This window comes from Carassius gibelio, chromosome B5, assembly GCF_023724105.1.
Source record: "Carassius gibelio isolate Cgi1373 ecotype wild population from Czech Republic chromosome B5, carGib1.2-hapl.c, whole genome shotgun sequence".
NCBI classification, from domain to species: domain Eukaryota; kingdom Metazoa; phylum Chordata; class Actinopteri; order Cypriniformes; family Cyprinidae; genus Carassius; species Carassius gibelio.
Window position 1 is genome coordinate 1,457,114 of NC_068400.1, and position 72,089 is coordinate 1,529,202.

At 37.9% G+C, this 72,089-nt stretch overlaps 1 protein-coding gene and 4 long non-coding RNA genes across 8 annotated transcripts; 3 read left to right on the forward strand and 2 right to left on the reverse strand.

Moving 5' to 3' along the window:
- Positions 1-23,624: 23,624 nt before the first annotated feature.
- Positions 23,625-49,391, reverse strand: LOC127957451 (uncharacterized). The gene is made up of 10 exons (XM_052555987.1): positions 49,386-49,391; positions 48,650-48,751; positions 40,110-40,211; positions 37,009-37,275; positions 35,742-35,858; positions 32,902-35,500; positions 32,662-32,703; positions 32,465-32,572; positions 29,498-29,611; positions 23,625-25,696 (listed from the first exon to the last, which is right to left on the reverse strand). Exons 1-10 carry the CDS (start codon positions 49,389-49,391, stop codon positions 25,482-25,484), a joined length of 3,672 nt encoding a protein of 1,223 aa, XP_052411947.1. The 3' UTR covers positions 23,625-25,481.
- Positions 25,732-27,004, forward strand: LOC127958522 (uncharacterized). Its single transcript, XR_008154045.1, has 3 exons — positions 25,732-26,025; positions 26,499-26,666; positions 26,808-27,004. It is a non-coding gene; the product is annotated as an uncharacterized LOC127958522 (long non-coding RNA).
- On the forward strand, positions 27,687-28,684 carry LOC127958523 (uncharacterized). The gene is made up of 3 exons (XR_008154046.1): positions 27,687-28,126; positions 28,261-28,373; positions 28,502-28,684. It is a non-coding gene; the product is annotated as an uncharacterized LOC127958523 (long non-coding RNA).
- A 509-nt stretch (positions 49,392-49,900) lies between the features above and the next one.
- Positions 49,901-54,107, reverse strand: LOC127958282 (uncharacterized). 2 transcript variants are annotated; one of them, XR_008154007.1, is made up of 5 exons: positions 53,723-54,107; positions 53,206-53,426; positions 52,433-52,501; positions 51,999-52,082; positions 49,901-50,982 (listed from the first exon to the last, which is right to left on the reverse strand). It is a non-coding gene; the product is annotated as an uncharacterized LOC127958282 (long non-coding RNA). The 2 variants fall into 2 exon arrangements; XR_008154008.1 differs by having other exon boundaries at positions 49,905-50,982; positions 53,206-54,107.
- Positions 54,108-62,772: 8,665 nt separating this feature from the next.
- On the forward strand, positions 62,773-65,811 carry LOC127957155 (uncharacterized). 3 transcript variants are annotated; one of them, XR_008153719.1, is made up of 5 exons: positions 62,773-63,027; positions 63,111-63,205; positions 63,759-63,827; positions 64,108-64,195; positions 65,215-65,811. It is a non-coding gene; the product is annotated as an uncharacterized LOC127957155 (long non-coding RNA). The 3 variants fall into 3 exon arrangements; XR_008153718.1 differs by lacking the exon at positions 63,111-63,205 and adding an exon at positions 63,974-64,004 and having other exon boundaries at positions 62,786-63,027; XR_008153717.1 differs by lacking the exon at positions 63,111-63,205 and having other exon boundaries at positions 62,798-63,027.
- Positions 65,812-72,089: the final 6,278 nt, after the last annotated feature.

Consider the following 72,089-nt stretch of genomic DNA (forward strand, 5'->3'; position numbering starts at 1 on the left):
GGGAAATAATCCCTTCAACATTTATAGCCAAAGATAAACGAGGAAAGGAGTCTTTGGGATTTGCAACACAAGAACCTACACAATATTCCGTTAACAATTCCATTTCAGTTGTTTCAAGAGCAGCTTTCCATTTCATGAGCAACTGGTTAACAAGACGAATAGAACTGATTCCCAAGTGTTGAGCTAGAGCTACTTCATCCTTGAAATCTGGCCCTACAATGCTCAGTAACTGACTCAGAGTGAGAACGTCATGTCCCACCAACACTCTACTGAGTCCAGGAAAACAAGAACTGTCCATTAAATCCAACCGGGCGCCATGGATTAAAGGCTCTTCCAGTAACCAGAAAAGAGAAGGTGAGCTATCTGAAGGTGAGCTGGACAAAAAAGAGACTCCAAACTTTAAAAGTATTCTTATAAAAATTGGCAACTTAGAGGTGTCCAGTTTTAGGGGATCCATTAGGAAAAGTGCTTTGTCAAGTCCCAAACCTGCAAAGCTCCATAGAATCAGGCATGAAACAGCGCGGCAGTTACAGTCTGAAGGTCCATCCAGCAGTCTTTGCACAAACTGCAACCGAAAGGCTGCAATCCTGCTTTGAAGATGCATTAGTCCTTGTCCACCCTCCTCCTTAGGCAAAAACAATACATTTTGTGAAACCCAGTGTAACCTATCCCAAAAAAAGTTCACCATGAGAGTCTGAATTTTTAAAAGCAATTGCAAAGGAGGATCTACACAGGCAAACCTATGCCATAAGGAAGACGCCACCAAGTTGTTAACAATTAAAACGCGTCCTCTATATGATAATTTTGGAGACAAATGCTTCCACTTGTCTAGGCGTCCTTTGACTTTTTCAATTAAACCTTCCCAGTTTTTCTTTACTACTGTCTCCTCACCCAGAAAACCCCCCAAATATCTAAATCCTTCTTTTCCCCACTGTAAACCAGAAGGGAGTTGTGGTTTTCCACCTTCCCAGCTTCCTATCAGAAGGGCTTCACTCTTATCCCAGTTTACATTAGCGGAAGACAATGTTTTAAAATCTCCAAGCAATTCGAATAAACCTGCACATCACTTTGCTTACTAATCATTACTACTAAATCATCAGCATACGTTGATAATGAAAAGTTGCAATTACACGATGGCAAAGAAATACCCTCTAGTTTCAACCTAATTTGTTGTAATAAAGGCTCTATGGCCAAAGAATAGAGCATACCAGAAAGGGAGCACCCCTGTCTAATACCTCTGCAGGCTTTAAAAGGAGCACACAAACCACCGTTAACCTTGAGAATGCTCTGAACGTCTCTATAGAGAACTTTCACCTGATCTATAAAGGTTTTGCAAAAACCAAAGGCTTCCAGAACTCTCCATAAATAAGTGTGCTCAACGCGATCAAAAGCTTTCTCTTGATCTAATGATATAAGGCCATAATCTAGATTTAGCCTCTTAGAGACATCAAGAAGGTCACGAATCAGAAAAACATTATCAAAAATTGACCTCCCGGGGACGCAGTATGTCTGATCAGGATGAATTACCTGGTCCATAACCTCTGCCAATCGATTTGCTAAGACCTTAGAGAGCAGCTTGTAGTCGCCACACAGGAGGGAGACCGGTCGCCAGCACCTGATGTCCGTCAGATCACCCTTCTTGGGTAGGAGAGTCAGGACCGCTCTGCGGCAACTCAATGGCAGAAACCCTCCGGCTAATCTGTCATTCAGTACCTCTAGCAAGTCCTCTCCAATCTCTGACCAAAGGGACTTATAAACGTCAACAGGCAGACCATCAATCCCTGGTGCTTTTCCCAACGCCATACCTTGGAGGGCTTTAACCAGTTCCTCCATGGTCACAGCACCTGAGATCTTTGCGTTGACTTCCTCCGCCACTTGAGGAAGATTTAAAAAAAAAAGCACTGTCACACCTATAATCTGGACTCAGTTCATTTTTATATAAAGACTCAAAATTAGCTGCTCTCTTACGGATATCCTTAGGGTCAGTCAACAATGCTCCAGATTCAGAACGTAAGGCATGAATAACTCTATTCTGCCCATTTTTCTTTTCCAAGCTAAAGAAAAACCTTGATGGTACATCCATTTCATTTATGCTTAGAAAACGTGACCTGACCAGAGCACCCTGCGTTTTAAGCCCTAAAAGGTCAGATAGCTGAGTCGTCTTATTTATTTATAAGAGACTCCACCTCAGGCAAGTAATCCAATTCTTGCAATTTTAAAATATCAGTCTCTAAGGAGCTCAAACTCAGGGTTACCTCTCTAGTGACGTTCTGAGAGTATTGTTGACATAGTTGCTTTATCTGGACTTTCCCAAAGTCCCACCATTGCTGCAGTGTTCTAAAAGAATTCTTGTTAGTTTTAAACATGCTCCTAAAATATTTAAAACTTTCCCTAAAACACTTGTCATCCAATAAAGTGGTATTTAAGTGCCAATAGGCACTCTTTGGCTTGATAGAATTTAAACAGATACCACACTGCACCATACTATGATCTGAAAGACCCGATGGAATAATAAAACAGCTCTCAACAATACTCCCATGATGTTTAAAAACATAAAACTTATCCAGTCTTGCTAAAGAAATTGTGTTACCACGAACATGAGACCAAGTGTATTGCCTTTGTTCTCCATTAAGCTGCCTCCAAATATCAATTAATTCATGTGTTTTTTTTAACTGAACAAGACGCTGATGTGAGGGTACATGAGGTTCCACAAAATTTCTGTCCAGATTAGACTCTGTGCAATTAAAATCACCACCCAAAATTAAATACTCGTCATCAGCAACATTTTGTAAGATAGAAGACAAAGAACTTAAAAAAAAAGCATTCTCTCAACAGCTGAAGTTGGTATATACACACAAATAAAAACAAAGACAACATTTTCAAAAGAGGCTCTTACTTTTAAAAGTCTACCTTTAATAACCTCTTCAACCTGATAAGAGTGTGGGCTGAAACCCTTAGCGAAGAGAACAGCGACTCCACCACTAATTGTGGTATTGTGACTTAGAACAGCAACCCCATTCCATTCCACTGCCCAATCAGCAGCATTAATAACATCAGTATGTGTCTCTTGTAACAGCATAACATCAATTTTTTTTCTGATTAATTATTTCAAATAATGCTGCTCTTTTATACATATCTCTGGCACAATTCACATTCAGAGTAGCAACATTAACGTGACACATGCTTAAAGAAAAGAAAAAAAAGAAAAACAATGTCCACAAAAAAACCCCACTAAAAGCCATGGAATTAGGTTTCCCCCCTATCCTCATTACTACGCTCAGAGTTAAGTTTCCTCACAATTTTTTTTTACCTGTAGACCTCTTTATTTGTAAAGGATCCCTCCATCATGAAAGCCTTAGTATTCTCAACAAACTGCTCTGTATTAGGAAAAAAAATCATCAATGCACACACCCCTCTTATTCTTAGTAGCTCTAAGAAACAGTTTAATATCATCAACCTCGTAATGACCAGAAAAATCACTCTGAGAAAGACAAACACTTGAATCAGATGATGTACTATCACTTTCCGTATCTTCATACAACTCACTTTTATCTGATTTTTTTGCGTGTCTATCAATCCCAGTTCTACCAGGCTTCCTCCTCTTTAACGGGACTTTAAAATCTGCCTGCACTGTTTCCATTGGAATGATGTCACCTACGCTCTCCACAGCAGGCTGCAGCTCAACATCGAGAGCATCGTTTAAATGCTTCTCCGTCTCAATAACGGCACCCCCCTCCTGAACATTAGACACAACTAATGTAACATCAGTAACTGTGCTTTCAGGCGCAGGTTCTTCAGTTACAGCGATCGCAGGAACACCATCACTTCTATCCTCTGAGACGTGTAAACCTGTCGCTGACCCACCCGGAGTCTCGTCAACTGGCTCCGTTTCAGCACTAACGACATCGCTTCTGACGTCACCACCACCTGACATATTGGTTGAATTTTTCCCGGGACAATCACGAATTAAATGATTAGTTTGTCCACAACTAAAACATCTCATGTTTCCCGATGTCACGTAAATGATGTAATCATAGTCATCCGCCCGAAAGTGCAAAGACAGATCCATATCAGCATCATCATTCACTACCATGTAGACGAACCGCCTAAATGAAACGACATGCTTCAATAAAGGCGATCCACCACCGATAGGGATCTTTTTAAATTCCATAGCGAGACAAAGCCTTACCTAGTATCTCATCACTTAAAAACGGCGGTACATTAGATAGCTTGACTTTCTTTGAAGGTGTTGACAGCGGAAGTACAGCATTAACCCAGCTAACAATTTTTGGTTCCCAGAACGTTAGTTTTTGGTTCCCAGAACGTTAGTTTTTGGTTCCCAGAAAGTTTTCTGAATGTTAGTGTTTGGTTCACAGAACGTTCTCAGAACGTTAGTATTTGGTTCCCAGAATGTTCTCAGAATGTTAGTGTTTGCTTCACAGAACGTTCTCAGAACGTTAGTTTTTGGTTCCCAGAACGTTATTTTTTATGGTTTGTTTTTGGTTTGCCATGAAAGTTTTATTAATCCCAGAACGTTATTTCTAGCATTCAACTAACAATTTAATTTACTTTAATAACATATGACTGTATAGAAATAATCAACATATGACTGTATAGAAATAATCAATTGTTTTGTCATTTTTTAATTGTTGATTAAAAAATAATAATAAAAACAATCATGGGGTTGTAGGCTGAGCATCACATTCAAAACATGGCAGAAAGCGAAACAAAATCAAACTAACTACTTCAAACATTTTATTATTAGTGTAATTGTAGATCCTGCACTCTTCCATCTTCACCACAGTCATCTGTAAATATAACAAAGAATAGTAATATTATAACAAATAAAAGTGATATTCTTGTTTCAATCAGTCATTGCCATTGCCTAGTACCTCAATTATAACGTAATAACAGTTTACCGCTAGATGTCACTGTTGAAGAGGGTATTCAAAGGGGAGTTTGTTGTAAAATATAGATGTCAGCGAGCAGCAAGATAAAAATTAGCGATAGATGCCATTTACACAAAGTAGGCTACATTAACTGCAAATAGCAATTGATTATTTACGCTAAAAGGGTTTTTGCAACAAAAAACCTGCCATTTTATTGGAACTTCTGGGAAACAGACCTAATATCAAGATCAATCGTACCGTTTTTACGCACTCTTACGATGCTTTTGTGAAACGCTGCATGTAGCCTTCGCTATATGTGTTAGTCACAGTAGTATCACTGGCATAGTTAATAGCAATTTCTAAATGCATTTAAATACTTGTCAGGGTTGTGACACAGGGTTGGGTCTAGTTTATTTCTTGGTTTTGTGACAGATCTTAATGTCTGGTGTTTGTGTGAGCGGACAGTCTCTTGGCTGCATGTCGTTTCATTTTGTGTGTTCTATCTTTAATTAACAAATACAGTGTTTTTAACATTTTAAATACCTATGTGGAGCGAATTTCAGGGCCTGTGATATAAGATCTTCCACTTCTGTTGACTTCATTGATTTGAAGTTCTTCTGTGTTGCTCCTAAAAATTAGATGAAATAATCTAATCAAACTACTTCAACAAATTGTCTCCGAATTGTAACTACTTTAATTGACAATCAATTTTTTTAAGGATTATGGAATTAAACTTTCCTATGATAAGAAAGCAAATCCTAAGCTCCTGGAATGCCATTTTAGTTTTCTTTCCTCTCATGCTGTAGGCACCCAGGTGTCACAAACGAGACAGGAGGCAGACAGGATGGACCGTTTGAGAGTTTTATTAGCAGAATGCTCCGAACCAGACGGGAATATCAGAGTGAGAGCGAGTATGGACCAATATCAATACAACTGAACGATCTCTGATCACAGTAAGTGGAAGTGGAATCACCGAAGGAGGACTGAAGGCAGAAGAAGACTGGCCGATCTTTGAGGGTTCTTAGAAGATTCGCGGATTCTCAGGCGAGTGTTGAGATAGAGTCTGTAAGCCATGTAATGACGAGATCAGACGGAGACTGAAGGTTGAGAGTGGGTATATAAGGGTGAGCAGTGATGAAGGATAGCAGGTGACGGTGATGAGGATGAAGAGATACAGGTGATGACAATTAATATTCAGGGGATGACGAGCGAGTGGGTGGAGGGAGTGATGATGATGGTGGTGGAATCCTGACACCAGGACTTCATTGGTGGCCACTTTACGTAGCATCTTGCGCACAGCCGCCCCTGGATTGATACCCCCGATGGAGCGTAGGTAGTTAGTCTAAAACAAACAAACAAAAAACATCGCAGTTATGTACTATAAAAACATAGAAATTAACCTAAAGGGATATTTACCCCACAAATGAGTATTGGTGTTATTTACACACCCTCACGTTTCTTTAAACCTGCATGAAGTTTTTTTAACATGAAGGAAGATATTTTAAAGAGTGGTGGTAGCCGAACAGTTTATTTTCCCCATTGACTTCCATTTTCTACACTGTGGAAGTTAACGGGGAACAGCAACTGTTTGATTACCAGCACTCTTTAAAATATTTTCATGTAAAAAAAAAAAGAAAAAACTTCATGCAGGTTTAAAGAAACATCTGTGTGAGTAAGTAACAGTTCACCCACAAATGAACAATGATTTTAAGTAAAATCATTGTAACAGCTGAAAATTATGTAATGAGTGAGCATTTTATTGTCAATGAACATTGACAGCTTATGCAAATTGCTGTATTTATTACCATCTTTAGCCTAGTCTCTTTATTTTCTAGTGAGGTGTCAAACTCTTTAAGCTCCTCTACAGTTTGACAGGGCCCATTTTCTAGAGTTTCCTCCTCTGTCTCTACCACTGGCACAGTCGCAGCTAACAGTCTTCTCTGCAGTGTGAGGATGTCTTGCTGGTTCTCACAGAGCTCTTGTAACTTCTGCAAGACTTTTGTGCGGTAGTCTAAAAAAACAAACAAACAAACAAAAAAAAAAAACATTATGGAATCCTTTCCTGAAATGTGCATGCATGTTTGTGACCGAGCTGTAAAGCTTACTCTTTGTTGCTTCTTCTGACGAGGTCTGTGGTTCTCCTAAGAGGAGGTCAGACATCTGATCTGCTGTGGCATAAAAAATACCTATGCTTCAAAATTGACATTATACACATTCATGAATTTCAATGAATTTGTTACATAACTTGTTTGGGTGGTGACAAATTTTGCAGTGAGCATGGCAATGATGCCTCTGCTGTAAATAAATAAACTTTTATTGTACAATATATAGTTTAAATGTACAATAGGTATACATGGGCAATACATTGTTTATTAACATACAAAACTTCTTACAGAATAAGTTGGGAGATCTTGGCTTTTCCTGATTGCCTGTGGAGAAGAGAGAGAAACATATTACTTTAAGTCCATTTTGGATTAAATATTGAAACACATTTTTTATATTTATATAAAACATATAGATTTCATTCTACTTACCTTTGTCTTGAGGATATGTTTTGGGCAGTTGCTGATCTGAAAATACAACAAAAATATAAAAAGATGTCTAGGTTGCTTTGAATTGTGCAAATAAAATGTAATATTACTATCTGTGTAAATTATGTAACAACTTACATTTAGGTGCAACAGGTTTCGACACCTTTTTCTTCTTTGTAATGTAATCATCTGAAATTAATGAATTTTTGTATGTTTAAATAAAAGGCAAAGTTAAAAAATGCCTTTAATTCCATGGTTCAGTCATAAAAGATAAAATATAGTTGTGAACAACTACCATCTGAAGAAATTTCTGTTTCAGATTGAAATCTCTTTGGCATTTTATGTGGCCTCTTTTTACTTGTTGTGTCCTCTGTTTCAATATGTGACGTTTCGGTAACAAGCTGGCATTTCTGGGAGGCTTTGTCATAAGAGTCTGTAAAATATACGTCAAATAATATTATAGCCCAGCCAACTTGTATATGTGGGCCCCACATGGTTTATGCTTGGGCTATGTGGTTAGGTCCCAAATATATGGTCCCAAAATGGTCATTTTATCTGGGGACAACACAACACAAATGGGGCCCATTTGGGTTTATCAAATGGGTTAGACATGGGCAAACACAATAAATCCCATGGACAGCAGGGGGAGGGAGGGAGAGGGAGGGAGGGAGAGAGAGAGAGAGAGAGAGAGAGAGAGAGAGACTTTGCTCCACCAACACCCCATTTCCATTCAAAATAAACAACATTATTATTATGTTGATAGTAAGTATATTCAATCACCACTCTTGACTCGACTAAAGACTTGAACAGAGTTACTATATTCACATTTTTTCCAGTATTTTTACACCGATGAGACTTTAAAATAACAAGTTTAGCTTGTCCTATTAAAAAATTAGCAAGTGTGCACTGTTGCTGCCAAGACCTTTTATATCTGCAACCCAAAATAAATAAACTGTTGGTAAATGTAAAACCCAATCTTACAATCATTTTTTCCAATATTGAAAACAGTGAGTTAAGTCTAACACACTCACGAAACATATGAAACACATTGTCAAGAGCATTACAAAAAGGACATACTGGCAAAACAGTCTCGTTAATTTTAAACACAAAAGAGTTTGTGGCTATGATACAATGTAGTATCCTCCACTGAATATCTCCACATCTCTTAGAGATAGGAGGCTTATACAGCAACCTCCATGATGGATAGATCTCATCTGAAAGAGAAAGGCACGACCTCCATTTTGTATCTGATCTATGCTTTAACTGGTCAAAATGTACAGTTTTAACACAAACATGATATAACATTTTTTCCCAATACAATGAAAAACCATAGCACTATAGCCTTTCAGCAATTTGGTCTGACTGTTATAATCAGATTTCCAGTCTTTGGGAACTAGCTTAAACTCAGGAAAGGTCTGAGAAATAAAACCATTCATAAAAACATTATTAATAAAGGAAATGAAAGTCTGAGGGAAAGATGACTTAAGATCCCCAATTAATCTCTCCACAATTCTTACTGAATTTATTCCAACTTGATCTGTAATTGCATGTACAGTTCTCCATTGGCCATTGTTTAAATCAATCAAGTCCATGACTTTTGTTACCCCAGCCTTCAAAAACTGATTGATTAAAGATGACGACACATTTGCAGATAACTGAAAAAGGGGATTAAAAAAAAGAGGTTCTGAAACACCATAATGCTCATCTTGGTGTCTCAATATCTTAAAACAATTCCAAGATTTAATCACTCCTAAATAAAAACTGAAAGGTAAAGAATGCACGTTCTCCACCAATGTCTTCTGCATTAAGAACAACTGTTTATCAAGACCAACTCCTCCAATATTCTTGAGTATATATAAACCAAACCCACCCCAAGACAAAGGATCTTGACTGTATAGAAGTTTTTGTATTGTTTGTAACCTCATTGCCAGGACTTTTGATTCCAAATGTATTAATCCCTGTCCTCCCTCTACCATAACATTGACGCAGCTAAATTGTTAATTACCAGGCATCTTCCCCTAAAAGAGAGATGTGGAAGAATCCATCGCCACTTCTGAATTCTGAGAATTACCTTGTCCGCTAATCCTTCCCAGTTCTTATCTGTATAGCTATTAGTCCCGAAATATAAACCAAGGATTCTAAAACCATCTCTGGCCCATCTGCATTGCTGCGGCAGCCTAGGGGGTCCTGTAGTCTGCCAGTCGCCCAGTAGCAAGGATGCAGATTTCTCCCAATTAATGCGTGCAGATGAAGCTAGCTGATATTTATTTAAGGAAGATATCAAACTTGTAACATCTTTTGATCCTTTTATAACTACTGTTATATCATCCGCATATGCTGTAAGTTTAACTGAACCTACACTGGGGTCACTAAGAATATTAAAACCAATTAGCTGCCTCCGAAGTGAGACTAATAAAGGCTCAATAGAAATAGCATACAGAAGTCCAGAGAGAGGACACCCTTGCCTTATTCCCCTGGACACAGAGAAAGGCCTGGATAAAGACCCATTGATCTTCAACATACTAAAAACTTCATTATATAACATTTTTAGAGCTGAAACAACGAACCGATTTAATCGATTAAAATCGATTATTAAAATAGTTGTCAACTAATTTAGTAATCGATTCGTCGCTAAATAAATTTTATTTGCCATAAGCGGCTCATTTCGTGCATATTTCAAATCTGCGGTGACCAAAGTGTGGCAGTAATGAGCCACCGGAGGTTTTACTCAGCCAGTACAGCAGGTGAAGTAGCGAATAGCCAATAGCTGGCCTCGTTTTATGTCACGTGCTTCCCGAACAGCGTCTCTGCAGCATTCAGCGGGAAGTGGGAGTACTTTAATTTGAGCCTTCAAAATGAAGAGTAACCTGTAAACTCTGCACTACTGAACTGTTTAAGGGGCCGTTCACATATCGTGTCTTTTGCGTGCTCAAGTTCGTTATTTCCTATTTAGGCGCGCAGTATGCACTCTCTTAATGGAAGCGACGCGGTCGCGACACGCACGCGGTGCGATGCGCCCGTTTTTCCAGGCGTGTCCACACCGCATCCATTTATCCTTTGCTGAAATTTCCGGGTCTTCATGGAGAGGGCACGTCATGGAGAGAGCACGTCATGGTTGCTTAGCAAAGGCAGACGCCTCAGGGGCGCTTCTGCCCGAGCGCTTTGGAAAGAAGGAGAAAGCGGCGCGACTAGCGTTTTCCACGCGTTTTTAGGTGCGATATGTGAACGGCCCCTAATAATTTTATTTGTGCAGATTCTCCAGTACAAGGTTGTTTGCAAATGTTTAGTCGTAAAAGCTGATAACATTGCTTTTTAAGAGTTAACATTTAAAGCTTTACAAACATGTTATGTGATCAGTTTGTCGTTTACCAGTTCATAATTCAGACTTGCAGCCTAATTATGACTGAATGAGAGAGGTAAATGTTTGAGTATATTTAAAATGCACTTCTTTTCTAAGTATTCACTGCTCTTTTTCACACAGCAGGTTTTTTGTGTGTGTCCCAATTTTTTTTTTCTGGACAACCTTCTGATGGATTTTACTTTAAGCTTTGTTTGGGATGTTAAACTACTTTAGGAGCTCTAAGGACTGCCATGGTGAAAACAATATTTGAAATCTCCTTGTGAATTTTGCTAGAGTATGGGTCAGTGTTTTGATTGCAGAAGAGTTCGACAAAGGATTACTAACATAATAAAACAACTCCAGGTATATTTTAGATGAGGATATGACAATACAAAATGGTTAAAATCTCTTAAAATCTACGCTGAATGATAAAGACCCTTTATTAATAATTTACTTGGGGAAAAAATGGAAAAAACTAAAATATAAGTACATAAACCGATTAATCGATTAATCGTAAAAATAATCGACAGATTAATCGATTATCAAAATAATCGTTAGTTGCAGCCCTAAACATTTTGATAAGAGAAACAAAATAAGGACCAAACCCAAAAGCTTGCAGTGTTTTAAATAAATACTGGTGATCGACCCTGTCAAACGCTTTTTCTTGATCCAATGAAAGCAACCCGATGTCTAAATTGTGCATTTTTGCCACTGTGATCATATCCCTCATCAAAAACAGGTTATCAAAAATTGTCCTTTTGGGGACACAAAAAGTTTGGTCCATATGAATGACTGATGCCATATATTTCTTAAGCCTGTTAGTCAATGCTTTGGATAAAATCTTAAAATCAACACATATCAGTGATACCGGCCGCCAGTTCCTTAGGCACCCAAGATCCCCCTTCTTCGGAATTAATGTAAGAATTGCCCTTCGAAAACTCAAAGGAAGGGTCCCTTGATTGATGCATTCAAGAAAAACTTCATACAAGTCTTGTCCTAGTAAGTTCCAGAAGGATTTAAAAAATTCTGCCGAGAGCCCGTCGAATCCAGGTGACTTCCCAGAACACATTTCCTGAACAGCTTGTGAAATCTCTCCAAAAGTCAAAGGCCTGTCCAACTCATTACTTGCTTTTTCAGTCAATTTGGATAGGTCATGTAAAAGTGCATCAGCTACTGCATCGTCACATAATTCCGAACGGTATAAATCCTCATAAAAAGAAAGAGCATAAGACTGAATTTCCCGTTGATCCGTTATAACTCCACCACCTGGTATTTTTAACTGATGAAAACTCTTCTGTTCCCTTGGCTTTTTTTTTTCAAGCCCAAAGAAGAATGATGCAGGAGCATCCATGTCATTCAGCTGTGCAAATCTGGTTCTTAGAAGGGCTGATTTTCCTCGCTCTTCCAATAAATTCTTCAAAAGGAGTTTATCATTCGCAACAGAGTCAATGAAAGTTGAATTATTATGGGTACAGTCGCTGCTGTGCCCAAGGATAGCTTGTTCAAGGGACTTCATTCTCTCTTTGAGCATCCCAGCATTATGTGCAGTATACTGCTGGCAAAAAGACTTGATTTGTGTCTTACCAACGTCCCACCATTGACTCAGTGACTTAAAATAACATCTCTCCTCTCTCCAAGCTTTCCAGAAAAGATTAAAAGAAAAAAGAAAATTGCTGTCCTGCAACAATCTATTATTAAATTGCCAATGAGAATTGTAAGATTTAGAAAGAGAAACAGATACTAAAATAGATACATAGTGATGATCTGACAGAAAAGATGGTGAAATCGAACTACTAAAAAACCTACCCCTATTGGCCTTTTCGACATAAAAACGGTCAAGCCTAGCTCCTGACATAATATTAGAATTAGCTTTTAACCATGTATACTGTCTGGCCATAGGAAAGGCCTCCCTCCACACATCAACTAAATTATGTTCATTATTTACTTTCTTTAAAATCTCAGCAGAAGCTTGGTGAGGTTCATCGTGATTCCTATCCAAATGTGAATTAACGGTACAATTAAAATCTCCACCAAGTATAACAATATTTCCCTGAGGACACTTAACTAAAGCATCAGAAAGTGTTTTGAAAAATGAGATGCGTTCTTTACCAACATTCGGCGCATACACATTAATAAAAGAAAAAGGAGTATCACCAAAAACAACATCAACTCTCAAAATCCTACCAGGTATTATTTCAAGGACATCTGGCTGTATACTAAGAGATGGAGAAAAAAGGATGACAATACCCGCACTAATGTTTGTGCCATGGCTCAATACAACACTGCCTTTCCAATCACCATACCACTGGGCTTGATTTTGATAATCTGTATGGGTTTCTTGCAACAAAATAACATCTGCCTGTTTTAACCGCAGATAATCAAACAAAGCAACTCTCTTCCTTGTACACCGACAACCATTAACATTAAAACTCCCAATGTTTAAGGTTGTCATAAGGAACATGTTGTTTCAAACCCGTAAGACATCAGAGGGTCATTTAGAATTTTTTGAAGCATCGAAAATACATTTTGGTCCAAAAATAGCAAAAACTACGACTTTATTCAGCATTGTATTCTCTTCCGTGTCTGTTGTAAGACAGTTAAAAACAAAGCAGTTTGTGATATCCGGTTCGCGAACGAATCATTCGATGTAACCGGATCTTTTTGAAACAGTCCACCAAATCGAACTGAATCGTTTTAAACAGTTCGCGTCTCCAATGCGCATTAATCCACAGATGAATTAAGCTGTTAACTTGTTTAATGTGTCTGACACTCCCTCTGAGTTAAAACAAACCAATATCCCGGAGTAATTCATTGACTCAAACAGTACACTGACTGAACTGATGTGAAGAGAGAACTGAAGATGAACACCGAGCCGAGCCAGATAATGACTCGTTCACGAGTCAAGAACCGTTTCTGTCAGACGCGTCCGATTCGTGAACCGAGGAGCTGATGATACTGCGCATGTGTGATTTAGCGTGAAGCAAACCGACACACAGAGCGTCTTGAACCGAACTGATTCTTTTGGTGATTGATTCTGAACTGATTCTGTGTTAATGTTATGAGCCCATGTGCAGTCAACGCCAATGACGCCATTGCATCGAGCGCAAAAGAATCGGTGAACTGTTTTCTTCAACTGGTTTATTGAATCGAACTGTCAGAAAGAACTAACGTTACTGGTCATCCGAAAACCGATGCAACCGGTTCTTGACTCGTGAACGAGTCATTATCTGGCTCGGCTCGGTGTTCATCTCTCTCTTCACAGCAGTTCAGTCAGCACGCGCAGTCTCACTTGATTCGCTCAATGATGTGCCAGCTTCATCAAACCTGCCATCTACAGTTCTGGCAGTGTTTTGTAATGGAATGATTCGTAACATTATTATAATTGTAACGAGTAACGATGCAGGACATAAAAAAATATCGGAGTAAAAGTATTAAACTCAGCGAAAATATTTACCGAAGTAAAAGTGGAAGTAGGAGAAAAAAATAATACTCTAGTAAAGTACAGATACCGCCTTTTAGTACTTAAGTACAGTAGTGAAGTAGTTCTACTTCGTTACTATACATCTCTGCCGCACAGCGAACATCAACGCATTCATTAGCGTTCAGCGAACACTCTCCCGCATTCTCAGCATGACTGATCACTGCCTCTTTCGGATTGTTATCATATTTTGACAGTGAATCCGATTCAGCCCGCTGATCAGTTGTATCTTTGCCATCTGGATTACCACTTTCCATGGCAGGAGCCACTTGCTCCAGAGGTGTTTTAGGCTCAGTCTCATTTTGTTCAGTCACCTTTTTATTAGTACATTTCAATTTTGTATGTCCAAAGGCCCCACAGGAAAAGCATTTAAGTGATTCCGTGCTGATAAAAATCTTATAATCTTTACCTGCCAAAGTCAATTTCGCCGACACGTCCAAGCACTGAAAATCTGCATTCAAAATCATAGCAGTTTGACGTCTAAAAGACATAACGTGTTTTAAATCTGGGTTTTTAACACCAAGAGGGATCATTTTAATCAGCATCATCATTTTAACATAACGGCTAAGTAATCGCTCAAGTGAATCGTTAGAAATGAACGGAGGCACATTGGAAAGAGTTACCCTCTTTGAAGGACTCGACAGCGGTAAAACAGACAAAAGAAAACATCTCCAACAGATAAACCAACTTCCACTAAATGGTGGACCATATTCTTCCTTCACAAACACAACAACAGCTTTGTTCATTCTAGATGCCGACAGAATATTCCGGGCACCTATTTCGCTACTAATAGCAGACAAACAGTCTTCAACAGTGATTGTTTCATCCGGCAAACATTTACAACCGTGCCGGGCTGTTAAGGTAGCAAACCCATCAGAATCTGCCGGCATTTTCACAGCCCTCAACTACAGCAAACTAAACAAAAACTAACTTTTCAAAATAATAAAGAAAAAAGGAATGAAAACTCACTCAAACAAGCCGCCACTCGCTCAAACACCCACGCGCCTCTCAGGAGTTCCGTACTTGCGCACGCACACAACACACAGAGAGAGAGAGAGAGAGAGAGAGAGAGAGAGAGAGAGAGAGAGAGATTTTTTTTTTTTGATTTTTCAATCATCTTTATTTATCAAAAATATTCACATAAAAACAATTGTAAATCTTGTTACAAATTTTTTTTTTTTTTTTTTTAGTGGAGTGCAAAATGAAGTTCATTCTCAATGACAGAACACAATGCTCCTCTGTGACACCATATCCCGTCAAAAACATTTAAAGAATCCATTGCTTTGTAAAAACGGAAATCAATTACAATCCTTGATTTGATCATTGCTGCAAACACCTTTTCAACATTGTATTCACTTTTTTGCTCAATTTTATCTCTTCTACTGATATAAATCGCCATTTTGGCTTTACCCAAAATAAAATTCAACAAATGACACTCATGCTTTCGCCTTTGAACATATTTAAAACCTAAAATAAAAGTTTGTGCAGAAAACTCCTCATTAAAACAACTAAAAAGATTCTGTAAACAATCAAATAAAGGTTTTAGTCTTGAACAGTATAGAAAGGTGTGAAAAACAGTTTCTCTCTGGCAACAAAAAGGACATTCTTTGCCAACATCTGGATTTAAAACAGAAATAAAAGCATTAACGGCAATAATGCCGTGTAAAATTCGCCATTGTAAATCTCCATCTCTTTTAGCTAACGGTGGCTTGTACATTACTTCCACTCTGGTCTGACACCATCACTTATCTTTAGAACATTACGCCATGGTGTGTCAACTCTTTCATGTAGCTCTTTCTTGTTAAAAGATTTTACACAAGCTTTGTAAAACATTTTTCCATTGCTTTCACACAAATCTGTCAACTTTTCAGATTTTAGAAAAATTCCTGCATATTCACCTAAATTTGGCGAAAGAGACAGATTTGGAAACGGATCCCTCTCATTAGGGATAACTTCCCCTTCACAGTAATCTTGAAGCATTGCTTTCTCTTCAGTTGTAAAGGCAGAGTACAGTTTTTTTAACACTTGTGCCACAATTCGAACAGATCTAACCCCCAATAAAACAGCTACCTCTTCAGCTTTTTCAAAGCTTGGACCAGACACTTTAATTAAACACCCAAGGGTTGTGATCTTAGATTTAATAAAGTCTGCTGATATTGTCCCACACGCTCCTAGAATGTCCAACCGCGATCCATAAATCAGAGGTTCCTTCAACAGCCAAAACAATGATGACGGAGAATCAGTTCTTTTGATTTGAAAGTAGTCCCAGATTTTAAAAAGATTCTTGTAAAACTGTGGTAATCTGGATGTGTTGATTTTTCCGGGATTTAACAAGAACAATGACTTGTCCAAACATAGTCCTCCAGCGGTCTTTAGAATCGCCCTGGTCATCGGCCTCCAGCTTAAAGTCTCTGGACCAGTGAGGAAACGCTGTATGAACTGTAGCCGGAAAGCTGCAGTCCTGCTCTGCAGATGTACAAGCCCTTGTCCTCCTTCCTCTTTTGGCAAATACAATACATTATGAGGTATCCAATGCATCTTTTCCCAAAAAAAGTCTACTAAAAGGGACTGAATTTTAACAATTATCGATACAGGTGGATCAATGCATGCCAGTCGGTGCCAAAGAGAAGAGGCTACTAAATTATTAATGATCAGAGTACGTCCTCTATATGATAAACTCTTAACGATCCATTTCCATTTCAATAGGCGACCTTTAATTTTTTCAACTGTTCCCTCCCAATTTTTTTGAACAGTTGTTTCATCTCCTAAAAACACTCCTAAATATCTTAAACCATCTTTTCTCCAACTTAATCCACTTGGGAGTGCTGGTACCCTTCTTTCCCACTTTCCTATTAGCACTGCTTCGCTTTTACCCCAATTAATTCTTGCTGAAGATATGGTTTCAAACTCTCTTAATGTTTTTAATAATAAATCCACGTCACTTTGCTTACTAAGTATAATGACCACATCATCAGCGTATGCTGACAAACACAAAGTGCTGTTACAGGCTGGTAAAGATACCCCTTCTAAAACTCTTCTCAACTTATTTAAAAGTGGTTCTATTGCCAAAGTGTATAGTATTCCTGACAGAGAACACCCCTGTCGTACACCACGACACACTTTAAAAGGAGCACATAAGCCACCGTTAACCTTCAGTAGACTCTCAATGTCATTATAAAGAATTTTAATATAACCTATAAAATCAGAGCTAAAACCAAATGCTTGCAAAGTTTTCCAAAGGTAATCGTGTTCTACACGATCGAACGCTTTCTCTTGATCCAAGGAAATCAAACCCATATCGATTCCCAATATTTTTGTCACATCAAAAAAGTCTCTTATAAAATAGATATTATCAAAGATTGATCTTCCCGGTACGCAGTATGACTGACCAGAATGGATTACCTCTTCCAAAACCTTTCCTAGTCTAGTAGCTAGAACTTTTGAGAGCAATTTATAGTCACAGCACAATAATGACACAGGTCGCCAGTTTTTTATGTCTCTCACATCACCTTTTTTTGGCAGCAGGGTGAGGACCGCCCTTCTACAGCTCAGCGGCAGAAGTCCTCCGACTAGACTGTCACTGAGAACCGCCAGCAGATCCTCCCCTATCACAGGCCAAAAGGCTTTATAGAACTCAACTGGGATTCCGTCGATCCCAGGAGCCTTGCCGTTCTCCATACTCTGGAGGGCTTCATGGAACTCTTCAAGGCTTATAGCTCTCTTGAGTTCTGCATTAGAGTCCTCAGAGACTTTTGGTAGCTCTTCATAAAAACACTGCTCAACCACATGATCTTCTCTGTGCTCACAACTATAAAGTTTTTCATAAAATCAGTTTGCTCTTTTCCGAATTTCAATAGGGTCTGATTCAAGAGAACCGGTCTCAGAAAACAAAGAATGTATAAAGCGTTTCCGACCGTTCTTTTTTTCTAGACTAAAGAAAAATTTTGATGGCACGTCCATCTGGTCTATATCATTAAAACGTGATCGCACTAGCGCCCCCTGTGCCTTTATTCTTTGTATGTCAGACAAAGCAGATTTCTTTAAAAAAAGGGATTCGATATGTGTTTGATTTCCACTTAACTGTGCTGTTTCTTGAAATTTAAGAATTTCCTCTTCTAATTGTTTCATGGATCTTATTATATCTTTTGTGACATTGTGAGTATACTGTTGACATAATTGTTTGGTTTGTATTTTGCCATACTCCCACCACTTTTGTAGCGACTGAAAATCATCTTTTTCTTTCCTAAAATTCTTCCAAAAACAATTGAAAGTTTCTCCAAAATTTGCATCACTTAATAAATTATTGTTAAAGTGCCAGTATGCACTTTTCGGTTTAACAGAGTGTAAAGTAACTGTACATATAACAAGACTATGATCGGAAAAACCAACTGGAATTATGAAACAATTTTTAAAAGTACTAAGATGGTGTTTAAAACAGTAGAATCTATCCAGATGTGCTAAAGACAACCTGTTATCACGAGCATGTGCCCATGTATACTGCTTTAGATTCCCATTTAGACTCCTCCACACGTCACATAAGTCATTTGTTTCAATCATCTCAATAAGTCGCTTGCGAGAAAGTAAATGTGGCTCTACATGATTTCTATCCAAACTACTTTCTGCACAATTAAAATCTCCACCTAAAAATAACTGCTCTTCACCATTACATTTGTTCAGCGTCTCACAAAGGGTGTATAAAAAGCTCATTCTTTCTGTTGGTAAAGTTGGAGCATATGCACATATAAAAATAAAAATGTGATTCTCAACCTTGGCTCGAATCTTTAACAATCTTCCTTTCACAACCTCTTCTATCTCAGTAGAGCAGGGAGTAAAACTATTGGAAAATAAAATAGCAACACAACCGCTAAGTGAGGATTTGTGACTAAAAAAAGAGAGACCTTTAAATTCTTTCGACCATTCATCTACATTTGCTGTGTCACTATGTGTTTCTTGTAAAAGTAAAACATCAAGTTGTTTCTGATTCATAGTGTTATATATTAATGTGCGTTTTATACATTCTCTTGCTCCATTCACATTTAGAGATGCAATGCGAATGTCATCCATTTGAAAAGTTTGAAGAAATAGACTTAAACTATAAAGAAAAAAACAGCCATAGAGGGCCAAAAAAAGAATCCTTTGTACTGCCATTAACTATTAAATTTTTAATTTGGTCACAAACTTTTTCAACCTATAGACTTCCTTATTTGTGAAACATCCCTCAGTCATGAAAGCCCTCGTATTTTCCACAAAACGTTTTATGTCTGGAAAATAGTCAGCAACCTGTACTCCCCTCACGTTTTTTGACACCTTTAAAAACTTCTTGATTTCACCAGCATCATACTCTAGACATGTCCATTCAGTCTGAGAACAACTAGAAGCACCGGAATCTGAGACATCGCTCTCATTAACCTCATCTCCATCAACTTCAAACTCGTTTTCATTTTCTTTTTTTCTAGTTTGCTTTGATTCAGAGACCTCATCAATCTTTTTCCTCTTTAAAGGGGTTTTGAAAACTGCCTGATCTATGTCCCTAAACATCATTAGATCGTCACTTAAGTTGACTTTCTCTGAAGGAGACTTTGAATCAGACACTTTATTATCATGTGAAACATCCATACTGTCAGCAGCCTTAGGCTCACCTTTTTCAAGCACAGGGATAGATGAATCATTCTCCCGATTATTCCCAGCCTTGTCCTGATTCACCTCAGTCTGTGAGTGAGGAAGTGTTTCAGTTTGGTCGCTAGTGGATGGCCCTGGATCAGAAACATTATCTGTGCTGACTTGGTCACAGGCTTCACCTGAAACATCTGGTTTATTTGTACCGTTGTTATCTGGGCAAACTCGTAATATGTGGCCCGTTTTCCCGCAGCCAAAACACCTCATCACATCCGTACTAACGAAAACAGTATAATCAAAGTCATCGACTCTGAGTTTCAAATTCAGATTGAGTTCGTCTCGGTTATCTTTCAGGATCATGTAAGTGAACCTCCTGAAAGATACCACATGTTTGATTAAGTCTGATTTGCTGCCAAAAAACATCTTTTTCACTGGGCTGACTATCTTTCCGAAACGCGACAGTTCTTTTGTCAGCATTTTGTCTTTTATGAACGGCGGAACGTTAGACAAAGTGACTTTCTTAGCGGGGGTAGAGAGGGGAAGCACCGGGGTGAACAAACCGCTGATAACTATACCTCTCTCCACTACTTCGTTTGCTTTCTCAACAGAATTTAAAAACAAAACAATTGCATTATTCATCCTAGATGCCGCTAAAATACAGTCATGACCAACAATATTTCCGACGGCCAATATGCATTCCTCCACATTCACTGCGGACACCACTTTGACTCCGTGGCGCCGCGTGAGAGAATCTAAACTAGTGTTTGTGTTCTGGGCTGCCGTGCTTCCAGTGAATGGGTGATACACTGGTTGCTAACGACCAGCCCCTCCTCCAAGGGAGCCTTACTTCCCCACCCGATGCTCCACAAATATCAAATAATTAAAGAATTGAAAGAAGAAAAAGGAAATTTTCGCCACAGCGGGCATAAACCATTCACACTTACCACGCGCTCTCAACGCTCACCCAACAAACGCTCACGCAACAAACGCACACGCACGTGCACGAGAGAGAGAGAGAGAGAGAGAGAGAGAGAGATCTGAATTGCCCATAGAACTAATAAAAAAAAAGAACAACATCACCTGTGGCTAAAAATACAAAAAGGAATGATATCAGCATCTAAGCCTGTTTTCCTTTGTGCAGTTTACATTCCACCCCTCGAGTCTCCGTATTTCCAAGAGGAAACTTTCCAGAACATAGAGAGAGAAATCAGCCATTTCCAGGCCCAGGGAAATGTGCTGCTTATGGGCGATCTAAACGCCAGAACAGGAGCAGAATTAGATTTCATCGAATCGCACGGTAGCAGATTCATCACAGGCAATAACCACTTATACTCTTCTCACCCCAGCAGACAAAACTGTGATGAAACAGAAACCAGTGCCAGTAATTACAGCACTGCCGTTGAATCTTCAGAAATACAATCCCTCATACATTCATTCCAAATACAGGAATACCCTAAAAACCAATTCGGCATCGATCAGGAAGTACAAGACCTAAACAACATATTCTACAAAACAGCACAAAAAAGTCATTTGGCAATTGTTAAACCAAAGAAAAAATATTTAGATACTGACAAATGGTTTGATTTGTACTGTAAGGCTCTGAGAAAAAAACCTCAGTATAACAGTATAAAGCCACACTCCGGCGGAAAAAAGCACAGTTTTTGCAAAGCCAGTTTGAAGAAATTGAAAAATCTATAAACTCACACAAATTTTGGGATAAATGGAAATTGCTATACAAACCAAATCAAGAAGTTCTGGCAATCCAAGATGGGGAGAAGTGGAAAAACCACTTCCAGGAATTATACACCCCAACTGAAATTCAAAATTCTAATCAAAATGAAATAATTAATAAACTAGACAATTTGGAAAGATCAATTAAAACAAACCAACTTGAGTCCAAGAAAGCCTCTGGTGTAGACAGCATCCTGAACGAGATGCTGAAACACACAGACCAAAGCTTCAGACTGGCCATGCTCAAACTGTTCAATGATGTTCTGTTTGTAGGGTTCTTCCCTGAGATCTGGAACAAGGGCCTCATCAGCCCCATCCACAAGAGCGGAGACAAACTAGACCCCAACAACTACCGGGGCATCTGTGTGAACAGTAAATTGGGGAAGGTTCTCTGCAGCATCTTAAACGCCAGACTTTTACACTTCCTTATGAAGCACAATGCCTTGAGTAAATCCCAAATTGGCTTTCTTCCAAAATGTCGCATTCCGATCACATTTTTACATTACAAACACTAATTGACAAATATTTACATCAAAACAAAGAACAAATTTTTGCTTGTTTCGTTGATTTCAAGAAAGCATTTGATTCAATCTGGCACGAAGGATTATACCTAAAGCCTATTGACAGTGGAGTAGGGGGGAAATTCTATGATTTGATCAAATCGATGTACACAGCCAGCCAATGCGCTGTCAAAATTGGAAACCAAAGAACCAAATCTTTCCCCCAGGGGCGCGGAGTGAGACAGGGATGCAGTTTAAGCCCCACCCTCTTCAACATTTACATCAACCAATTGGCCAATATGTTAGAACATGCTCCCTTTCAAGGACAGCCTGGATCTGCTGGAGGATTACTGTCAGTCCTGGGCCCTGACCGTCAACCTCCAGAAGACTAGAGTCATGACGTTCCAGAAACGCTCCAGATCTCAGGGACCAACACACACATTCACACTCTCACACAGAACCATTGAGAGCACAAAAGCATACACCTACTTCGGCCTGAAAATAACTCCAACTGGTAACTTTACTTTGGCTGTGAATGAACTCAAAGAGAAAGCTCAGAGGGCTTTCTATGCCATAAAACGATCAATCAAAATTGACATCCCAATCCAAATTTGGCTCAAACTTTTCAAATCAATAATTGAACCAATTGTTTTATATGGCAGTGAAGTGTGGGGTCCTTCTATAAAATTAGATTTTTTTAATTGGGAAAAACATCCGATTGAAACTCTACAATTAGATTTCTGTAAAAGAAAGTCCAAAGAAAAACACCAAACAACGGATGCAGGGCAGAATTAGGCCAATACCCTCTCCTCCTAAACATCCAAAAACGAGCCATCAAATTCTGGAAACAACTGAAAACAAGCGATCCCAACACGTACCATTATCAAGCCCTCAAACACCAAGAGCTGATCGTAACGAGGAGTCCCCTGTGCCAGCTTTTGCTGAGACTGACTGAGCTCTCTCCTGCAGAGATCAGCTCGCCTCAGCACACACACACACTCACACACATTCGGCCTGCACAAATTATCAACACAGAACAAGACAAGTACATCACCCATTGGACAAACACCATTCAAAACCAACACAAACTGGAATGTTATTCGGCACTAAATCGAGAGTACACTGTTGTGAGCTACCTGAGCGCAGTGAATGATGTGAAACTCAGGAAAACCCTGACGATGTACAGACTCAGCGAGCACAGCCTGGCCATCGAGACGGGCCGGCGCAGACAGACCTGGCTCTCCCGGGAGGACAGACTCTGCTCGCACTGCATTCTGGGAGTGCCGGAGACCGAGCTGCACTTCCTCACAGAATGCCCCAAATACGAACACATCAGAGACCAATATTACCCCAAAATGAATAAGATATTTCCCCAATTTAACACCTGTAATCCAACCCAAAAACTTAGATTCATCCTTGGCGAAGAAGCCAAATGCTCCAATTTAGCAGCAAGATTTTTAGCATCTCTCCACATCCTGAGGGACGAGCAGAGCAGCAAACACCCAATGAACACACACACACACTCACAGCCTAACACACCCAATCACACACACACACACACACACATTCTTGCGCAGGCCCACTCATGGGGCCCACCAGTTTTTTTATGCGTTGTGGGATCCACCCTTTCCAGTGGTCCTACACTGCTATAAAAACAACATTAGATCTAAAAAAAAATCTCAATCATTAATATCACTTCAATTTGATAAATTTCTAAAGTTTTGTCGAAAAAGGTATTTGGCCCCTTGTGGGGAACGTTTCTAGGATTGCCGACTTGAGAGGTCCGCCCACATACACACATATATACCAAGTTTTTATATGTTAATGGGGCCCAAGGTCACTATCTGCAGCTGCTGACAACAGCCTTTATTATTACTCCCAGTTCCCTTATTTTGGACTAAAATAGTTATTTTTGTAATGAGTAACTATGTATATATGTGAAACTTTCCATCTGCCTTTACAGATTACAAGACATACGGCTTCAAAGACAGTTTTATAACAAAACTGAAATGACCAATTTTATTGTAATGACAAAGTTTATGCCACACAGTTGTCAGTCAATAAACTTTTTATGAAATGATTAAAACAAATTATTAATTTAATGTCTAGGTTTGTACAATCTGCACTCAATGTTTGAACAACATCAGCCTGAACTTTTATGTAAACCCAACAGTTTCTCTTATATAGGCATTGAAATTATATGTTATATTGGACTGCATCCATAATGTCATGTTAACACAAGTTGTTCTTTCCAGTGAAGCCTCAAATTTTGAAATAATGATACAGAGATATTTAAAGAAATGAAAAATCCTTTGAAATATTTAACATATGCCCCACACACTTTCAGTGTTTAGGCCCTAAAATAAATAAATGCATTAAAATAAATAAGAATATATCAATATCCATCCAACATCCACACATCCAACATCCATCCATATATCCAACATCTGTTCAACATCCATCCATCAAGCCATCATCTACCCTACATCCATTCAACATCCATCCATCCAACATCTACCCTACATCCATCCAACATCCATCCAGCCATCATCTACCCTACATCCATCCTACATCCATCCAACATCCATCCATCCAACATCTACCTTACATCCATCCAACATCCATCCAGCCATCATCTACCCTACATCCATCCAACATCCATCCATCCATCCAACATCTACCCTACATCCATCCATCCATCATCTACCCTACATTCATCCGACATTCATCCATCCAACATCCATCATCTATCCTACATCCACCCAGCTCTCGAACATCCATCCAACATCCATCCATCCATCCATCCATATGTCCAACATCTATTCAAGATCCATCCATATATCCAACATCTGTTCAACATCCATCCATCAAGCCATCATCTACCCTACATCCATCCATCCAACATCTACCCTACATCCATCCAGCCATCATCTACCCTACATCCATCCATCCAACATCTACCCTACATCCATCCAACATCCATCCATCAAACATCTACCCTACATCCATCCAACATCCATCCATCCATCATCTACCCTACATCCATCCAACATCCATCCAGCCATCATCTACCCTACATCCATCCAACATTCATCCATCATCTATCCTACATCCACCCAGCTCTCGAACTTCCATCCAACATCCATCCATCCATCAAACATCTATTCAATATCCATCCAACATCCATCCTACATCCATCAAATAAAAAATTTAATTAAATAAGAACTGTATATTGTATAACTGTATATTTGTAGGCCACTGGACAGCCATAAAACCTGAGCAAACCCCTACAACAACAACAACAACAACAAGGTTACAACAGAACACAACCAAATACAAAACATTTTAAGATCCTACCTCTAATGTTTTGGTTTTACCTCAGTTCCATTAGGTACACTAGACTTTTCTTCTCAGGGCTGTAATGCGATTTTTAACATAATATTTAACTGCTTTCCAGTCCCTGTTTCTGAGAGCTTGAGGTTCTGCAGTAATACAGCGCTGACACTCTTCTTTACCAGGAACTTGATTCATTACAATAAATCTCCTCAAATGTGTGTCCACTGCAGCACACTCGTCTGGGGTCCAGCTTCTTTTGACGGCCGTTTGTTTTCCTATTTAGGCAAAAAAAAAAAACAAATAAAAACATTGTAGGTTTTCTTTTATGAATAAATTTTAATCTTACTTAACCCCGTAAGACCCACTGTTTCAGTATTACAACATTTGTGGTTACTCCCCAAAACCCCTTTTATCTTTTTTTTTATTGTTTGTTTGTTTATACAACCACATCAATATGATCTGTGGGTCCTACATTTTATTCCCACCATGTAATTGGATCCAGGATTTGTATACAAAGCCCACCCTTAAGTCAAGAAGTGGCACATCTTACAACTTTCTGATGAAGCAACATCCCTTTGATTTACTGGACTGGATTCATCTTCAAGTAAGTAAAATGCTTGGAATAATTTTTTCTGTTTATTACAGTGTCTATAACAAGGACATATACAGTAAATGTTGAAAATATACCCTACATTTTGTTTGGAGTTTGTTTTATAAATGTTGCAATATTACAATGTTGGATGAGAGTGGCAGTCATAATTGCCCTGTATTTAAGAGGAACATCTTGAGGGGAACTTAAATGAAAATATTCACAACAAATTATACATGATTTAAGCTTTATACCCTTTAGCTTTATATCGGATTACATATTCTATACTGTATTAGAGACTAAAGTTAAAAGATTTATTTCCATATCTAAACATTATAATTTGCTATCATATTCTGCATGACTTTCTAACAAAAACATTCTGTTTGTGCAAATCTGCCCTTTCTTAGTCTACTGATAAACAAAATGTTCTTATCAATTTATATTCAAAGTGCTTATTATCATTAGGCCTATAACCTTTATTTAACCAGGTCTTTTGCAAGAGACACCTGGCCACACCTGGCCAATCCTCCAAGTTGTGCGGGATGCTCCTGGTGCTTTGTTCTGGCACAGGTGTAAATGTTCATCACTGTTAGATTTTGTTGTAAACTGGATGCTGAATGCATTCCTGTAAGGATTACAATCACAGTCTACTATAGGTGAGCCATTAGGTATAGTGTGACCGGTGAGATGTGTGAATAGGCTGCTTCAGTCCAAAGTGTGAACACGTCATAATGAGGCATGTGTGCTATTTGTTTATAGAATGTACATTTGTCTCAAATTTTATCTTTTCATTTCAGAATGCCACCAGCAAGGAGAAATCCTCGGTACAATGTGCACAATGTTAATGGCCATCATCCAAAAAGGAGAAAGTGATGTGGACATCGATTTTGACGACACTGATGCAAGTGATGAAGAATCAGATATTGATGTCTCATGTGGACAAAGAAAACCAAGAACCTACCGATTGTCCAGCTAATGTGAATATTGAGCCCGGGCAATCAAATAAATACATCAAGCCATATGACAGACGTCACTGATTTCTCTGGTCAAGCTCTCACAGATGATGTCACCTCCCTCCACACACCACTGCAATACTTCCAAAAGTTTGTGTCAGAAGATTTGGTTCAAGCTCTGGCAACAAATACGAATGAGTACAGCATTCAAAATGACGAAAGATCAGTCAACACTAATACAAAAGAAATACAGGCAGCATTGGGTATGTACCTGAGGATGGAACATTACATTTTGTAAACAATTTAACCATGCCAGAGACTGAAAAGAGGGACAAACTCTGGAAACTCAGACCACGGCTTGATTCACTCAGAGAAAACTGCCTGCAGGTGGTACCAGAAGAGCACATTCCATGGACAAGATGATGATACCCTTCAACGGGAAGTTCAGCAGCATCAAGAAGTATATGCAAGGTAATCTACGCTCATGAGGCTTTAAAGTATGGGTGAAAGCTGGAATCTCAGGGTGTCAGGTGATGACAGGTGAATTGTCAGGTGATGTTGTAATGAAGCTTGCCTCCACATTTCCAAAGGGTCAACACAACAAGATCTAGGCAGATAATTACTTCACCTCCGTTCCACTGGTAGTGAAGCTCCTTGAGCAAGGAATCCATTATGTGGGAAAGGCCAGGCAAGTGCATCTACCCATCTAACTGTAATATTTACATGTGAAGAGCTTGAAGAAGAAGGGCAGAGGAAGCTTTGACCACAGAGTGGAGGGGAAACAACATCTGTGCAGTAAAAATGGTACAACAACAGGGCGGTGACACTTGTGTCATCCTTCGCTGGACCAGAACCTGTTCAGGAGATTCAACACTGGGACAAAGCCGCCAAAACCTACATTGACGTTAGAAAGGCTTCCATTGTGGGCATCTACAATAAATACATGGGAGGTGTGGATTTGTTGGACTCATTTACAGCAAAACACAAGTATGCACTGAAATCCTGGCGGTGGTACATGTACATCTTCTGGCACACAATCACCCTTGCTGTAGTCAACGCCTGGCTCCTCTACAAGCAGCACAGCCTATGCTCTCAGAATGCCAAAGAAGGAGATACTGAACATGAGAAAGTTCGAAGCACAGCTGGCTTCCTCTCTCATTACGGTAATGATCTATTTGTGCCATTTACCTTGCTTGTGATAAATCAGACTGGTATTTGAGATGTACAGAAATTGATACATTTGTTCTTTATATTCTAATCTGGTGGACACAACACTGAAAATGCCTCTGTTTTTCAGAGGACAGGAACCATTTCTGGGATTACCACTATAAGTAAAGGTGGACTTCACGCTGAGCACACAGATTTCAGTGGAGAGTGAGAGAACACTGCAGACATTGCACTGTTAACAATGTAAATAAATAAAGTTCTTATTTGATGGAATAAACAACTCTTCATAATAACATGACTGAGATTATAATTCATTTTATACACTGGTTTGGTAAAAAAAAAAAAAAGCAAATTAATCCTTAATTATGCAGCTTGATGGGCACCTCTTCGGACCTGACGTGCTACCCAGCTACGCAAACGCAGCTAAGTGGATGTACTCTCTTGTGATTGGCCAGAGTGATCACGAGTCTACGGATGTTTGGGTCTCATTGCTGAAAGAGTGCATGAATCGGTGGAAAAACCCCAGCCCCCCTGTGCTGCCAGCTTCTCCAAGCCCCGTGCTCTCTCTTTTGCCAAAACCACCCTGAGAACGACCAACAACTGGCTGAAGGAAGAGCTGCAACAGGTTAACGAAAGGCAGAAAGCAACGAAGGAGTGCCTGCTCAGATGCATTCTGTTTAGTTTTGCTTTTTAACTTTATAGTTAACTGTTTTGATTGCATTCTTTTTCTTTGCGTGTTGTATTTATTAAACTGAGTGGTTTGCAGTGGCTCATTGTACTTCTGACGGCATTACATTATAATTCTGTAAAAGAAACTGCAACAGGATGCTTTTACCCTAAACTCGAGTATAAACACAGACTCTCTCACTTAAAGCAATTTTATTCTTTCTTGCATTTCACAAAATAATAATAATAATAATAATAATAAAAACAATAATAATGATAATATTTTCTATTTATAAGGCACTTTTAAAAGGTCATTGAATAAAGTCAGCTGCATGTGGAGGTTTGAGTTTTTCAACTGGTCTCTGTACACGTCTGTTGTTGGAGGAAATGCAAGCATTTTTCCCTGAGTAACTCCATAAAGTGTTAAAGATTTTTTTTTTTTTTTTTTTAAATACAACAGACTTCTTATTGATATAAAGGTGATGATGCCAGTCTTTCCCCAACCCTAAAACCTGCGACAATGCAGGCTCACAAGGTCTCTTCCTGCAACAGCTTCTTTCAAGCCACTGTCAGGCTTGTGGCACCAGACAATAAGGAGGGACAGACATATTTCAAGTGTTGAGTCAAGGAAGCAAAGTAAAAGCCCTTAAAAATAAATGAGCAGCTCTGGCCCAAAAGAGAGTGCAAGCCCCAAAGCTTACCTCTCTTTTTTGCAGACACACTTCGGTTTTGGACTTGTGATGTGGAGGAACATTCTTGCAGGGATGACATGCTGACCTCATCTTCTGACCCCTCTTCTCTTGGCATACTGACATCTGGACAAAGAAATAACTTTATTGTAGTATACACTAGGGCTGAAAGATATGGACAAAATTTCATATCTCGATTATCCTGCCAGATATCTCGATACAATACGATATGACTACGTGTTATTTTGCTAAGCACGACCTGCACAACACGTCACTCTGGTTTACATCGTCTTTTCTGAAACCAAAATACTTCCAAATTATGGAAGATGATTTATGTTTTGGAACCAAGTCATATTCTGCACTGCCACCGGCCGCATTATCTCCCGCACTCATTTTCTTTCTTTCTAATTTATCCGCCGTCTCTGTACAGTGTGCATAGACGTTGGAACAGGGGAACTCTTATTTTTTGAAAATTACTCATTTTCACAGATTCTGCAAAGGGTGCCCAAACTTTTGAGCCCCAGTGTGTGTGTGTGTGTGTATGTGTGTGTGTATGTATGTGTATATATATATATATATATATATATATATATATAATCTGAATTAAAATGTGTTTGATTTAAGCCTACATTTCAAAAATTGTTGTTTTTAAGCCTTTCGCACATATGATCACACAGGTGTAATCAGTCTAGGCTGGTTCCTGGAGCGTACGATCAAGTGCATCACATAATCAACTGAGACAGGCGCGCTCAGAGCTGTCATATATCACAACTTTTCAGTGTTTTCAACCACATACTGTTTATTTTCGGTTTCAAACATATAAATTCACATAAGTACTAAAAAAACAATACATTTAGAGTTTTTAAAATACACACTGATGTCTATGGAAGAGGTAATAATAATCCTTTCCATTATAATTGGACACGTTTTATTCATATCAGAGACACATTGTGTAAGTAACTTCAGTGTTTACATATTCTATTCCCAGTTCACCAGCCACTTACTTTTTTAGTATTTCGGGAGAAGTGGATGAATTCACGTGTTGTAAACATAGAGGTTGTAAATCAAACAGATCCGATTCTCTGAACTGCGTCTGCGGCACAAACTAACACGGCGGTGCCCATCGCGCATACAGCTCAACTAACGCAATTGTAATAAAGGTGTTTAAACAACAATATACTTCCACTTGCATGTATTTGACCATCGGAATATCAGATATTTCATGCCATAGCTAACACATTTGTGAATATTCTGAATAAAAAAAGAAAAAATGACAAAAGCATATCATCATTCATTCAGCGCTGTTTTTGCTGCAGTGTGTCATGTGACAAGCAATGTCGCGTCACCATGGAAACGCCGTCCCCCCTCTCACAATATAGTTCCCACGTCCCTAGTGTGTGCGCGCTGACTTTAGCGCTGCAGTCAAGGGCACACGTAAAACTGATGTTTGTTGTGACTGCCAGAGTTGTATGCACACAGTGAGTGTGGAGAGGGGAAATCTATATCGTCTATATCGTTGCTTTTTTCGATAGTAATATCTTGAAAGCTCATATCTAGATATAGGTACGATAACGATATATCGTTTAGCCCTAGTATACACTACATGAAATATGTAATAGCCGTCAGTACAGTGGTTGTTTTATTTTATAAATAATTTAGTATATTCAATTCAATTTTCAATTCAGTTTATTTATATGGCGCCGATTCACAACAGATGCCATCTCAAGGCACTTAACAAGAAGTCAGTATATGGGATTTGTGTCTCTTAAAGAGAGACACAGTTTATTTCATCCCGTCTCCTATCGTCCTAAATTCTTTTCAAGTGACTAGTGATGTGAAAATATTAGTTGTCATGTTAGCCCAGGGATGGGCAACTCCAGTCCTCAAGGGCCCCTATTCTGCAGGTCTGAGATGTTTTGCTGCTTCAACACACCTGATTCAAATTAAATAGATCAAACAGCTTGTTGCCAAGCTCTGCACAATGAATCAGGTGTGCTGCAGCAGGGAAACATCTAAGACCTAAAGGATAGTGGCCCTCAAGCAGTATATTTCCTCATATAGTGTATGGACAACAGACTGTCCCACGCAGTCCACTATTGCTGAAGTAGCTGTGCGGCGAAAAGATTGTATGTTGGACAATATAAGATGAACTGATTTCATCAGACAGAAAGCAACTGTTTTTACTGACTTTACAAATAGCATTAACGTTTAGGTTAGTGTGCCCTCACCTACTGTTTATAGGTTGCTCCAATCTCACAGAGCAGACTTCACGCAGGGATTGCACGGCTACTCAAACATATTTCCTCCTCAACTGTGTACGAGTACACAGTTACAGCGAGTCGAGTATGAGTACACAGATGAGGAGGAAACATGTCAAAAAGACAAGGCTGTACGAGTTTATTTGATGTCATCTAACCCAATGGCATATGCGTTTGAGCCAGTGATGAGGAGGAGGGTTGAGACCTGTTTTTGCAGAAGTTGAGGGAGCTGCAGCGGCTCCGGACGGAGTTGACAGTGAGGAGAGGGTCGGCAACCCTTTGCAGTGCAAGTGTGGTCACTGCTCAGCAATGCGGACAACCGTGGAGTCTGTTTACTGCCATGAAGCAGACCAAGTCTGCAGACCTTATCGCGCACATTCCAGATGTTCTGTAGTGACAGGGACGTGTTGGAGTAGCTGTGCTATCCCTGTATGAAGTCCGTGCCGAGAGATTAGAGCAACCTATAAGCAACAGGTGGGTTCATGCTAACCTCAAAGTTAATGTTACTTGTAATTTCAGGCAGTACTGACTCAGTGTTCAGTTTTAAAACTGGGGTTGTGTTTGACTGATTGTGCAGCCTCTGCATCGGACAGGTCTCCTGACAGAGTTGCAGGAGAAAGAGGTGGGTGGGACAAAGGAGGGAGGTGGAGTTGTTGATTTTCAAATTTTTGCAATGTGCTGTGTGAAATGCATGAAAGGTAAGAATTGCGTTCAAGCTCACCGGTGGCAGACACTCCCTGGTTTTGACTTTGTGATGTGGAGGTACATTCTTGCGTGGATGACATGCTGACCTCATCATCTGACCCATCTTCTCCTAGCATACTGACATCTGGAGAGGGAAATAACTTAAGAATACAATACACAAAATATCTAAAACGGATCATTTAGAATCAATTTAGGAACATTGTATACACATACCTTCAATGTCCTCTGCTAAAGGTCCCTCCATGTCGATGGTCTCTAAAATGATAATTGATAAAAAAAAAAATGATTTTGGAAAGCTGAAACTATGGGCAATCTGCAAGAGTATACAACAGTAGTATTATATCTCATCCCGTCACCATTACTGCCCTATGTTTTACATGGTAAATAGTTGTTTTCTGAATGTGGAAGACTAAATGTCATATATTGTGCCTTCAAGAATATAAAGTTAATTACCATTTACATCGACTTGTATTTCATCGAGGCTCTTTCCTTTGTAATCTCCTAGGCGTCCTTGTTCCATTGCCAGAAGGACTTTACTTACTTTGGCTAATTGTAGGGTGCTTTCTGGGAGCCTGTAGTGTTTCCTGTGAACAGCGATATTATGACCAAGGAAGTCTGCCAACTGGTCGAGCTCGGTGGTTTTAAGGTTCAGAACAGTAGACAGGGTAGCAATATGTTTCCTCAGTTGAATTGATGTTAGCGCTTGAGGATTTTTTATGTCTGCACATTCACTGACAAATTGCCTCAAGCAGTCACAAGCCCTGAGGTAATGGTCAGATTGTGGCAATGCAAACAGATATTCATTGTCCTTCAGCACCCCACATTCTTCTCTGCTCTCAGTAAGAGCATCAAGTGATTCTCTCATTGATGGGGTTAGAAGAACAGGAACCTTCCTTCCTCTTTTTCCAACAATTGCTATTCGCACAAAATGCCTGCAGAGCTTCTGCTCAAGCGCTGTGAGGGCCAAATTTACATCTCCCTGTTCCTCTGATGTGTCCTTCGATAAGTATGCAGACAGGCGCATTCGGGACACTTCACCTGCTCTCCGCCGATTAAAAAGCATAACTTGAGTCAGCGTTACTTTTGCAAGTTCCTTCCAATTTGTGGATGAACGATGTTCTTTTAAATCTTTGAGATGTTGCTGCAGTTTTTCTTCTAGATAGCAATGTAGCCTTTGGATATCTTGTGCAAGAGGTAAAAGTTGCGGTGCATTCCATTTGGCCCGGTTAAGCTGGGTTAATGCCTGGCCTGCAATATCAAACCTCCAACTCTCTAAATACAACTGTGCAAACTCCTCAGCATCTTTAATGGTTTCTTTATCTTTCTTTTTCAGTCCTTCAGACTTGATAAACATAGCCAACGAATGCAGGCTGTGCCCTACCTTGCGTGCAAGAGAGGGACATTGGTATATGCCAGTTTCCTCACTGAATCCAGATAGGTTCTTTGCAGCTCTGACAACCTGGGAGTACTGTTCAGGTTTGATGAGTTCTTGAATGGTCTTCACATGTGTGATTTTTTTAGCTTCCAATAAAAGCCTGCCAAGTTCTCTCAGTTTTTGGCGTATATACTGGTGTTGACTGACTATCTTCTCATTCTTTTTGAACAACCTGAAACCATAATTGAGGATGCAGTTGTCTCCTTTAATTGCAACTGCAATCTTGTCCTGAATCATTACACTCAAGAACTTCCAATACGCGTCTGTATATTCCGATGGAGAAGGTTCAGCGAAAGCACACAATGCCTGAACTCTATTTTTACCTGGTTTAGTACTTTCGGGTTTGAAGCTGCAGACCTTGAAATGCCGCCACATCGCTCTTCTTGAGAACAGCCCATAGCAGTGAATGCAATGTGCAAATTTATGTCCCTCTGATTTTTTTCCTGGTTGTTTACATGGGATTAGTTTTCCTTTTTGTGTTTCCAAAACATGACTGTTGTGCTCGAAATTTCCCTTATTTCGTATGTAGTCCAATTGTAGTTTTCTTTCCTTTGAGTTTTTTGGAAAACTGAATGCTTTCGCAACATCCAATTCATCTTGGTGTTTACGCCACAAGTGTCTTGACATTTTCTGGACAAACTTCCTGCAATAAAAGCAGAAATGTTTCTTGTTATAGCTTCTGGATCCATCATCTTTCTTTAAAGTTGGACTGACAATGATATACTGCTCTTCTTCCAGGGGCACTGAAACGTTGTTTTCAGAATATGTTGCGATTTCCTTTTCATTCCCATCAACTCTGCTATTTGGAAATCTTTGTGTGGGATCATGACATCTTTCCAAAAGTCTTCTCTGGCTAAAGTCAAATTGGCTATGACTAGAGGATCTACTTCCACTTTCCCTGGGCTTAGACTTGCTCTGTCTGGAGGACTCGCTTCCACTCTCTCTGGAGGATCTACTTCCACTTTCCCTGGGCTTAGACTTGCTCTGTCTGGAGGACTCGCTTCCACTCTCTCTGGAGGATCTACTTCCACTTTCCCTGGGCTTAGACTTGCTCTGTCTGGAGGACTCGCTTCCACTCTCTCTGGAGGATCTACTTCCACTTTCCCTGGGCTTAGACTTGCTCTGTCTGGAGGACTCGCTTCCACTCTCTCTGGAGGATCTACTTCCACTTTCCCTGGGCTTAGACTTGCTCTGTCTGGAGGACTCGCTTCCACTCTCTCTGGAGGATCTACTTCCACTTTCCCTGGGCTTAGACTTGCTCTGTCTGGAGGACTCGCTTCTACTCTCTCTGGAGGATCTACTTCCACTTTCCCTGGGCTTAGACTTGCTCTGTCTGGAGGACTCGCTTCTACTCTCTCGGGAGGATCTACTTCCACTTTCCCTGGGCTTAGACTTGCTCTGTCTGGAGGACTCGCTTCTACTCTCTCGGGAGGATCTACTTCTCTCTCTGGGCTTAAACTTGCTCTGACTGGATGATGCACCTTTGTTCTTTTTTTCCTTTCCCAGGGTTAATTCCATACTGCTATCACTTTCTGTGCTTTCATCTATGGGATTTGGAATATACTCCTCTTCGCTACCTAAGTTTGAGTCATCCGATTCCATGAGATTCATCTGAATCTTTAAAAACAAACACACATCTGTTAATAACTATTTTTGCAACATTAAATATAAAAAACCTGAATATACTGATTGAACAGGCTCAGGATACTAAATGAAGAAAAATCTGTATGGACCATTTTCAGTACAAGTAAATTTACAAATTATAAGAATCCCCATCAGACTCACTAGCAAGAGCAACAGACATTTTCACAATCATGAAAAGTTGATTGTGAAACCCCCCCCAAAAAAAAAGACTTACGGGACGGCAAGACCTTCTTCTCAGCTTCTGTGAATCCCTTTCAGGCTTAAAAAAAGTAGTCTCCTCTGGGCTGTCACTATCATAGAGACTGTGGGTAAAATCTTGTACTCTATCCATCTGCAAAAATGGAGACATGGAGATATTTTGCTGTATGATTGCTGTATTTTTACTTGATAGGGAGACCATTCAGAGGTTGTCAGGTGAGCTAGACACCTATGAAAATTATTGACCAATATTACCCCTCCATCCACCTGCTGAGGCCCATGTCCAAACTGCCTTCCAGGTGGGGTAAACGTTGACAACATTATTAAAAAAAGAGTAACGTTTCAGTTTTCATGCATTTGATTCTTAAATTTAATGACTTCACAGCAAATTATTCATCATAATGATATAGTGCCATTCCCGGCGGCAGTGGCTCAGTGGTTCATGTAGGTTGTCTACAAGCCGGAAGGTTGGTGGTTCAATCCCCGGCTCCACCTGACCAAGTGTGGAGGTGTCCTTGAGCAAGACACCTAACCCCAGCTGCTCCTGATGAGCTGGATGGAGCCTTGAATGGCTGACACTGCAGTCGGTGTGTGAATGAGTGTGTATGGGTGAATGTGAGGCAACTTGTAAAGCGCTTTGGATGGCCATGTGGTCTGTTGAAAGCGCTATATAAATGCAGTCCATTTACCATTTACCATAGACATGGAACTACTCAAGAGAGAGGGAGAGATTAGTCAGTAATTTACCGAAGTGTCTTCCTCACCTTACAAATGTCTCCCTATCAATTAAAAATCAGCAATCATTTAGAAAAGAAGAGTTGAGCTTCTCTAATAAATGATTACTGATTGATTGTTGGTGATCTCTATTTAATTGATAATTAATGCACCAGGCGAGGAGGAGGACTCGACCGGATTTTGGCAACAGAGACCGGCTGCGGCGTCTGGGAGTGATAGCGTCGGCCTACCAGGGTTTTTCCCGGTATGCTGGCTGACCAGTAGCCTACACCACTGGGCACGTTGTATCTTTTTTTTTTTTTAAGCACACACCTGAGCGCTGATCACTGGACATCACTCCTGCAGGTGTTTATGTCAATCCAATATTCAATTTCAAATGAGTCCATTTAGATTCAGATTTTAAAAGCAATCGTTCAAAACAATCGATTCAGGTTCAAAGTGAATGATTCCCATTCAAATATAAAATTATTCAAATTTGCTTACTAGTGGCACAAAATTTATCACATAAACAAGTTAATTATATTGTTAAAATGTGTTTTGGGGCTTACCATAATGCTTTTTGTGCGTCTCAGTGGTGGAACAAGTTCATCATCCGATTGATTGTTGGAATGGTTGCTTGGAGAAGCCTCATCACAAGTTTCTTTCACAACAGTTTCATCTGAATCGTACAAATGATTTGAAACATCTGGGCCAATATCATTCTGCCCTAAAATGACATCCAGGTGTGGGGTGGGAGGTTCGTTTTCCATACCATCCTCATCAGTTTCATCACTATATGGATAATCAACCAGTGAAAATCCTTGGACAGTAAATACCTAAAAATAAACAAATTCATGCAGACCCGGTACCGGGTCCGAAAATAGCATGCCACATGTTTGTGTCTCATTTGCATATCCTTCCTTATATGGCATTTGGCCAAAAATGGGTTCATTTGAAAGCTTAGAGTGTTTTCTTTACAAAGAATACCATTAATTGGGGTTTTATGATACATAAAGTAGTCAAATTAAGCTAAGAAATATATTTCCCCCCCCCATAAATTTCCATCTAACGATTGCGAATACGTTTTCGTAAGAATGTGTATTTAAAATATTTTTCACAAAACAGTCAAGTCATATATCACAAGAAAGCTCTCATTCTCAGGAATCTGATGATGTAGATCATTTTATTGTGTGACAATCACAGATCGAATGATCTTCAACAGAATCGCGATGTAAAATTTCTCACCTTATTATTTATACATTTTGCACCGCTTCAGTCAGCCGCAAACAGCCACGCATACCTATATACTCGATATAATCTTTTAGATTAGAATCTCTTCTTTCAAACAAGACCATTTTTACGTTTCTGCGTGCTTCCATTGCTGAGATATAAAGCGTTTTGTACAAGTGCGCAAAAGCGCTCCAATGGCTGTATTATTGAAAAGATCTTCAAGTCATATAGACGGGTCTAAATGCCTTTTTTCTGCTATAGACGTCTGTTTTCTTTTGTGAAGCGCTATTTGTCCTGATAGGTGCAATTCACAAGTCGTTCCCTCCAATCGAAGCTGTGATTCAGCACCGCGGGGGTGCTGGAACTGGACAGCGACTGCCCACTCCTTTTCCGCTTGTGGAGACGCAATGATGTCTGGGAAACTGAGTCTTTGGCTGCTTCTAAACAAAGGACACGCGAGGAAAAAACTACTAATGGCCGACGCTTCGGATTTATAATGCATAATATTCATAAAACAAGTTACGGGTGGCCAACTTCGCCGTGGAGAGGTCAGGACGCGCATCTGGTAAGCCTATACGCGTGCTACTCGCTTTCATACATTTGATTCTTTATTCTGAGGCTTGGAAGCTTCGCTAGCAATAAGCTAATATGTTTATTTTCATAACTGTGCAGTGTTCGACCGCATCTCAGTGAATGTACAGTAATCCGTACAGTACTGGGGGAATAAACAAATTAGTTTGTTGACGCTCCGAAGTTCGCGCAAAAGCTTCGGGGAGCTTGTTTACACTGTATAGAAACCGAAACCAAAATACACGCTGATAAAAAATCAAAATATGAAATATGAAAGAGACAGGCAAGGTCTCTCAATCTCTACACGATGCAGAATAGACATAAATGAAACGATATGAATCTGGAGATTGTGGATTCTATTTTAGATTGTGATAGACCAGATATTTTTTATAATTTTATGCATGCTGCTATCGTGTAATATGACAATTCTCTTTCAGAAAACCCACACACAAAAAAAGCACATTGTATTGAGATGGTTCATCATATGTGAAACAACATAAATAATACTATTTGTCACAAACAGCAGCTTTTTATGTAACTTCTGAGTGTTTTCTGTCAAATAATATACAGAGATCACATTATTCCATACTGCAAGTGTGCAAAAGATGACTTCATACTTATTTAGACAAAAATTTTATACAAAAATGGTATTATTCCTTCCTTCAGTTGGAATAGAATAACTTTTGCATAGATTAGGATAGAAAGAAATTTCTGTTTTCCTCTAATAGCAGACAGTTGGAAGAATCACAAGCAATTGGTCTGAAGTTGCCAGCCCCTTCAATGCCTGAGTTATACCATTTCAAACTTCAGTTTACACAAATAAAATAAAAAAGCGCCTTGTTTTTTTCCCTATTTATTATAACACAGACAGCATATATTGTCATTTTTATCAATTTCAACAGTGTTTTATGTAATTTCAAAGGGTTTCCTTTGAAATTATACCAAACTTTCTGAGCTTACACTGTAGCATTAGTATAGGGAAGCATTCAAAATTAGGTAGGAAAATGAAAAACGGAAATCCCCAAAATAGCATTTGTGCTTAAGAGGTTAAGTATTGAATTAGAAAGGTTGGCCAAAAAAACATGGCATGGTCTGACTAAAAATCTAAATCCAGAAATATAAACATCAGCCCTTTTAGACAGTCTACAATTATAAATGTTAAAATCAAGAGTACAGCGATACTTTAGTATTACAATACAATCATATAGTTGCCTAAGGAAGACCATTTGGATTGAAACGTTTGTTATTTAGTCAATAAAAAGGTAACTGTGAGCTTTAACCCAGTATGCAGATTTTCTTCTTTTTTCTCCCCAGATGTTACCATAATGCATTAAAAGGTGCCCCACAAGAATGGGACTGGAAAGATGCCAGTGTGTGTTACATTACCTGGCCATTATAACCCAATAAGGTTACCTGACTACTTTAAAGCCCCATGAGCATTGATCCATGGTCCAATTGACCATTACAGGGGATTTCAGTGCATCAAACCAAAATATTTAAAATCAAAATTCAAATAAAAAAAGATTCTTTAAAACATCTAACAGCTCAGATACAGTATACAATTACGAATGTTAAAATCACAGTTGAGGTCATGTCAGGTGTTGCCATAGTGCATTAAAAACAATTACAGTAAGAACTGGGCGGAAGGGCCCCACATGGGACAGACTACAGACATATGAGTGTGTAAAGGAGAGACTAGAGAAACAAATGTATTTGGAAGATGGAAGGACCCCATAAGAACATGACTGGAAACATGCCGGTGTGTGTGTGACATTATCTGGCTTTTAACAGCCAATATAAAGCCACTTTAGTAGTAGAACACCACCACATACATGTCAGCATAGATGAATGTGTTTGAATGTACTTTTACCTGTGTGCAGGTCTGATCTGGGTTTGGTCCATCATTTAGCATCTGAGGAACAGGGCTGGTCTCATTCTCTAATGCTGCGGCTGGAGTCTGAAGGCCTTTCACCTGAAATAGACAGACAAGAAGACACTTAGAACTGTATGAAGTAGGGCTGCACGGTATTGGGAAAAAATGACATTGCAATATTTTATTTTTCTGCGATATATATTGCGATATGAAATCGAATAAATGTTTTTCTTACAAACAAAAATGGGGTGAGTACACATTCTCATTTTAAATGATTTAAAAATCAACACTATCGTCTCAAGTGATTAATATGCGCGAGGGAGAGAGAGCAAGACAGTGCTTGTGTTGTTTGAAGACTGTGAGCGTGCGGCCGGGGCTCTCTTGCACGATCTCTCGCACTCTCTGTTTCTGTCACACTGTCTCTCTCTCGCGCTCTCTCTATCGCACGCGCATGCACACTCTCTCTCTCACGCACGCACACTCTATCGCGCAAGCTCTCTCTCTCTCACTCGCTCTCTTTCGCTCTCTCTCTCTCTCTCGCTCTCTTTCGCTCTCTCTCTCTCTCTCTCTCTCTCCCTCTATCGGAGTGGATGCTGGGAACGAGTGCGTGTGTGAGAGACACGTGTGTGAGAGCGTCTGGCATTTTTCAGTTTCCTTTAAGCTATATAATTGCTTTTTCGTTTTTCTTATTTATTTATTTATTATTATTTTTTTTCCATTTTCTTTCACCTTTCAAAACACTTTTTTTAGGGAAGGTTTTATTGTTATTTCGTGTGGGGTGCGAGTGTGAGGCAACATGACGTCCACCCCTGCGGGGGTAGCGTCGCCTCTCACCCTCCGGAATGGCTTCAGGTGTACACCGGAGGCGAACACGTCTATTGAGGATGTTCTCCTTGCCGTCGGAGCCAAAGTTGGTCATGAAAATATTAGCTCGGCTTCAAGAATGAATAAGGCAGTAGTCGTTTTTTTAAAAAATGAAAATCAGGTGAAAACCTTGATTGAAAGCGGAATATGGATCAATGAAACGTACGTGCCTATTACACCATTGTCCGCACCGGCAACTAAAATTATCATATCTAACGTACCCCCGTTCGTTGGTAATGAGAGTATCGTTAAAGAGCTGACTAGATTCTGCAAAATTGCCGGTGCTGTAAAAGAAATTTCGTTGGGTTGTAAGAACGCTGCACTTAAACATGTGCTATCTTTTAGAAGACATGTTTACATGTTTTTGAGCTCTCCCGCTAAAACGCTCGATGTGTCTTTCCGGGTATCTCATGGAGAAGGTTCATATATGGTGTATGCCAGGCACGTGCACAGGTAGGGCTCAACCTGTGCAGAACACATGCCCTTTTTGCCCTTACACTCCGAAGTGCCCTTTTTAAGCTGTCAGTAAGCTTATAACTCTGCCCCCTCTATTGAATCAACTGAAGTTCCACAGCAGCCGCACAGTAGACAACAGCTGAGCTGAACAAAGTTTTGCGAAGGGTAAATAAATATCTTGTTGTTTGCGTAAGTACTACTAAACACTAGGTCTATAAAGGCTCATATTTTATTTATTTGATGTCTGACTGACTCACTGACTGAGACATGTGGGACGTCGCCTGAGAGAGAGAGGGCTAGCATTTGCCATCCAATAGCCTACATAGCCAACACTTAAATAGCCCGTGCATACAGTAGCATTTCATCTTTTATAAAATGCGATTTTACCACAGGAAAAACTGAGCGCTCCGTCTATATAGCTACAAATCTAGTTTGTAACCTGTAACGTTAGATGAAAATGTAATGTGATCCCGGCAGCGGCAGGCGCCGTCGCCGTTTTAGTGACGGCCAAAAAAGAAAATCACATTTCCACACATTCGCTGGTCAAAAACGATATATTGATAAGTAATACAACAACATATAATGTTTTTACCATCGGAAAATCATAACAGGTGCGCCCCTCGGTGTTTCGTACTGGAACTTACATAAAGCGACGAGTGATCCCCTTCACCTAGATAACATATATTTTTCTAAGAAATTTCTGTTTTGATTTATGATTGCTGATACACTTAATTTATTAACATTGAGGCTAATCATGTTATGGTATACTCTCCGCTCTTCCTCACATGTATAAAATGTAGTAAAACATGGTTTTACTACAGTAATGTAGTAGTAACTAATTTTTTTTTTTACAGATCACTGTGAAATCTTTATATTTTATCATGCAGAATGTAATTAATGATTCATTCCAAGGCTTCATTTATTTGATCCAAAATACAGCAAAAACAGTAATATTGTGTAATATTTTTACAATTTTAAATAACTGTTTTCTATTTGAATATATTTTAAAATGTAATTTATTTTTGTGATCACAGCTGAATTTTCAGCATCATTCCAGTTCAGTACTCTTCAGTGTCACGTGATCCTTCAGAAATGCTTTTCACTGCAACTGTACTTTTCACACTGTTTTTATTTATTTTTTCATTGCTGGCTTATTTTAGGGAAAGTGTAGTGAATAAGAGACCTTCAAGAGACCAACATCCCTGGTCCACCACAGTATCAAATTTTTGCCAGGTAGGCGGATACATGTTGGATATGTTATAGTAACGGTATGGTTATAGTTTCTTATAATCTGGAATTGAGTTGGACATAATTACTTAAATTATATTTCAAAAAAGTTTGTCAAAAATACTTGACTCATTGCTCACCTTCCCCTCTTCTCAATGTCATTCATAATCATGTTAACCAAATAATACAAATTAGCTTATAAAACCAAACAGAATAGCTAAAAATGAGAATATATATAATTTTTTTTCTTTGCAAAGTTCATAAAAAAGTGCAAAAAGTTCAATAAAAAAAGATTTTGGTTTCTGTTTGGTTTTATAAGCTAATTATTTGGTTAACATGTTTATGTATGATTCAAGTATTTTTTTTCTCTATAAATGCAATTTAAAAAAAGAGGGAGTACACAAGAGCTGTTGTAATTAGGTTTAAAGAAGCCCTTAAAACCCTGTTTATTTATATTATCTAATTATCTAATATTATTATTATGGTTGTTATTAATCATGAATAAATCTAAAGCTTTTGAGACTATTATTTTGTGTTAATTGAATTTGTCATGAAGATGTGACCATGTCTTCCTTTTATGCAGGCTTATTAAATAATCTTGATATAAAAAAGGGAGGGGGTGCCCTTTTTCAGTTTCAGCACATGCCCCTCAAAAGGTCTGTGCACGGCCCTGGTGTATGCTAGTACGGAGACTTTACGGTGCTTTGAGTGCGGGGATTTTGGTCACAAACGGTTCACTTGTCCGCACAAAGCGCGTAATCATGAAGAGGAAGGCTCGTCTGAAGGCCCAGTCAATAGGCCACAGATTGCGACGGAGAATACACCGCTACAACCTGAAAAGGCAGGTACTATCACTGAGGTAAGGCAAAGTGCTTCTGATAGTATTGTGAATGATGCTGAGCTTCCAAGTTGTAGCGATGTTGTTAGTAAGGGAGATGTTTGTGGTGATCCAGAACAAATGATCCAGGAAAATGAGACACATGATGGGCAAAGTGAAGAATTTGATGATTTGTCAGAAACGATGGTAGAAAGCTGTAGAGATGATGATTCATGTGCTGACTTTGATGTGGCTAATTGTGGGAGTGATTTGTATTCGGTTGAGCAGATTAATGCATTCTTGGACGAGACAAAGGGTAAAAAAGTTGAAATTGGTAAGTTTTTTCCAGATTTAGATAAATTTGTGTTATCTGTTATGAAAGTTAGACAAGAATGTAGCCTAGAAGTGTTATCTCAGCAGAAAAGGTTTAGGTTAAAAAAATACTTAACCGCAATTAGGCAAGGAGCAAAACCGGTCAGGGCGAAACGCCGGGCAGTGAAGTGTAGACTAAAATAAGTGCACAATGGGTCTCAGTCTTTGTTTTGGTTTTCTTCTCATACTACTGTTTTTTTCCTTTTCCTATCTTATTATGGATGTCCTAAGAGTTGGGTCTCTTAATGTAAATGGGATAAGGGATAGAAATAAATGGTTATTACTAAAAGAAAGTATAAAACTAAAAGAGATTAATGTGATGTTTCTACAAGAAACACACAGCGATGTAAATAATGAGGTAGATTGGGGTTTGTGGTCTGATGGTAAATTTGTTCTTAGTCATGGAACAAATTTAAGTGCAGGTGTGGCAATATTGTTTTCTGCTGATTTAAATGTAAGAATTTTATCTATTAATGAATTAGAAAATGGGCGGCTCCTTTTAATTAAAGCTAAAATAAAAGAGAGAAGTTTTGTCTTTGTTAATATTTATGCACCAAATATTGGTAAGGACAGAATTAAGCTTTTTGAGATGCTAAAAAATACTCTTGTATCCCTTTCACAAGAGGATTTTTTAATAATTGGTGGAGACTTTAATTGCACCCTTGACTTTGTTATTGATAGGAATGGAGAAGAACCACATCCTGCTTCTGCTAAAGTTTTAAAAGCAATGATTACTCAGTTAGGGTTAGTAGATGTGTGGAGAGAAAAAAATAAAAATGTTAGGCAATATAGTTGGATTAAAGCAGCAGTAGGTAGAATTAGTGCAGCACGTTTAGATCGATTTTATTTACATAATAATCAGTGTAATAGAGTTATAGGGGCTTATATCACACCATGTATTATCTCTGATCATCAGCTTATTACTGTGAATGTTATTTTATCAGAAACAAAACCACAGTTCTTTTATTGGCGTTTTGATATTAAATTAATTCAAGATGTAAATTTCTATGAGAATTTTAAATTGTTTTGGAATTGTTGGGTTGAGGCAAAAAATGATTATGATAATCTTCTTCAGTAGTGGGAGATAGGAAAAACTCAGATTAAGCTTTTCTGTCAACAGTTTGTGGCACACACTTCCTGTAAAATTAAATATGAAATAAAAAAATTGGAGAATGATATTTCAAAGATTCAGAATATGTTAATTGATCAAAATGTTATGAATCTAAGAGAAGATCTTAGTCAGAGGAGACAAGAGTTAAGTAATATGTTAAATAAAAGAGTTAAAAGTGCTCTTGTTAGTTCACATTTTGTATCCTTACAGGATATGGATGCTCCTACAAAATATTTTTTCAACTTGAATAAGAAGTTTAATCATACTACTAATTATATGCATGCATTACGTACACCTGATGGGAATCTGACCTCAGATCCTTTGGAAATGAGGAGACTGGCTGTTGATTTCTATGTGGACTTATATGCTAAAGAATGCACCGGAAACGTTGTTGCAGATGAACTTTTTAATAACTTACCTACGCTGGATGAAGGAAATGCAAAGAACTTAGACTCTGATCTGACGTTTGAGGAAGTTACAAAGGCAGTGAATCAACTCTCATCTGGTCGTGCACCAGGAATCGATGGAATTCCAGCAGAATTTTACAAAACTTTTTGGGGGATAATTGGAAGAGACTTTTTACAAGTTTTACAGGAAAGTTACAAAGCAAAGGTTCTACCGAAAAGTTGTCAACGAGCAGTGCTCTCTCTGATTCCAAAGAAGGGTGATCTTTGTTTGCTAAAAAATTGGAGACCAGTTGCTGTTTTATGTTCTGATTATAAAATTTTATCAAAGTGTTTGGCAAACAGACTTAAATGTGTTCTTGATGTGTTAATACAGAAAGACCAAACATATTGTATACCCAAAAGGTCTATTTATGATAATTTGTTTTTAATGAGAGATATTATGGATTATGCAAGAATATACAATGTTGATTTTGGTGTGCTTTCTCTAGATCAGGAGAAAGCTTTTGATCGTGTGGACCATAATTACCTTTTCAAGATTCTTGAGTGTTATGGGTTTAGAGAACATTTTTTATCATGGATAAGAATATTATATACCGACGCTGTAAGTATGGTTAAAATTGGAGGAGGTTTAAGTGTACCAATTCTAATGAAAAGAGGGATAAGACAAGGGTGCCCTATGTCTGGTCAGCTATATGCTTTGGCAATAGAGCCTCTACTTAATTTATTAAGAACTAAATTAACAGGTATTTTAGTAAGTGAGAGGCCAGAAGCTGAAGCTATTAAGCTCTCAGCCTATGCAGATGATATAACTGTTATGGTCAGAAATAAATATGATGTTCAAGTTTTAAAGGAAGCTTTAAAGATTTATGAAGGGGCTTCATCAGCCAAACTAAATTGGGAAAAAACAGAGGCTCTATGGTGTGGCTCTGAAAGAAGCCCTTTACCTGAACTCCCGGAAAATGTAAAGTGGGGGAAGACAGGTATTAAATTCTTAGGAGTATATCTTGGAAAAGAGGAATATAGGATGAAAAATTGGGAAGGATTAGTAGAGGGAGTGCTTGCTAAGTTGTCTAAATGGAAATGGCTGCTACCCCAGTTATCCTATAGGGGAAGAGTCCTGATAGCTAATAATCTTATTGCTTCCACCCTTTGGCATAAGTTGATGGTTTTGGATCCTCCAAGAAACATAATTGAAGACATTCAAAAGAATCTTGTTAAGTTTTTCTGGTCAGGACAGCACTGGCTAAAAGCTGCCATCCTCTATCTTCCAGTTCATGAGGGAGGACAAGGACTAATTGACATTTTTTCTAGGATTGCTGTTTTCCGTTTGCAAGTAGCCCAGCGTCTTTTGTACTATCAGCATCAGCAGTGGATGGATGTTGCATGTGCTCTGTTGCGGAAAAATAGAAGAATGGGTCTGGATAAGCAATTATTTGTCATGTCCCTTGAAGGAATAGTTTCAGAAGGATTGACAATATTCTATCAAGGTGTGTTGCAAGCTTGGCAGACGTTATCCTTTTCAAGAGAATGGGATGAATCCAATCACTGGGTATATGAAGAGCCTCTGTTTTTCAATCCACTTATCTCTGTTGAGTTGCTGTGTTCTGCCACTGTTAGGTCGGCAATCTTGAAGGTAGGAGTCTCCAAAATATGCCATCTTCGAAGGGGACTGAACTGGATACCTGCAGAGGTTTTGACATGTATGCTGGGATTCAGGTCTGAACGCATAATTGAGAAGTTGTTACATGATCTTGAGGAGGTCTTCCCTGCTCCAATAAGGGATTTTATGAAAGTTTCTCATGTGGAGAATTGCATTGATGGAGGGAAAGCTTGGTTTCCTGAATTGCATGTATCCATAAAAAAAGAAGACTGGCAAGAAGATGACAGAAAATTACTGTCCTTGGACACACCAGAACTGAATCATTTTAGTATTTTGAACAGACAAACACTTTACAGAGCATGTGTGAAAACCATTAATTATCAGCATCTCAAAACTGTAAGAGATATTAAATGGACAACCGTGTTTGAATCAGGCTCTTCCCCGAAAGGTAGTTGGCGGTCCCTGTACAAAAGACCCATTGAAAAGAGGGTGGGTGATCTTCAGTGGAGAGTTGTACATGGGATTTTAGCTACAAACAGACACAAAGCACTCCTTAATGGTTCAGATGATGAGGGTTGTCCTTTTTGTGGGGTGTCTGAAACTGTTTTCCATATTTTTATTGAATGTCCACGTTTGGATCAAATTTTGGGCTTAATGGAAAGCTGGAGTGTACAGTTTACAGGAAATTTTAATCAAGAATTGTTTATTTTTGGTCCTAAATATTTAAAACAAAAAAAATCTAAAGTTGTTTTATTAAATTTCTTATATGGTGCAGCAAAGTTGGCAATCTGGTGTACAAGGAAAAATAAAGTAGAAGGGAGGGAAAATGTGGATGCTATTCTGATGATGAGAGGGTTTATAAAGAAAAGATTAATTATGGAATATGCTTTTTATAGCCTCATTAATAATGTCAATTGTTTTTTTCATGTGTGGGGTGTTGATGGTTTTTTATGTGAAGCTGATGATCAGGGAGATTTAGTGTTTAATTTTTGAGTGTTTAAGGTTTTTATATATATATATTTTTTTTATATATATATTTTTTTTTTTTTTTTTTTTTTTTTTTTTTTTTAATTATTCTCTTTTTTTGTTTTTATGTATGTGAAAATTGTAAATATATGTATGTTTGAAGGTTTTTGAATTTAAAAAATATAGGTCTTTTGTTTTATTGAATTATTAAAGAAGACCTCAAAGTCAAAGTCTCTCTCTCACTCGCTCTCTCTTGCGCTCTCTCTTGCGCTCTCTCTCGCTCGCGCGCATGCACACTCTCAACTGAGAGCATGGACTAAAAAGCAGCTCACGTCTATTCCAGGAGTTTGCAGTGGATCAAATCAAAATATTGCTTTGAAACATCTAACAGCTCAGATACAGTATACAATTACGAATGTTAAAATCACAGTTGAGGCCATGTCAGGTGTTGCCATAGTGCATTAAAAACAATTACAGTAAGAACTGGACGGAAGGGCCCCACATGGGACAGACTACAGACATATGAGTGTGTAAAGGAGAGACTAGAGAAACAAATGTATTTGGAAGATGGAAGGACCCCATAAGAACATGACTGGAAACATGCCGGTGTGTGTGTGACATTATCTGGCTTTTAACAGCCAATATAAAGCCACTTTAGTAGTAGAACACCACCACATACATGTCAGCATAGATGAATGTGTTTGAATGTACTTTTACCTGTGTGCAGGTCTGATCTGGGTTTGGTTCATCATTTAGCATCTGAGGAACAGGGCTGGTCTCATTCTCTAATGCTGCGGCTGGAGTCTGAAGGCCTTTCACCTGAAATAGACAGACAAGAAGACACTTAGAACTGTATGAAGTAGGGCTGCACGGTATTGGGAAAAAATGACATTGCGATATTTTATTTTTCTGCGATATATATTGCGATATGAAATCGAATAAATGTTTTTCTTACAAACAAAAATGGGGTGAGTACACATTCTCATTTTAAATGATTTAAAAATCAACACTATCGTCTCAAGTGATTAATATGCGCGAGGGAGAGAGAGCAAGACAGTGCTTGTGTTGTTTGAAGACTGTGAGCGTGCGGCTGGGGCTCTCTCTCTCTCTCTCTATGACTCTCTCTCTCGCGCGCACGATCTCTCGCACTCTCTGTTTCTGTCACTCTGTCTCTCTCTTATGGGGTGTGGTTTATGCATTTGATTTGCAAACTAAGCAATCATCGTGTCAATCGTCGCGTACCTTGCCGTGACCAAAGACGTGTGATAAGAAGCGCGACACTTTCGTCGCCCCCCTTCTCGCGTGAGAAGCTACGTGACGTCAAGCGCCTTGTCATTTTTAATATCTTTTTTTTTTCCATTTGTGTGTGTGATTTTGTCAAATGTCTTAAGTGCTGTAGTTAAGTGTTTTTTTTTCCGTTTTTTTTTTGTTCGGAGCAAAAAGAAAGAAAAACTTGCATGTTATAACAATTAGCTCCTCCAAATCCCCAAATATTCCATAATCTTCATAATGCTGACGAAAATATGATGAGTAAAATTTTATTTACACTGCAGTATATCTAATCAATGAACATACATTGTTATTTAGAAGTGCACATGTAAAACAACAACCAGGAACAACCAATTCACAGCTTTCTTGTAAGCATCATATAACTAATGGCACCAAGATAAGGACAGTATAAACCAAAAAGACAACATTTGTATAGGTTTAAGTGTTTTGTCCACCAGAAAACATAAATTGAAAAATGGCTTAATGCATTAATAGTTAAATCCAAAGGCCAAATTTGAAAATAACAATGGACCATGGGCAATGAGTAAACACTTCAATCATGTAATGTTTTAATAATTTTGTAGTTTAGAAATTATAAAATTCTATAATATTAATATATAATTCATATATACACACATTACAATTTTTTTAATGATTTCTCCAAAGTCTCATTCATAAAACACAAACACATCAAATAGTTAACTCTATTGTCACAGTGTGAACTCAAAGAACACACAATTATCCATAAGTAGCATTCAGTAGCATCTCAGGAAATTATGAACAGGAGCACAGGTGACTGCTTTAAAAATGCATCCTAGCACTGGAGAGAGAGCTGAAAAAAATCACACAGTGTAGTACAGTATAGTTACAGTACTTTATTACAATTACAGTGTTTTGAATTTATCTCACTAGTGTGCACTGGGCAGGGAGGTTGTCTGCACTGTAAATTATAATGAGTAAACCTTATTTTTTAAAAAAGCATGCAAACCGATTGCCTTGAAAAAAACAAGTAAAGTGAAATAAGAATAGTAATTTGTACTAACAAAGGTTTATTTATAAGTGTTGTAAACGTGTAACTCAGAATTACTATTTTCAACAACTAAATTAAGTACATTATACTATGTACGTATTTCAAACAACTCATTTAAATTTAGCTAAATCAAGAAACATTTCCTGCAACTTGGAATTTCTAAGTTGTATTTACTTGAACAGAAATCTAGTTGACCAATTGCCTTTAAAAAAAAAGTTACCATTAATCTAGCAACTTAATTACTTCAAAAATCTATTACAAATTCATGACAACAATGTTCTATTCTTCACACACATAATTACCCTAAATCAAATGTAGTGACAGTTCAAAGTTAAAGATGATATATTTTTTTCAATGTAGTTTTAACTCGTATTACAAAAATTTTGAAACAAAGCAAAAACAATCTGCTTTTAGTTATGTTAAACAATGGAGGTAGCGGTACAATGATTTTAAATACGGCAATGAGTTGGCCACACAAGTTGCCAATGTTTTTTTTTCTGTCCCAAGTCAAGCATCATATTGTAGGTTTTCTTCACAGTATCAGGGTAACCCACATGTAGTGATGCAAACGTAGCACATGGTGGTCGGGAAGCAAATGTTGGGGGCAGACCTTGGAGACTATTCTTTGCAGTACTACCCTGAACAATGATGGCAGAAGACACTGGGTCAAGATTTGGAGAAGTACTTCATCGTCAGTGATAGTCAGCAAGCCAACAGATACTAGTGCCCAGACTGCATCAGCATCAGACACCTGTTTAAAACCAAATAAAAACAATATTAGCATGGAAATGTGGATGATCAGTTTTCAGTGTTTTCTGTCTTGCCTACACTGCCATAACATTGGGTTAGTTCACCCAAACTTGAAATTCAAGTCATCATTTACTCACCCATGACTTTTAGTTATTTTCAGAACACAAATAAAGACATTTTCAGTGAAATTAATTTCTGTCCTTTAACTGAATGTCTATTTACCCAAAATATTAGACACTTGATCATATAGCAATTACGTCTCTTTCGAAGAATTGAGCCTCTTTTCCACTGTCAGGCCAAACCATTCTTAATTCTCAATGCTTAACCATTCCATTCTGTGCTAATACGTATATGGTTTAATTTTTCACTGTTGGGCTGTTAACAGAGCTCTTTTGAATGCAACATAAATGTGTCAAGTCGTTGCCTTAGTAATGCAATAGTTAAGATATCGAACCTGATGTAAAAAGCACCCACGTTACGAAAGATTAAATATTACTTTTAATTTTAATATTACCTAGTTTACTTAACTCAAATAGCATGTTGCCCAGCTGCAGAGAAACTGGTGGCTAGGCAAAAACAAATGACCAACCCTGAGCAGTGACTACCATCTAGGCTTTCTACAGCACGTTCAGTGTGTTCAGCTTAGAGTTCTGGATCAAGAACAGTTCACCAGACCATGCCTAACAGAGTTCAAGTGGAAATATAACTGAAACTGCTCCTTACAATTCATTGAACAGTTTGGCCCAAAAAGTAGATTAATTGGCTCCATTCATATAGATTGATTTGATGGTTTCTTGGGTGTCAGAGATTTGGGATAAATATCTTCATTCGTGTCATGAAGATGCACAGTTTTTTTATGGAATAGATTGACAGGAGGGAGATTAAATGGCACATTTTTCATTTTTGATTGAACTAGGTATGTAATCAACATTAATATTTATAAATGTATCTCAGTAATATACCAGCAAATACACAGGCATTTTTTCTAAAATGGTGTCACTAACTATGAGAACTTACCAAGGCGGGTTAGTTGTAGAAGTATCCGGGGTGATCATGAATTAAAACAGGTAGGCCTCAGATGGATGTGTAGTTCTGTCAAATCTGCATTTTTAATTAGTTTAAAAAGAAAAACTAAGTTTAAGAAATGTAAAAATTACAATAGAATGTTTTTCAAAGTGTCAATAAAGAAGTCATTGAAGTCAATAAGCTCTGTTTATTTTAAATATTATTAATAAATATAATAAAACTATTAAACATTTAAGGTAGCATCATACATTTTATGGGTTCTAGGATGTGAAGTGTACTCTTAGATATGTGAAAAGAAACACAGTTACAAATACGGAAATACGGTTACAGGTATTCTGGAACTGCAATAAATTATTTGAAATTGCAAATAAAGCATAGCACATGATTGAGTCAAAAACTGCTCTACTGCTGTTGAAATATCTCACCTTTATTATACTGAGGCTGGTGATCACAAGACCGCTGCTCAGAGAAGACAGCTGACACAAGCTTTTTTCCTAAATATGAAAAATAATTCTTCATATAAAATCAAGTTCCACTAATGTTGTGAATTGTAGAACAAGGACACATTAATTTCTTGATATTTGCATTTTTAACAATAGAAATAAATTTTCTATACATCTCTATTTGAGGCATCAGTAATAAAACCAATTCAAAAGCAGCATTTCTGCTGCTACAGTACTCGGTGTTTTTAACACAGCAAATAAATAATTACTGCAAAACAACGAGCTCATTCAGTTTAAACCTTATATGTCTGATCACGTAATGACTATGATTGCATTAAAATGATGAAAATACATTTGTAAACTGAAAAATTACTTTAACCTACAAAGTGGCCAAAGCCTCACAGTGTTATAAAATTTTAGAGCAAATTTTGCAAAAGATTACTGTTAACAATTAATAAGTGGCACATATTCTTGCATGTTCTTGAATTGTTCCTCAGAATTTACATGCTTTAATTTTTAACTAGTAAAACATTTTTCAATTTGAGAAATGAAATAAAAAAAGTCTTTAAAAGTTTTTACATTTACCCAAATGTGCCACAAGTTGTGTATTTCTATAGTTTTTGTTCTAATAGCAGAATAGCAAAGATCGTTGCTCCCTGTTGCTAACACTGGTGCTGACAAGGAGCTAATGTTAGTCAGTTCAAATTAGCAGCACACAGAAAGATACATCCACACACTATTTTTTTTTTACTTACCTTATTATTATTGTGTAGAAGTAATCAATCATTCTTTGTCCAGAGGTGAAATGTAAACAGTCTTTCTACTTCTTAGTTTCAGCAAATTCGATGCAGCTTCAAAACTTTGCTTGCTGCGCATGCTCACCGTCCTTATTTCTTCTGTTGTTTTGTTCCTGTTGCACATTAGCGCACTGCTGCCTCTCACTGGTGAATTAATGTCATCGGTTTTGTTGTAGCTACTTGAATATTTTAAGAAAGAATTACTCATTGCAGCATGTTGTTTTATTTGCCTTAAAATTAGCAAATTTTGTAACTTAATAAAACCTAGTAAGTATAACAACTAAGTAAAGATAACTTATTATATTTAAGGAAGCTAAACTATTGTAGTGTGTGTATTTGTACTGTAGGTTTTGTCATCTGAGGCCAAAGTTTGATATTGATAGATCATGTAAGGGTTTTTGACTGGAGAATTTGATTTTGACATAGAAGTTCGCACAAGTTTGTGGCCTAATGGTTAGAGACTTGGACTACTTACAAGAAGGTATCCGGTTCAAGTCTCGGTGCTGGCAGGAGTTGTAGGTGGGAGTGAGTGAATGAACAGCGCTCTCTTCCACCCTCAATACCCATGACTGAACTCAATACCCTGGCACTGAGACCCCAGTTGCTCCCCAGCGCTGGATCTGTAGCTGCCCACTGCTCTGGTTGTGTGTTCACTTCTCACTGCTGTGTGTGTGCACTTGGATGGGTTAAATGCAGAGCACCAGCTCCGAGGATGGGTTACTTGGTAAATGTCAGGACTTTCACTTTCAAATAGGCCTTGTCCATATAATTTGGCTCTCTCTAGTGGACAAAATGTATATCACAGCTTTTAGTCTCAGGTTATGTCATCACATGATAATAAAATAAACTGCATAACATAGTTTTTTTTTTTTTTTAGCGCTCATTATAATTCACTTTTCAAGTAATATCACCTAAAAATCCATTTTAAATCATGTAAGTCTAATCAGTGACTAACATGGAGTGTCCAAATGTATTCACAGTTACAGCTTAAATAAAATAATACAATAGTAATATAGGCTAATTTTAATCTGAGCACATATGAACTTACTGGTAATAGTTCATACAACACGTCTCTAAAGAAAAAACGATCACTATACATTAGACCTCATTTCTGAAAACGAAATAATTGTATGATCAGCAGATGATTATTATTTTACAGTTAAGGTTTTTTTATGTCTTAAAGCTGCTTATTACAACAGCAGTTTCTTGTAGTCTACTCTACATGTTCAAATTAATAGCCTATATATTGATAATTAATTAATACGTTTATATATGCCTATTTGAACATTTTTGAAACTGTTTTGACACATTTTCAAGTATTATATCTATTAAAATAAGTCGGTACTATATAGTAGCCTTCTTTTGTGTTGATGTCTACTGAAGCCTTATGATCACACATCACAGGGAGTCTGTCGTAGCAAGTCAGTTCCGGACATATATGCAAAAAACTTCTATGTACAAACAATAAACGTCTTTTTTTTACGCTTTTTATGATTCATTTAGTGAGATAATTCGTTCAGTAACTGCACATGAATCAATTATATTTTCCTCTTCAATATTTTCAGCACGAAATAAATATTAATATTTTAATGAATGTTGAAAAAATCAGGGCTGAGTTTCCCAAAAACTTGAGCCTAAGAAGTTCGTAAAAACGATCATACTACTGATCTTAATATCACAGTCTGTTTCCCAAAAGCATCGTAATTTAAGTAGCACTTGAAAATCATCGTAGATCTACGGGTGCTCTGGTGTAGCCTAATCGTTCGAATCGGGTGAATCGTTAAGCCCTAAGTGCATCGTAAGAAGACAGATTTATGCGGTCACCTGCAGGACAATCGGCAGTTTACACCTTTAACTTGATTCAAGCGAAATGTGATTGTATTTACATTTACATTTATTCATTTAGCAGACGCTTTCATCCAAAGCGACTTACAAACGAGGACAGTGGAAGCAATCAAAAACAACAAAAAGAGCAATGATATTATATATAAGTGCTATAATAAGTCTCAGTTAGGTTAACACAGTACACGTAGCATGGGATTTTAACTAATATAATAAATAAAAAGAAGTGTTAGAGGTCTTTATATCTTTATACATACATACAGATATAATTGCATAATACATGAAAAGATATAAGATGGAAGAGATGGGTTCTAAGCCGATTCTTGAAGATGGCTAAGGACTCAGCTGCTCGGATTGAGTTGGGGAGTTCATTCCACCAGAAGGGAACATTTAATTTAAAAGTCCGTAAAAGTGACTTTGTGCTTCTTTGGGATGAACAATCAAGCGACGTTCACTTGCAGAACGCAAGCTTCTAGAGGGCACATAAATCTGAAGTAACAAACTTAGGTAAATGGGTGCAGAGCCAGTGGTAGTTTTGTAGGCAGACATCAATGCCTTGAATTTCATGCGAGCAGCTATTGGTACCCAGTGCAAATTGATAAACAGCGGTGTGACTTGTATTCTTTTCGGCTCATTAAAAATGATCATTATAAGGATTTGATTGTGCTTTATTGTACACATTATGACTCGTTTTCTTTATTTTTTTTATACATTTATAAATGATTTAATTAATAGAAATACACATCTAAAAAAATAGAATTACACATCTAAATTAAATGACCGAAAATAATAATTAAAAGAAACGAATAAAAGAAATAATGTGGGAAATGCTTCAAAGACTGGGGGGGGGGGGGGGTTATGTCAACGACTTGCTGAAGTTCAGAAAACCAATAACGTCTCTCTCTCTCTATACTGTATATAAAGAACATTATATATATAATATAATATTGTACTGTAGATATTATAATTAATTAAAATTATTATATCCAAGTTGTCTGTCTGGAACGCAGCATTAGGTTAACATCAATAAGCGATCGTGTACTACTGTTACGAGCCATTCTAAAGTGAGATTTCAGCACTTGACAAACGGACAGCGACTCCTAAGTAGCACTTAAAGCACGGCTACTTGCGATTGCTTTACGTGCATAGTTGGGAAATTCACGTGAAACAATAACGAACGATCGTAAAATTACTCGTAGAAAACGCTCTTAAGTGCTAAGATCAATCGTTAACGGGAAACCCGGCCCAGAACAGTTTAATGCAAACGAATGTCTCATGAATCGATCAGAGTTAGTTAAAAAAAAGTTAAATGAATGATGGATGCCATAGACTTTTTTTTACTTCACAATATAACAGTTTTTGTTTTCGATTTGAATTATTTCGTTTTAAAATAATAATTTAAAACACAAAAAGCATTCTATAGATATATTTATCATGTTGGTGAAGCGTTCCTGCTATAAAGACCAAGAAGACAGAAATCGCATCCTGTTTGTTTTCCTTATTTTACAAAAGCATAAGGTTTTGTTGATATTGTGAGTGCACACATGTACAAGTAGACCCTTTGGAGTTCCGAATGATGCATACTCTTACCTTTATGAGCAAAAATGACGGCGCATTTTTAAATTTTTACTGTCATTAAAAAAAAAAATGCAAGCTGGCTCCTCCATGTCCTGCAAAGCGCTCACTCTCCGCACAAACGATTGGATATGCGCCTAACAGTGCTCATTTACCTAAGTTAAATGTTTAAATTAATAGGCTACTGTGAAATGCATGAAGTGTAGGCCTATTATGTCTGTTAATTTTAGGTAAGTCTTGTTGGTTTGAGAAGGCTAAATTGATCAAACATGCTCAACTTACTGTCTGAACGAGCTGCAGCTTGCTCGTTCCTTTAAAAATCAAAAACTTGAATTTACCAAACCCAAAATTTTCCAAACATATTTCAAAATTAACTTAAAGAAACAAATAGACAACTTTTCTATTAAAAATCAAAAGTGAACTATTTAATAGATGTGTAATAGGGAAGAGAGAGAGAAAAAAGTCACTGTATCCAGTCGACTTGGGCAAAGAATTCACACAAGCTGTTGGACAAAGGCCGGGTCCATGCAGGGCTCTCTATTCGTTCCCTTGTTTTAATTAGAAGTTCTCCCCCAGCTATGTCCCAAAACTGCCAGGGCTCATATGCACCTGCATATCCTGGACCCAGACTATTCCACTGAGGAGACAGATGTGTACTTTAGGTGCTGTTATCATTACCTTAAAGCCTTCCTTAGGGCAAAATAGGACAAAGCCAAATTATTATTAATGTACTTATTCACACGTACGTCATCCAGACGCTTATGCACGCGTACGTTATCCAGACGCTTATCCACGCGTACGTTATCCAGACGCTTATCCACGCGTACGTTATCCAGACGCTTATCAACGCGTACGTTATCCAGACGCAAAGTAAAAAAAAATCCTTTCTTTGCTACGCCGCCGCCACGCCGCCGCGCAGTTTGAGCGCAGCTCCAACACGTGACCGTGACGTCTGACGTCTCATATCTTACGTCTGACGCCTGAATACTATGGGATTTTGGCCAGACGGCTGGCGAGCGTATACACGTTAGTTCTCCTCTCAGTTTGCTTAGTGAGTAGCAGAACTTGCACAAGATACACCTCATACTCTCTCGCGCTCTCTCTATCGCACGCGCATGCACACACTCTCTCTCACGCACGCACACTCTATCGCGCAAGCTCTCTCTCTCTCACTCGCTCTCTTTCGCTCTCTCTCTCTCTCTCTCGCTCGCTCTCTCGCACGCACACGCTCTCTCTTGCGCTCTCTCTCTCTCTCTCTCGTGGTGGATGCTGGGAGGTTCTGGGCGAGAGTGGTGCTGGGTGGGAGTAAAGCTGTGATAGTTTCACCTGTTTGTTTTTTTTCTCTCTCTTTCTTTTCTTTTTCTCTATTTTTTGTTGTGTTTATTTGTTTGTATGGTTTGTTATTAGTTTATTATTTCTCTCGTGGAAAAAGTGGGAGTCGTGTGAGAGGAGGATGGCGTTCCACGTGGAGACGCCATCCATCTCTCTGCGAAATGGCTTCAGGTGCGTGCCGGAGGACGGAGTGACGGTGGAGGATGTTTTAGTCGCTGTAGGAGAGAAGGTAGGACATGAGAATATTTCCTCTGCGTCTAGAATGAATAGAGCTGTTGTCGTTTTCTTAAAACAACAACAACTTGTAAATCAAGTGATCGAAAACGGGCTTATCATTAAAGATGAATTAGTGCAAGTAACACCGCTGCATATGAGGTGTATCTTGTGCAAAATCTGCTACTCACTAAGCAAACTGAGAGGAGAACTAACGTGTATACGCTCGCCAGCCGTCTGGCCAAAATCCCATAGTATTCAGGCGTCAGACGTAAGATATGAGACGTCAGACGTCACGGTCACGTGTTGGAGCTGCGCTCAAACTGCGCGGCGGCGTGGCGGCGGCGTAGCAAAAAAAATGATTTTGCGTCTGGATAACGTACGTGTGGATAAGCGTCTGGATAACGTACGCGTAGATAAGCGTCTGGATAAGCGTCTGGATAACGTACGCATAGATAAGCGTCTGGATAACGTACGTGTGGATAAGCGTCTGGATAACGTACGCATGGATGACGTACGTGTGAATAAGTACATTAATAATAATTTGGCGTTGTCCTATTTTGCTCTAAGTAAGGCTTTAAGGTAATAATCATGATAACAGCACCTAAAGTACACATCTGTCTCCTCAGTGGAATAGTCTGGGTCCAGGATATGCAGGTGCATATGAGCCCTGGCAGTTTTGGGACATAGCTGGGGGAGAACTTCTATTTAAAACAAGGGAACGAATAGAGCCATGAATGGGCCCGGCCTTTGTCCAACAGCTTGTGTGAATTCTTTGCCCGAGTCGACTGGATACCGTGACTTTTTCTCTCTCTCTCTCTTCCCTATTACACAGCTATTAAAATAGTTCACTTTTGATTTTTAATAGAAAAGTTGTCATTTCTATTTGTTTCTTTATTAAGTTAATTTTGAAATATGTTTGGAAAATTTTGCGTTTGGTAAATTCGAGTTTTTGATTTTTAAAGGAACGAGCAAGCTGCAGCTCGTTCAGACAGTAAGTTGAGCATTAGATGTTTGATCAATTTAGCCTTCTCAAACCAACAAGACTTGCCTAAAATAAACAGACATAATAGGCCTACACTTCATGCATTTCACAGTAGGCCTATTAATTTAAACATTTAACTTAGGAAAATGAGCACAGGCGCATATCCAATCGTTTGTGCGGAGAGTGAGCGCTTTGCAGGACATGGAGGAGCCAGCTTGCTTTTTTGTTTTAATGACAGTAAAAAATTAAAAATGCGCCGTCATTTTTGCTCATAAAGATAAGAGTATGCATCATTTGGAACTCCAAAGGGTCTACTTGTACATGTGTGCACTCACAATATCAACAAAACCTTATGCTTTTGTAAAATAAGGAAAACAAACAGGATGCGATTTCTTCTTGGTCTTTAGCAGGAGCGCTTCACTGACATGATAAATATATCTATAGAATGCTTTTTGCGTTTTAAATTACTATTTTAAAACGTAATAATTCAAATCGAAAACAAAATCTCTTTCATCATGTAATTCTAAAGATGCATTTCTCTATAAAGGCATGTACAATGAGGAGATGGCAAGTCAGGTTCGTCAAATTCATTTTTGCAACATTGACTCTGAAGACATTATTTTATTATTAGATAATACAAATATATCGCCACTGGTTTTACATTTTTCGTTTTTTTTTTTTTTTTCGCTGTGCCAAAATTGTGTTTTCATTCAGCAGCCTAAGGCAGCATTTTGTGCCACGTTCAAAAATAACTGAATAAATAAGATTAACGTCATAATTTAAGAATAAAGTCAAGCTTACGATAATAAAATTATGTTATATTGTGAAGTAAAAAAAAGTCTGTGGCATCCATCATTCTTTTAACTTTTTTTTTAACTAACTCTGATCGATTCACGAGACATTCGTTTGTATTAAACTGTTCTGGGCCGGGTTTCCCGTTAACGATTGATCTTATCGCTTAAGAGCGTTTTCTACGAGTAATTTTACGATCGTTCGTTATTGTTTCACGTGCATTTCCCAAATATGCACGTAAAGCAATCGCAAGTAGCCGTGCTTTAAGTGTTACTTAGGAGTTGCTATCCGTTTGTCAAGTGCTGAAATCTCACTTTAGAATGGCTCAACAGTAGTGCACGATTGCTTATTGATGTTAACCTAATGCTGCGTTCCAGACAGACAACTTGGATATAATAATTATAATTAATTATAATACAGTACACTATTATATTATATTATAGTGTATTATACTTTACATAATCATATATAATGTACTTTATATACAGTATAGAGAGAGAGAGAGAGAGAGAGAGAGAGAGAGAGAGAGAGAGATTCAATTCAAGTTTATTTGTATAGCGCTTTTTACAAAACAAATCGTTACAAAGCAACTTTACAGAAAATTATGTTTCTACAATATTTAGTAGTAGCTAGTAGTTTGTGCACATTTAACAGGATTTTAGAAAAACTAAAAAATAATAATAATACAAGACGTAGTCAGCTAGACGATGAACTATCAATATTATTAATTAAGTTATTATAAGAGAGAGAGAGAGAGAGAGAGAGAGAGAGAGACGTTATTGGTTTTATGAACTTCAGGAAGTCCCCCCCCCCCCCCCCCCCCCAGTCTTTGAAGCATTTCCCACATTATTTCTTTTATTCGTTTTTTTTTATTATTATTTTCAGTCATTTAATTTAGATGTGCTTCTATTTTTTCCTCCCCCTTTTAATTAATTAATTTCTAAATGTATAAAAAAATAAAGAAAACGAGTAATAAAGTGTACAATAAAGCATAATCAAATCCTTATAATTATAATTTTTAATGAGCCGAAAAGAATACACGTCACACCTCTGTTTATCAATTTGCACTGGCTTCCAATTGCTGCTCACATAAAATTGAAGGCATTGATGTTTGCCTACAAAACTACCACTGGCTCTGCACCCATTTACCTAAATTTGTTACTTCAGACTTATGTGCCCTCTAGAAGCTTGCGTTCTGCAAGTGAACGTAGCTTGATTGTTCATCCCAAAGTAACACAAAGTCACTTTATTGGACTTTTAAATTAAATGTTCCCTTCTGGTGGAATGACCTGCTCAACTCAATCCCAGCAGCTGAGTCCTTAGCCATCTTCAAGAATCGTCTTAAAATCCATCTCTTCCATCTTATCTTTTCATGTATTATGCAATAATATGTATGTATGTATGTATGTATGTATAAAGATATAAAGACCTCTAACACTACCTCTAACTTCTTTTCTTTTTATTTATTATATCATTTAAAAACCTATGCTACGTAGCTATACTTTGTTAACCTAACTGAGTTATAGCACTTATCATTGCTCTTTTGTTGTTTTTGATTGCTTCCACTGTCCTCGTTTGTAAGTCGCTTTGGATAAAAGCGTCTGCTAAATGAATAATGTAAATGTAAATATAATCATATTTCGCTTGAATCAAGTTAAAGGTGTATTCTGCTGATTGTCCTGCAGGTAACCGCATAAATCTGTTTTCTTAAATACACTTAGGGCTTAACCATTACTCCAGAGCACCCGTAGATCGATGATTTTCAAGTGCTACTTAAGTTACGATGCTTTTGGGAAACAGACCGTGATATTAAGATCAGTAGTATGATCGTTTTTATGAACTTCTTAGGCTTACGAAGCTTTTGGGAAACTCAGCCCAGTTTTTTTTCAACATTCATTCAAATAGTAATGTTTATTTCGTGCTGCAAATATTGAAGAGGAAAATATAATTGATTCATATGCAGTTACCAAATTATCTCACTAAATTAAGCATAAAAAGAGTAAAAAAAGACGTTTATTGTTGGTACGTAGTTTTTTGCATATATGTCCGGAACTGACTCGCTATGACAGACTCCCTGTGATCATAAGGCTTCAGTAGACATCAACACAAAAGTAGGCTACTATATAGTATCGACTTATTTTAATAGACATAATACTTGAAAATGAAAATGTGTCAAAACAGTTTAAAAAAAATTTCAAATAGGCATATATAAACGTATTAATTAATTATCAATATATAGGCTATTAATTTGAACATGTAGAGTAGCCTACAAACTGCTCTTGTAATAAGGAACTGGTGCTCTGCATTTAACCCATCCAAGTGCACACACACAGCAGTGAGAAGTGAACACACACCCGGAGCAGTGGGCAGCTACAGATCCAGCGCTGGGGAGCAACTGGGGGTTCAGTGCCAGGGTATTGAGTTCAGTCATGGGTACTGAGGGTGGAAGAGAGCGCTGTTCATTCACTCACTCCCACCTACAACTCCTGCCAGCACCGAGACTTGAACCAGATACCTTCTTGTAAGTAGTCCAAGTCTCTAACCATTAGGCCACAAACTTGTGCAAACTTCTATGTCAAAATCAAATTCTCCAGTCAAAAACCCTTACATGATCTATCAATATCAAACTTTGGCCTCAGATGACAAAACCTACAGTACAAATACACACACTACAATTGTTTAGCTTCCTTAAATATAATAAGTTATCTTTACCTAGTTGTTATACTTACTAGGTTTTATTAAGTTACACAATTTGCTAATTTTAAGGCGAATAGAACAACATGCTGCAATGAGTAATTCTTTCTTAAAATATTCAAGTAGCTACAACAAAACAGATTACATTAATTCACCAGTAAGAGGCAGCAGTGCGCTAATGTGCAACAGGAACAAAACAACAGAAGAAGAAATAAGGACGGTGAGCATGCGCAGCAAGCAAAGTTTTGAAGCTGCGTCGAATTTGCTTAAACTAAAAAGTAGAAAGACTGTTTACATTTCACCTCTGGACAAAGAATGATCGATTACTTCTACACAATAATAATAAGGTAAGTAAAAAAAAAAAATAGTGTGTGGATGTATCTTTCTGTGTGCTGCTAATTTGAACTGACTAACATTTTCTCCTTGTCAGCACCAGTGTTAGCAACAGGGAGCAACGATCTTTGCTATTCTGCTATTAGAACAAAAACTATAGAAATACACAACTTGTGGCACATTTGGGTAAAGGTAAAAACTTTTAAAGACTTTTTTTTTTATTTCATTTCTCAAATTGAAAAATGTTTTACTAGTTAAAAATGAAAGCATGTAAATTCCGAGAAACAATTCAAGAACATGCAAGAAGTCGTCAATATGATCTTTATGTGCCACTTATAGTATTAATTGTTAACAGTAATCGTTTGCAAAATTTCCTCTATAATTTTATAACACTTCTGAGGCTTTGGCCACTTTTTAGGTTAAAGTCATTTTTCAGTTTACAAATGTATTTTCATCATTTTAATACAATCATAGTCATTGCGTAACCAGACTAAAAGGTTTAAACTGAATGAGCTCGTTATTTTGCAGTAATTATTTCTTTGCTGTGTTAAAAACACCGAGTACTGTAACAGAAGAAATGCTGCTTTTGTATTGGTTTTATTACTGATGCCTCAAATAGAGATGTATAGAAAATTTATTTCTATTGTTAAAAATGCAAATATCAAGAAATGAATGTGTCCTTGTTCTACAATTCACAACATTAGTGGAACTTGATTTTATATGAAGAATTATTTTTCATATTTAGGAAAAAAGCTTGTGTCATCTGTCTTCTCTGAGCAGCGGTCTTGTGATCACCGGTCTCAGTATAATAAAGGTGAGATATTTCAACAGCAGTAGAGCCGTTTTTGACTCAATCATGTGCTATGTTTTATTTGCAATTTCAAATAATTTATTGCAGTTCCAGAATACCTGTAACCATATTTCCGTATTTGTAACTGTGTTTCTTTTCACATATGTAAGAGTACACTTCACATCCTAGAACCCATAAAATGTATGATGCTACCTTAAATGTTTAATAGTTTTATTATATTTATTAATAATATTTAAAATAAACAGCGCTTATTGACTTCAATGACTTCTTTATTGACACTTAGAAAAGATTTGACAGAACTACATACCCATCTGAGGCCTACCTGTTTTAATTCATGATCACCCCGGATACTTCTACAACTAACCTGCTTGGTAAGTTCTCATAGTTAGTGACACCATTTTAGAAAAAAAATGCCTTTGTATTTGCTGGTATATTACTGAGATACCTTTAATTAATGTTGCATAATAGGTTACATACCTAGTTCAATCAAAAATGAAAAATGTGCCATTTAATCTCCCTCCTGTCAATCTATTCCATAAAAAACTGTGCATCTTCCTGACACGGATGAAGATATTTAACCCAAATCTCTGACACCCAAGAAACCATCAAATCAATCCATTTGAATGGAGCCGATTAATCTACTTTTTGGGCCAAACTGTTCAATGAATTGTAAGGAGCAGTTTCAGTTATATTTCCACTTGAACTCTGTTAGGCATGGACTGGTGAACTGTTCTTGATCCAGAACTCTTATCTGAACACACTGAACGTGCTGTAGAAAGCCTAGATGGTAGTCACAGCTCAGGGTTGGTCATTTGTTTTTGCCTAGCCACCAGTTTATCTGCAGCTGGGCAACATGCTATTTGAGTTAAGTAAACTAGGTAATATTAAAATTAAAAGTAATATTTAATCTTTCGTAACGTGGGTGCTTTTTACATCAGGTTCGATATCTTAACTATTGCATTACTAAGGCAACGACTGACACATTTATGTTGCATTCAAAAGAGCTCTGTTGACAGCCCAACAGTGAAAAATTAAACCATATCCGTATTAGCACAGAATGGAATGGTTAAACATTGAGAATTAAGAATGGTTTGGCCTGACAGTGGAAAAGAGGCTCAAATCTTTGAAAGAGACGTAATTGCTATATTATCAAGTGTATAATATTTTGGGTAAATAGACATTCAGTTAAAGGACAGAAATTTATTTCACTGAAAATGTCTTTATTTGTGTTCTGAAAATAACTTAAAGTCATGGGTGAGTAAATGATGACATGAATTTCAAGTTTGGGTGAACTAACCCAATGTTATGGCAGTGTAGGCAAGACAGAAAACACTGAAAACTGATCATCCACATTTCCATGCTAATATTGTTTTTATTTGGTTTTATACAGGTGTCTGATGCTGATGCAGTCTGGGCACTAGTATCTGTTGGCTTGCTGACTATCACTGACGATGAAGTACTTCTCCAAATCTTGACCCAGTGTCTTCTGCCATCATTGTTCAGGGTAGTACTGCAAAGAATAGTCTCCAGGGTCTGCCTCCAACATTTGCTTCCCGACCACCATGTGCTACGCTTGCATCACTACATGTGGGTTACCCTGATACTGTGAAGAAAACCTACAATATGATGCTTGACTTGGGACAGAAAAAAAAAACATTGGCAACTTGTGTGGCCAACTCATTGCCGTATTTAAAATCATTGTACTGCTACCTCCATTGTTTAACATAACTAAAAGCAGATTGTTTTTGCTTTGTTTCAAAATTTTTGTAATACGAGTTAAAACTACATTGAAAAAAATATATCATCTTTAACTTTGAACTGTCACTACATTTGATTTAGGGTAATTATGTGTGTGAAGAATAGAACATTGTTGTCATGAATTTGTAATAGATTTTTGAAGTATTTAAGTTACTAGAGTAATGGTAACTTTTTTTTTTAAAGGCAATTGGTCAAAACTAGATTTCTGTTCAAGTAAATACAACTTAGAAATTCCATGTTGCAGGAAATGTTACTTGATTTAGCTAAATTTAAATGAGTTGTTTGAAATACGTACATAGTATAATGTACTTAATTTAGTTGTTGGAAATAGTAATTCTGAGTTACACGTTTACAACACTTATAAATAAACCTTTGTTAGTACAAATTACTATTCTTATTTCACTTTACTTGTTTTTTTTTTTAAGGTTTACTCATTATAATTTACAGTGCAGACAAGCACATGCCCAGTGCACACTAGTGAGATAAATTCAAAACACTGTAATTGTAATAAAGTACTGTAACTATACTGTACTACACTGTGTGATTCTTTCAGCTCTCTCTCCAGTGCTAGGATGCATTTGTAAAGCAGTCACCTGTGCTACTGAATGCTTGCTTATGGATAATTGTGTGTTATTTGAGTTCATACTGTGACAATAGAGTTAACTATTTGATGTGTTTGTGTTTTATGACTGATACTTTGGAGAAATCATTAAAATTGTAATGTGTGTATATATGAATATTATAGAATATTATAATTTCTAAACTACTAAATTATTAAAACATTACATGATTGAAGTGTTTACTCATGGCCCATGGTCCATTGTTAATTTCGAATTTGGCCTTTGGATTTAACTATTAGTGCATTAAGCCATTTTTCAATTTATGTTTTCTGGTGGACAAAACACTTGAACCTATACAAATGTTGTCTTTTTGGTTTATACTGTCCTTATCTTGGTGCCATTAGTTATATATGATGCTTACAACAAAGCTGTGAATTGGTTGTTCCTGGTTGTTGTTTTACATGTGCACTTCTAAATAACATTGTAAGTTCATTGATTAGATATACTGCAGTTTAATTTTAATTTTACTCATCATATTTTCGTCAGCATCCTGAAGATTATGAAATATTTGGGGATTTGGAGGAGCTAATTGTTATAACATGCAGGTTTTTCTTTCTTTTTGCTCCCAACAAAAAAAAAAGGAAAAAAAAAACACTTAACTACAGCACTTAAGGCATTTGACAAAATCACACACACAAATGGAAAAAAAAAGATATTAAAAAGGACAAGGCGCTTGACGTCACGTAGCTTCTCACGCGAGAAGGGGGGCGACGAAAGTGTCGCGCTTCTTATCACACGTCTTTGGTCACGGCAAGGTACGCGACGATCGACACGATGATTGCTTAGTTTGCAAATCAAATGCATAAACCACACCCCATAGCTGCATAATGCATCTAGTAAAGTAGTGATTTCGAACGTGCCGCCGTTCATCTCTGATGACGTGTTAGAGCGTGAACTAGTGCGGTTTGGTAAGATTGCGAGTCCATTCAGAGCGATTTCGTTGGGATGTAAGAACCCTGCATTGAAGCATGTCATGTCTTTTAGGAGACAGGTTTACATGTTTTTAGAATCACCTGATCGTACACTTAATGTTTCTTTTCGTATAAAACATGAAGGGGGAGCATATATGATTTATGCAACTACCGGAAGTTTACGTTGCTTTGTATGCGGCGATGTTGGCCACAAACGGCAGATGTGTCCGCATAAAGATCGCGAACAGGAAAACGTTGGCCAAGTGGATGTGATAGAGACCGATGCTCAGGTTTCATCAATACAAACGGGACAGGAGGAGATTATAGGCGTCACGGAGGTAAGGCAGGCAGAGCTAAATATAGCTTTAAATGTAGCAGTGAATACGTCAGAGATGCCGGTGGTAGCGGCAACAAGTTCAAACTAGATAAAAAAGTTCGTCAAGACAAACTTTAAGTTGGCTTGAGAAAGCCTGGCCAGTTTAAAGAGTTTAAAATTAAATTTTAAGTTAAGTTAAAAAGTTTGATAATTGCTATGCAGTTGCTAGGGTACCCGGAGTGGTTGCTAAGGTTTTGCTATGTGGTTGCTAGGGTACCCGGAGTGGTTGCTAGGGTGTTGCTATGCGGTTGCTAGGGTACCTGGGATGGTTGCTAGGGTGTTGCTATGCGGTTGCTAGGGTACCCTGAGTGGTTGCTAAGGTGTTGCTATGCGGTTGCTAGGTTACCTGGGATGGTTGCTAGGGTGTTGCTATGCGGTTGCTAGGGTACCCTGAGTGGTTGCTAAGGTGTTGCTATGTGGTTGCTAGGGTACCCGGAGTGGTTGCTAGGGTGTTGCTATGCGGTTGCTAGGGTACCTGGGATGGTTGCTAGGGTGTTGCTATGCGGTTGCTAGGGTACCCTGAGTGGTTGCTAAGGTGTTGCTATGCGGTTGCTAGGTTACCTGGGATTGTTGCTAGGGTTTTGCTATGCGGTTGCTAGGGTACCCTGAGTGGTTGCTAAGGTGTTGCTATGCGGTTGCTAGGGTATCTGGGATGGTTGCTAGGGTGTTGCTATGCGGTTGCTATGGTACCTTGAGTGGTTGCTAAGGTGTTCCTATGCGGTTGCTAGGGTATCTGGGATGGTTGCTAGGGTGTTGCTATGCGGTTGCTAGGGTACCCTGAGTGGTTGCTAAGGTGTTACTATGTGGTTGCTAGGGTACCCGGGGTGGTTTCTAGGTTGGTTTGGATAGTTGCTAGAGTGTTGCTATGAAGATAGATAGATAGATAGATTAGAAACAGACAGATTATAAATAGATAGATAGATAGATAGATAGATAGATAGATAGATAGATTAGAAACAGACAGATTATAGATAGATAGATAGATAGATAGATAGATAGATAGATAGATAGATAGTTAGATAGATTAGAAACAGACAGATTATAGATAGATAGATAGATAGATAGATAGATAGATTAGAAACAGACAGATTATAGATAGATAGATAGATAGATAGATTAGAAACAGTCAGATTATAGATAGATAGATAGATTAGAAACAGACAGATTATAGATAGATAGATAGATAGATCGATAGATAGATAGTTTAGAAACAGACAGATTATAGATAGATAGATAGATAGATAGATTAGAAACAGACAGATTATAGATAGATAGATAGATAGTTTAGAAACAGACAGATTATAGATAGATAGATAGATTAGAAACAGACAGATTATAGATAGATAGATAGATAGATAGATAGATAGATAGATAGATAGATAGATAGATAGATAGATAGATAGATATGATATGATAGATGAGTTTGAATGAGTTTGAATGGGTTAGTAATAGTACATAGAATATGTACATAGTACATAGACTATGAGTTTAATGGGCTTCAGTGTGTTTAGATTTGAATTTTTGACAGTTGGAGTTTGACGGAATGTTCAGTTGAGCAGAGGCTTTTCAATGCAAGTCTATGGGAGTTTTTATGATTTTTAATCTTCAGTTTTATGAAAAGTATAAGTCCGATCAGTCTAAAAAGATATAGCAACTAACTTCAGATCAGTTTGAAGATCTGGGCTGAGTTTGGAGTCTGTAGAGTTAAAGCTCTAGGAGGAGTAGCAGTTGAAAATTTTAGTCTCAGAAGAATAATAATAACTAGAATTAAAAGTTAGTGAACTAACTTTGATGTTGGCTTGGCCATCTTGGCCATGGGGCAAAAGAGCCACAGTACTTGTGTGCCTAGCATTCTTGAGTTGCCCCGCTGCCAAAAAAATAAATAAATAATAATACCATAAAAAAATACACCTGCGACAGTCTTTTTCCATGGTCCCTTGCTGTTTTCTTTTTAAATAAAAAGCCTAGGCTATGAAAACAGCTACGACAGGGTTGTCTAGCTGAATGTGAAATAAGTCATGCAAAAACCATAATCTCCTAAATACCATTCAATTTAATCTTATTTTAATAGTACTGACAACATATTTTAAGTTATCACACATCACTGAAAAATTAAAGAATTTTAATCAAAATTTTAATTAATATTTATTATAAAATAAATATTTCATAAAACTGAAACTTAAATATATTATTTCTATAGGCTATACAAAACGGAAAAGAAAAAAGACTAAATAATAAGGCTGAATAAGCTGATCTATAGCATGTTAAATGGTGGTTGCTTGTCTATGAATGGTACACCCTTCTAAGCTCACAGAAGTGGTTTGACCCAAGTCCTCAGCAGCCAATGACATTGACCTCTTCAAACTGATTTTTAACTTGTACTTCAAGTGTATTTCACGTGTATTTAACACGTGAAATACACGTTAAATACCCGCTGATTTTTCATGTGTAAACAACACGTATTTAACGCGTTAACTAATATTGGATATAATATCGGAGTAATATAGTATTTTAAGAAGCTCTTAAAAATATATATAAATTACTTTACCATGTTGTGCAGCGCCGATAAATGAATAATATTAAATACGTGTTGTCTACGCATGAAATACACGTATTTAACGTGTTGTTGACGTGTTAAAATTCACGTGTATTTGACCCTCTTGGCCTTCCATACACATTAGATATAATGAGGGAGACGTGAAAAAAGGACATTGCGTTGTTTTGATATGGATTACTTTATCAAAAAATATTTGTTCGGGAGCACTTGTTTAGTTTAAAGGTAGACATGTCAAGCTTTCTATAGATATATCTCTCATGTCTCTTCGTTGAGTATTCATGGAGTTATAGTTCATTTTAATGACGTGTTTGTAAATGAAGATCAGCGCAGACCAAGGCTGCAGACAGCACACCTTGTTTGTTATCTTTATTTTATAAGTGCCCAAAGTTTTGTTGTTATTATGTTTGTATCCAAAAAAAGTAGACCCTTCACAGAGACACGTTAAAATTCACGTGTATTTGACCCTCTTGGCCTTCCACACATTAGACGTGAAAAAAGGACATTGCGTTGTTTTGATATGGATTACTTTATCACAGAATATTTGTTCGGCAGCACTTGTTTGGTTTAAAAGTAGACATGTCAAGCTTTCTATAGATATATCTCTCATGTCTCTTCGTTGAGTATTCATGGAGTTACAGTTACTTTTTTCCCCTCGATGTCAAATGATATTTCGTTTTGCACGGCTCAACAAACACCTGGATTTTGCTCTTGTTTTGTTCTAATGAGTGGATTGTGTGCATTAATATCTTAAGAAGCTCTTAAAAATATATATAAATGACTTTATCATGTTGTGACGATGGATAGCAATTGATGTGACGTTCAGAACTTCAGCCTGACAGATAAAATCTCACAAGCACATATAAACACTCATTTTCATGTGTATAATATATTCTTCTAATTGTTTTGTGCCGTTTCGCTGCAGGGTTTTAATGTGAAAGGCTGTGAATTCTCTATTTAGACTTGTTCAGAGAAATACAGCTCGCGGACATTTGGCTGCCGCGAATATATCATGTTATTACTTTAAACAGTTCAGAAACATCTGAATTCAGCTATTGGTGTGTTCTAACGTGTGGATTGCGTGCAATCGCCGATATAATTTAATTATAAAAGGTCTTAAATAAGAATAAATTCGCTCGTTGTGAGCTCCGTGGAGACAGCCTGAGCTGAGCAGCCGTGATTCTTCTCTCGTCTTTCTGACTTCTCTCTGCCCAGACATCAAGTATTCATAAGCTGTATCACGCTGTCAAATTATATTTCATTTTGCCCACATAAACAGTTAAAAAACACCTGAATTCTGCTATTGTTGTGTTCTAATGGGTGGATTAGTGCAATTCGCTGTGATATTATTTTTGGAAGCGCTTAAAAAATGCTGATGACGCGCTCATTTCTCTCTCGTCTTTCTCGCTGTTCTTTGGCCAGAGACATAATTTATAAATGAGATCTGACCCGGTAATAATAACATATGTTGGTTTAGCTTGTCAGTGTGAATGAAATGTGTAGCCTATTATTATTTGTCCGATCTCGCCCCGAAACGCGGCTGTCATGTGGACTTCAAGTGTTCAGAGAAATACATCGAGAGCTCGCGGACATTTGGCTGCCGCGAATATATCATGTTATTACTTTAAACAGTTCAGAAACATCTGAATTTAGCTCTTGGTGTGTTCTAACGTGTGGATTGCGTGCAATCGCCGTTTTAAAAGGTCTTAAATAAGAATGAATTCGCTCGTTGTGAGCTCCCTGGAGACAGCATGAGATGAGCAGCCGTGATTCTTCTCTCGACTGCTCTCTGCCCAGAAATCAATTATTAATGAGCCCTAACCCCTGTAATAATCAGATATGTTGGTTTAGCTTGTCAGTTTGAGGGAAATTGTATTATTTACTTGTTATTTTGAAACAAAACCCGACTCCTCCCTTTAATCTCGGTTATTGCAACTAGGGGCGCAATTTTTCTCAGACAATGTAAGTCTATGGGTAATGTATTTTGACATTTAAAAATTAATAAAAAAAAAACTTTAAGTCTGATCAGTCTGAAAAGATATAGCA

Bases quoted from the DNA above. Each gene is read 5' to 3' on its own strand.
- LOC127957451 (XM_052555987.1), bottom strand. The intron at 35,859-37,008 runs GTAAGCCCCAAA...CCATTTTTGCAG, and splicing joins GACGCACAAAAAGCATTATG to ATGGATAGAGTACAAGATTT. The intron at 32,573-32,661 runs GTATGTGTATAC...TTCCCTCTCCAG, and splicing joins TTTAGCAGAGGACATTGAAG to ATGTCAGTATGCTAGGAGAA.